The sequence below is a fragment of the Bos mutus genome, chromosome 5, assembly GCF_027580195.1.
Source record: "Bos mutus isolate GX-2022 chromosome 5, NWIPB_WYAK_1.1, whole genome shotgun sequence".
NCBI classification, from domain to species: Eukaryota; Metazoa; Chordata; class Mammalia; order Artiodactyla; family Bovidae; genus Bos; species Bos mutus.
Window position 1 is genome coordinate 73,743,425 of NC_091621.1, and position 72,089 is coordinate 73,815,513.

The 72,089-nt window shown below is 41.9% G+C and overlaps 3 protein-coding genes and 1 pseudogene across 3 annotated transcripts in view; 2 read left to right on the forward strand and 2 right to left on the reverse strand.

Moving 5' to 3' along the window:
* The window catches only part of DPPA3 (developmental pluripotency associated 3), a 6,812-nt gene extending 2,766 nt beyond the window's left edge, over positions 1-4,046 (reverse strand). Inside the window, exons 1-2 of the mRNA XM_070370018.1 lie at positions 3,839-4,046; positions 1-54 (exon numbers count right to left, since the gene is read on the reverse strand). The exon at positions 1-54 is cut by the window's left edge and continues 179 nt beyond it. Coding sequence (XP_070226119.1) covers positions 1-54; positions 3,839-3,920 — 136 coding nt within the window. The 5' untranslated portion in view covers positions 3,921-4,046. The remainder of the gene's footprint in view (positions 55-3,838) is intronic.
* A 28,554-nt stretch (positions 4,047-32,600) lies between these two features.
* On the reverse strand, positions 32,601-33,058 carry LOC102272098 (large ribosomal subunit protein uL15-like; annotated as a pseudogene).
* Positions 33,059-36,440: 3,382 nt separating this feature from the next.
* On the forward strand, positions 36,441-43,018 carry GDF3 (growth differentiation factor 3). The gene is given in 3 exon segments (XM_014479041.2): positions 36,441-36,726; positions 42,135-42,500; positions 42,503-43,018. Coding segments are annotated over 3 exon segments (1,092 nt in total). The 5' UTR covers positions 36,441-36,458; the 3' UTR covers positions 42,961-43,018.
* Positions 43,019-62,005: 18,987 nt separating this feature from the next.
* APOBEC1 (apolipoprotein B mRNA editing enzyme catalytic subunit 1) lies at positions 62,006-67,439 on the forward strand. The gene is made up of 5 exons (XM_014479045.2): positions 62,006-62,030; positions 63,582-63,609; positions 65,375-65,772; positions 66,526-66,644; positions 67,290-67,439. The coding sequence occupies exons 1-5, from the start codon at positions 62,015-62,017 to the stop codon at positions 67,437-67,439; spliced, it is 711 nt and encodes a 236-aa protein (XP_014334531.1). The 5' UTR covers positions 62,006-62,014.
* The last annotated feature ends 4,650 nt before the right edge of the window (positions 67,440-72,089 follow it).

Sequence of the window (72,089 nt, forward strand, 5' to 3'; positions counted from 1 at the left end):
TGAGAGTCAAGTTACTGAGGTTCGTTGCTAACATTTCAGAGAGTTGAGTGGCAACTGAAAGAAAAAGAAAACAAAGATTGATTAGGGCAAGCTGCAATATCCAGAAGCCACTTAGCTCTCGCCCAAACTAGGTCTGCTCTTAAGCAGCTCACAACAGTGGACAGTGGGAAGTTGCTCAGAGTGAAGACAGACCCTAGATACCACGGGCGGTTAACTAGCATGTGTGTGCCCTTAAGCCTGGTGGAATCCACCATAATGGGAAACACTTTCTTCTCAAAACTTGTTTTGATGCTGTTACAAGTAGTTCTGAGTGTTAAGTGTTTTCCCATGGGGTCGTATGTATATATGCAATTTATGTATGTGTTCAGGTGTATCTGACTCTTTGCAGCTCCATGGACTGTAGGCCCCATGGGCTCCTCTGCCATGGAATTTTCCAGGCAAGAATACTGGAGCTGGTTGCCATTTCCTACTTGAGAGTATCTTCCTGACCCAGGGATCGAACCTGCATCTCTTGCATCTCCTGCATTGGAGGTACCTAAGATGATTCCAAGTGGAAAAACATGGAGCTAAATCAGATATTGACAGTTTTCCCATTTTCATTTGTGTGGATGATTTTTAATATGACTGTAGGGATATAAAGCATTAATGCAAGTCAAAATGTTTCACTGTGACAAGTTTCAACAATTCACCTTTATAGCTGCTGCTGCTGCTAAGTCGCTTAAGTCGTATCCGATTCTGTGCGACCCCACACCTATGCAATAGACGAAGAATCCCCAAATGTGATAATCTCTCTCCATCCTTAAGAACTAGTAAGTCACACGGGCTATTACCCATTCCAGTTAAACCAGGCTTTATGCTGTTAAACACTCACTCTTGAGACTTCTCTCAAGAAGTCTCAAGGTGGTACAGTAGTTACCAAAAGTCTGGCTACCAATCTTGGGGACACAGGTTCGATCCCTAGCCCAGGAAGATCCCACATTCCACAGAGCACCTAAACCTGTGTACCACAACCACCGAAGCCAGTGTAACTAGAGGACTGTGCTCTAGAGAAGCCACTGTAATGAGAAGTTCACGCACCACAAGTAGACAATACCCCCCACTTCCCACAACTAGAGAAAGCCTGAGTGCAGCAATCAAAAATACATGTGAAATAATTCAAAACTATATTAAAGAGTCAGGATCCACTCAAATTACACGGACTTGTGCAAATGGAGATTAAGATTCCCAGTTGTGCAATTGTCAGGTACTAAGGCAAATTCAGAAGAGGTGGCCAGAATACACAGGAGAACTGTACAAAAAAGAGCTTCATGACCCAGATAATCATGATGGTGTGATCACTCACCTAGAGCCAGACACCCTGGAATATGAAGTCAAGTGGGCCTTAGAAAGCATCACTACGAACAAAGCTAATGGAGGTGATGGAATTCCAGTTGAGCTATTCCAAATCCTGAAAGATGATGCTGTGAAAGTGCTGCACTCAATATGCCAGCAAATTTGGAAAACTCAGCAGTGGCCATAGGACTGGAAAAGGTCAGTTTTCATTGCTATCTCAAAGAAAGGCAATGCCAAGAATGCTCAAACTACTGCACAATTGCACTCATCTCACACACTAGTAAAGTAATGCTCAAAATTCTCCAAGCCAGGCTTCAGCAATACATGAACCGTGAACTTCCAGATGTTCAAGCTGGTTTTAGAAAAGGCAGAGGAACCAGAGATCAAATTGCCAACATCCGCTGGATCATGGAAAAACCAGAGTTCCAGAAAAGCATCTATTTCTGTTTTATTGAGTATGCCAAAACCTTTGACTGTGTGGATCACAATAAACTGTGGAAAATTCTGAAAGAGATGGGAGTACCAGACCACCTGATCTGCCTCTTGAGAAACCTATATGCAGGTCAGGAAGTGACAGCTAGAACTGGACATGGAACAACAGACTGGTTCCAAAGAGGAAAAGGAGTACGTCAAGGCTGTATATTGTCACCCTGCTTATTTAACTTTTATACAGAGTACATCATGAGAAACGCAGGGCTGGAAGAAGCAGAAGCTGGAATCAAGATTGCCAGGAGAAATATCAGTAACCTCAGATATGCAGATGACACCACCCTTCTGGCAGAAAGTGAAGAGGAACCAAAGAGCCTCTTAATGAAAGTGAAAGAAGAGAGTGAAAAAGTTGGCTTAAAGCTCAACATTCAGAAAACGAAGATCATGGCATCCGGTCCCATCACTTCTTGGGAAATAGATGGGGAAACAGTGGAAACTGTGTCAGACTTTATTTTTCTGGGCTCCAATATCACTGCAGATGGTGACTGAAGCCATGAAATTAAAAGACGCTTACTCCTTGGAAGGAAAGTTATAACCAACCTAGACAGAATATTAAAAAGCAGAGACATTACTTTGCCAACAAAGGTCCATCTAGTCAAGGCTATGGTTTTTCCAGTGGTCATGTATGGATGTGATAGTTGGACTGTGAAGAAAGCTGAGCGCCAAAGAATTGATGCTTTTGAACTGTGGTGTTGGAGAAGATTCTTGAGAGTCCTTTGGACTGCAAGGAGATCCAACCAGTCCATCCTAAAGGAGATCAGTCCTGGGTGTTCACTGGAAGGACTGATGTTAAAGCTGAAATTCCAATACTTTGGCCACCGCATGCAAAGAGTTCACTCATTGGAAAAGACGCTGATGCTGGGAGGGAGGAGGAGAAGGGGATGACAGAGGATGAGATGGTTGGATGGCATCACCAACTCGATGGACATGAGTTTGAGTGAACTCCAGGAGTTGGTGATGGACAGGGAGGCCTGGCATGCTGTGATTCATGTGGTCGTAGAGTCAGACATGACTGAGCGACTGAACTGAACTGAAGGCAAATTCAAGAAAAGAGAAAGGCTGGCTATATTATATAGATATTATCTTCATTAATTTTTTTCCCCTTTGTATATACTGATTTCAAGATGCAGGGGAGGCAGAGGGTAGAATAGATGCCAGCAGGATCCATCCAGCTTCCTGGGCTGCCCAGAGGGTGTTGGTTGGCTCCACATCATCTGTGCACCACCACCCTACACCATCCATCCCCATCCGAAGTCAGGATAAAGTGAAAGAAAGTGAAGTCGCTCAGTCGTGTACAATTCTTTGGGACCCTATGGACTGTAGCCTACCAGGCTCCTCTGTCCATGGGATTTTCCAGGCAAGAATACTGGAGTGGGTTGCTATTTCCTTCTCCAGAGGATCTCCAAAACCTAGGGATCGAACCTGGGCCTCCCATATTGCAGGTAGAGGCTTTACCCTCTGAGCCACCAGGGAAGTTAGGGTAAGAAGCGTTCAAATCCAGTGAGTAGGTCTGGGAGGTCAAGGCTGGGATCCTGTGAGGCTCCAAGGAGAGATTTTTAAAACTCGTGATTGGAATATAATGCTGGTGAAAATACTAATCGCTGGGACATCTCTGGTGGTCCAGGTTCCATCTCTGATCAGGGAACTAGAGCCTACTTGCCACAGTTAAAGACTTGGCACAGCTAAACAAAATTAAAAAAAATTTTTTTTAAAGTACAAATTTCATAAGATGCTATTTGCCCTGGTCTAGGAGAACTCTGATTGCATGTTCAGATGTCCTTAGAAGACTGACAGATTCCTGAGCATAGAAAGCAAACAATACAGTTCCCACTTTTCTCCTGTTAATCTGGCTTTTTTTTTTTTTTTTTAAACAGGAGGGCCCTACACTCCCTGGCCACCCTTTCCTCCAAGAAGATTTACTTAACTGCATTTCTCTGTAAAAGACTGAAGTAAGTAAAACAGAAGGAAAGGTAGGCTCTTAACCTTCCCTACCCAGCCCCCTCTCTCCCCAGCTCACCCTGCATTGCCTGGGAAGCATCATCGATGGATGTTTTCAGAGACTCTAGGGTCCAGGTTGGGTTATCTTCTGATGAATCCATCGGAAGTCTAGTCACAGCTTGAAGCTTCTCCTAGATCTTTGGGTGCCAGGGGAAGGTGATGCTGTAGGCTTAAACTGCTCCAAAAAAGCCTGGAAGAACTATAGAGCTAAGAAAGAGGGGGAAAAAACCCAGGCTGACACGCCATGGTGAGAGAGTAAAAGTCTCCTGTTTCCTCTTAAAAACAACAGATAAGCCAATCAGCCAGCCTATTTTAATGTAAATGCTAATGAGTAAAAGGATAAGGTGAATGGGCGTAGTCCTATTAGGGGACTAACAGGAGAGAGTAATAATGCCCTCTGTCAAGTAGGGTAGAGATTTTATAAGGCGCCTCTGTGGTTGTGTCTTCCTGAGGTTGCCTGAAAAATCCATTTCTTTCAAACTCTGCTTGTAGATATGGCTGCTGGTTTGTGAACTGGGCTTAAAGTGCTAGAGTTCAAGGAGGAGACGGCAGTTTCCCTCTGACTATAAATTAACTCCCAATTAACAGCAGGTTTTCTTTGCCTGACTCATCTGAAACCTTTGGATGCTAGTAAGGGAAAAGAGGAAAAAAGGGTCTGTTATACGCAGTGTAATAGATTGATATTTTATGAATGTGTATTTTGGATCTGTAATTTTAATTTCTTTTTTAGACTATCAATTCCATTGCCTCTTTTTGATTTCTGGAGCAGCTGAAATTAAGTTTATAAATTGGTACCCTCCACCCCCCAAAATAAATTTGTATTGAATTCTGGCAAAGAGCCCTAACATTAACTGCTGACTACGGGGTAGAAGATCCCGGCTGCCCTACCTTTTGGTTATTCATTATTCATCTCCTCTTCAGTATCCAACCTCCTCATCCCTCCGTAGCAGGAAACTATGAAGAAATACCAAAAGCAGTCTTGTTTGTTTTTAGCAAAAAGCATAAGTTGACATTTGGGTCAATGACTGCTTTTGTAGGGGATGAAGAGTAGCCATAGATGGGTGTCAGGTCACAATGCTTTGTTTAAATGGTTCTCAAAGGTGTGCCCTGTAGACAGGCAACATCAGAGGCACCTGGTGACTTGTTAGTTATGATTAGAAATGGTTGAGCTCCAACCCAGACCTACTGAATCAAAGACGGGCCAAGTGTGCGTGCGTGCTAAGTTGCCTCAGTCCTGTCCAACTCTGTGCGACCCCATGGACTATAGCCCCACCAGGCTCCTCTGTCCATGGGATGCTCCAGGCAAGGATACTGGAGTGGGTTGCCATTCTCTTCTCCAGGTCTTCCCAATCCAGGGATCGAGCCAGGGTCTCTTATGTTTCCTGCATTGGCAGGCACGTTCTTCACCACTAGCACCACTTGGGAAGCCCTTGGGGCCCAGCAGTTCTTGTTTTAACAAGCATGCCCCTCCCCACATGATTCCATCTGTGCTCAAATGGTAGTGGGTTCTTGGTGCTCCCAAGGGCAAGTTCTACTCCTGTGATTCTGCTCTCAGCTGTATCCCCTTTGGGACAGGTGACCCCTCCTACAGCAGTCTCAGCCCTTGAAGAAGTGAGGGCAAAAATCAGATTGCAGGAGTCTTTAATCTTTAAGATTAAGACGTGAGTTGATGAAAAAGGCCTACATAAATCCTCACTCAAGAAATCCAAGTTTAAGAGAAGGGTGTTTTTGTTGTTCAGTCACTAAGTTGTATCCGATTCTTTGCGACCCTCATGGACTGTAGCACCCCAGGCTTCCCTGTCTTTCACTATCTCCCAGACTTTGCTCAAACTCATGTTCAGCTCATCCTTTGCCACCCCCTTCTCCTCCTGCCCTCAACCTTTCCCAGAAAGTTGAGACATTGCTATACTTAGAAATGGATAACCAACAAGGACCTACTATATAGCACAGGGGACTCTGCCCTGTGTTATGTAGTAGCCTGGATGGGAGGGGAGAATGGACACATGTACATGTATGGCTGAGTTGCTCTGCTGTGCCCCCTGGAACTGTCACAACATTGTTAATTGACTATACTCCAACATGAAATAAAAAGTTAAAAACAAAAAAAACAGTTGCGAGAACCAGGGCTGGAGAGAAGCATGGGACATAGATAATGGTGGAGTTTTGCTTTTTCAAACTTGATAGAAATTGAGTCCCAAGCAACAGAAGATAAAAATAATGAGAGATAGGAGAGTTCAGAAAATGCACACCCTAAATATGTATACAAAGACTGGATAAAAATTTCTAAAAATTGTAATACCCTTTTAGCTGCCTTTTATTAGTTAACATCTTTATAGTATGATGAGATAAAAAACCAAATGACATGAAGCAACTAGAAAAAAGACTATAAAAGAACTCATAATGAAAACTACCACTGATTTCTCCAGAGATAAAAAAAATCATATAATATTTTTTTTCCCTAGGAGGACATAATATTTTTGAAACAAACAAGATGCTCCTTTAATAAAGGAGAATTCAAGAGAGCAAAATAAAATAAAATAACCATCTGGAATTTAGACGTTTGATAGCTGAAACATGAAGAGAAGGGTTTGAAGAGAATTCAAAGCTATCCCCTTATAGTAAGTAAAGCAAAACCATAAGCAGATGTAAAATGCTGATAGAAGAGAAAATGTTAAAAAGTGAGACTTTAAGATCAGGAAATATGATGGCTTCAGATCCTTCAACAACACCAGATGCTAGGAGATAATGGAACCATATCTTTCAAATTCTGAAGGAAAATTATTTCCAACCTAGAATCCTGTTTTCAGCCAAGTTATTGGCTGAAATAACAAATACATGTACACACTTGAGCAAATGTGGAACATTTTGGGCTTCCCAGTGGCTCAGCATTAAAGAATCCGCCTGCAATGCAGGAGCTGCAGAAGACACAGGTTTGATCCCTGATTTGGGAAGATCCCCTAGAGGAGGTCATGGCAACTCACTCCAGTGCTCTTGCCTGGAGAATCCCATGGACTGAGGTGCCTGGCGGGCTACAGTTCATGGGGTCACAAAGAGTCTGACACGACTTAGTGACTGAGCACACGAACTAGTAGTTAAGATTCTGCACATCCACTGCAGAGGCACTGGCTTGGTTCCTGGTCTAAGAACTAAGATCAGGCTTGGTGCGGCAAAAAAGAAAAGTCAGGGATGGGAGAAAGAAACAAAATACCAGTATATTTATTTATTTTACCATATCTTTTATTTTATTTATTTACTTGACAGCACCGAATGAATTAGGTCTTAGTTGCAGTTTGTGAATGCTTAGTGCTTAGTTGCTGCGTCTGGGATCTAGTTCCCTGACCAGGGATGGAACCCAGCACCCTGCTTTGGGAGTCTTGGCCACTGGACCACCAGGGAAGATGGAAACTGATGATGTCGAAATCTTGGCTCCACTTTCTCTCTTATGTATTGAGCCCACCTTTTCCCTCCAGTTGAAGGATTCTTTTTTTTTTTCCATTCAACTGTGTAGCCTGGTTTCAGGAGAGGTAGAGAGCCGCAGGCAAAAGAACCATTTTGCCCTCAGGGAACAGACAACAAATGGTGGATCCAAAATACAGGGTGGGGTAGAGAAAAGTATTCCAAAGGGAGGTGTGGCTTAGTAAGGGAGAGAGGAGGGTCACAGTTGGGGAAAACACTCCCAAACAGACGTCCTGCCTGTCGCTTCATGAAGTCGCTTCATTCGTGGCAGACCCATTGACTATAGTCTTCTAAGCTCCTCTGTCCATGGAATTCCCCAGGCAAGAATGCTGGAGTGGGTTGCCATGCTCTCCTCCAGGGGATCTTCCCAACCCAGGGAATGAATATGTGTCTCCTGAATCTCTTGCATTGGCAAGAGATCTTTACTGTCCAGGATCTTTACCCCTCCTCAGTCATGTCCGACTCCCCATGAATTGCACCAGGCCAGGCTTTCCTGTCCTTCACCATCTCCCAGAGCTTGCTCAAACTCATGTCCATTGAGTTGGTGATGACATCCAACCATCTCTTCCTCTTTCCTCCCCTTCTCCTCCTGCCTTTAATCTTTCCCAGCATCAGGGTCTTTTCTAAGGAGTCGTCTTTTCGCATCAGGTAGCCAAAGTATTAGAGCTTCAGCTTCATCGTCAATCCTTCCAATGATTGACTGGTTTGATCTTGCTGCCCAGAGAACTCTCAAGAGTCTTCTCCAGCATTACAGTTCAAAAACATCAATTCTTCACTGCTCAGCCTTCTTTATGGTCCAACTCTCACATCCATACATGACTACTGGAAAAACTATAGCTTTGACTAGATGGACCTTTGTTGGCAAAGTAATGTCTCTGCTTTTTAATACGCTGTCTAGGTTTGTCATAGTTTTCCTTCCAAGGAGCAAGCATCTTTTACTTTCATGGCTGCAGTCACCATCTGCAGTGATTTTGGAGCCCAAGAAAATAGTCTCTCACTGTTTTCACTACCGCCATCTAGTTCATAAATTACTGCACTCTCTCTGGTGGTACCTGGCCCCACCCCGTGTTTCCCCCCCACCCCTGTCCATGGTCAGTGTTCCTTGCCCCCACTGGCCCACCTGGTCCCTAAGCTCCCTGTGGGTTCTTTCTCCCTCTCCACCAGTGCTTCATGTATCGAAGCCTGTCCTCACCAGTCTTAGGAGGCATCCACCCTGGATCCAGGCTGCTGTGGCCCTGGGGTGGGGTGGGGCTCCAAGGTGGGCACCAGGTACCTACGGGACCTTGGAGGACCCCATTGACAGCAGAACCACGGTGCTGTGGCCCAGGAATGCCACTCACTTTGCCCCTGCTTGACCCCTATGCCCACATGTGCCTGCCTTTCCCTTGTTGTTGTTTAGTCGCTCAGTCGTGACCGACTCTGTGACACCATGGACTGCTGTACACAAGGTTTCCCTGTCCTTCACCATCTCCTGGAGTTTGCTCAAACTCTTGCCCATTGAGTCAGTGATGCCATCCAATCTCTGTAGTCCTCTTCTACTCATGCCTTCAACCTTTCTTGGCCTCAGGGTCTTTTCCAGTGAGTCCGCTCTTCTCATCAGGTGGCCAAAGTATTGAAACTTTAGCTTCAGCATCAATCCTTCCAATGAATATTCAGGGTTGATTTTCTTTAGGATTGACTGGTTTGATCTCCTTGCAGGCCAACGGATTCCCAAGAGTCTTCTCCAGCACCACAGTTGAAAAGCATCAATTCTTTGGTGTTCAGCCATTTTTATTGTCCAGCTCACATCATACATGACTACTGGGAAAAACCATCAGTCCAGTTCAGTTCAGTCACTCAGTTGTGTCTTTGCAACCCCATGAATTGCAGCACGCCAGGCCTCCCTGTCCATCACCAACTCCCGGAGTTCACTCAGACTCACGTCCATCGAGTCAGTGATGCCATCCAGCCATCTCATCCTCTGTCATCCCCTTCTCCTCCTGCCCCCAATCCCTCCCAGCATCAGAGTCTTTTCCAATGAGTCAACTCTTCCCATGAGGTGGCCAAAGTACTGGAGTTTCAGCTGTAGCATCATTCCTTCCAAAGAAATCCCAGGACCAATCTCCTTTAGAATGGACTGGTTGGATCTCCTTGCATTCCAAGGGACTCTCAAGAGTTTTCTCCAACACTACAGTTCAAAAGCATCATTCTTCACTGCTCAGCTTTCTTCACAGTCCAACTCTCACATCCATACATGACTACTGGAAAAACCATAGCCTTGACTAGAAGGACCTTTGTTGGCAAAGTAATGTCTCTACTTTTGAATATGCTATCTAGGTTGGTCATAACTTTCCTTCCAAGGAGTAAGCATCTTTTAATTTCATGGCCGCAATCATCATCTGCAGTGACTTTGGAGCCCCCAAAAATAAAGTCAGCCACTGTTACCACTGTTTCCCCATGTATTTGCCATGAAGTGGTGGGACCAGATGCCATGATCTTAGTATTCTGAATGTTGAGCTTTAAGCCAACTTTTTCACTCTTCTCTTTCACTTTCATCAAGAGGCTTTTTGGTTCCTCTTCACTTTCTGCTATAAGGGTGGTGTCACCTGCATATCTGAGGTTATTGATATTTCTCCCGGCAATCTTGATTCTCCGGGCAATCTTGATTCTTGTGCTTCTTCCAGCCCAACGTTTCTCATGATGTACTCTGCATATAAGTTAAATAAGCAGGGTGACAATATACAGCCTCGACGTACTCCTTTTCCTATTTGGAACCAGTCTGTTGTTCCATGTCCAGTTCTAACTGTTGCTTCCTGACCTGCATACAGGTTTCTCAAGAGGCAGGTCAGGTGGTCTGGTATTCCCACCTCTTGAAGAATTTTCCACAGTTTATTGTGATCCACACAGTCAAAGGCTTTGGCATAGTCAATAAAGCAGAAATAGATGTTTCTCTGGAACTCTCTTGCTATCAGTTCAGTTCAATTCACTTCAGTCACTCAGTCGTGTCCCATTCTTTGTGACCCCATGAATCGCAGCAAGCCAGGCCTTCTGGTCCATCACCAACTCCCAGAGTTCACTCAGACTCACGTCCATTGAGTCAGTGATGCCATCCAGCCATCTCATCCTCTGTCGTCCCCTTCTCCTCCTGCCCCCAGTCCCTCCCAGCATCATGAACCTTTGTAGGCAAAGTAATGGATCTTCTTTTTAATATGTCTGTCTAGGTTTGTTATAGCATTTCCCTGGATGCACCTTATTTCTTGAAATTTCAGAATGAAGAACCAGTACTCCCAAGGGATATAAATTAGGGGTTTTGGACTAAGATACACACTATTATGTATAAAGTAGATAAGTAGCAAGGCTATACTGTATACCACAGGCAACTTGGTATCTTGAACTCTACTTCAGTTCAGTTCAGTTCAGTTCAGTCACTCAGTTGTGTCCAACTCTTTGCAACCGAATGAGTTGCAGCACACCAGGCCTCCCTGTCCATCACCAATTCCTGGAGTTCACTCAAACTCATGTCCATCGAGATGGCCATGCCATCCAGCCATCTCATCCTCTGTCGTCCCCTTCTCCTCCCTACCCTCAATCTTTCCCAGCATCAGGGTTTTTCAAATGAGTCAGCTCTTTGCATCAGGTGGCCAAAGTACTGGAGTTTCAACTTCAGCATCAGTCCTTCCAATGAACACCCAGGGCTGATCTCCTTTAGGATGGACTGGTTGGATCTCCTTGCAGTCCAAGGGACTCTCAGGAGTCTTCTCCAACACCACAGTTCAAAAGCATCAATTCTTTGGTGCTCAGCTTTCTTTATAGTCCAACTCTCACATCCATACATGACTATTGAAGAAACCATAGCCTTGACTAGAAGGACCTTTGTTGACAAAGTAATGTCTCTGCTTTTGAATATGCTATCTAGGTTGGTCATAACTTTCCTTCCAAAGAGTAAGCGTCTTTTAATTTCAGGGCTGCAATCACCATCTGCAGTGATTTTGGAGCCCAAAAAATAAAGTCAGCCACTGTTACCACTGTTTCCCCATCTATTTGCCATGAAGTGATGGGACCGGATGCCATGATCTTAGTTTTCTGAATGTTGAGCTTTAAGCCAACTTTTTCACTCTCCTCTTTCACTTTCATCAAGAGGCTAGTTCTTTTTCCCTTTCTGCCATAAGGGTGGTGTCATCTGCATATCTGAGGTTATTGATATTTCTCCCGGCAATCTTGATTCCAGCTTGTGCTTCATCCAGCCCAGTGTTTCTCATGAGGTACTCTTAGTGGAAAACATTTAATGACTTTACAATATGACAGCCTGCTGGTGTTCTCATGTAAAGAGAATTAAGACTAATCAGCTTCCCAAATTTACATTTGAATAAAGATATTTGGAAATGAGAAATCAGTTAGGCCTGTCAGAAGAGATTAGTAAATACTGTCTCATTACCAGGTTTGATTGAGGATGAGGTGTCCAGAAGGACTTGTTTTCTTTCTTCATAAGATTCCATGGAACCTTCAGTAGGTAATGCTGGTGGGACACCTTGTAAGTTTCCACTGGGCATTTCAGTTCTGGAAATCCAGTCCAGAGAGCAAAGGAATGCCTTTGTCTTTGTTTCACTGACTGCCTGGGTTTCTCTTTAGCAGAAAGAGAAACCAGAGACAGGATTGTGATCTTTCCTTTGTCTACCCATGAAGAACCTTCTGTTTAGCCCTTTGTTTACTTATGAAAGAAGGTGTCTTTTTTTAATTATTAATATTCATTTACTAGGTCTTATTTGAGGCATGTGGGATGGAACTCAGGCCTCCTGCATTGGTAACTTGAAGGCTTAGCCAATAGATCACCAGAGAAGTCCCAATAAAAAGGGTATCTGATTTGAGAGAGGGGCAGGGGACTTACAGTTGACTCTTATAGTTCTTATTTATTTTGTCTTCCTCCACTAGCCTCTTATGTTCCTTGGAAATGCTGATGGAGGGCCTCAGGCCTGGTACCCACCGCCCAGCCCCTCCACCAGAAGAACGGCATAGGAAGATTAAACATCGGTGCCTTTTAACCCCCCCATAGTGTGGCATCCGGGATGCCAGCTGTCTTCTTGCCTACAGCTGTCTTTCTTTCCTCCATCTTTATCCTCATTTTATAAGCCAGCTATATAATTTGAATGCCTTTTTGAGTTCAATTAGCTTTTATTCCACTTTATTTATAAACCCGAGAAAGAAGCACTAGGTCTCTTGGAATGCAAGTGTTCTAGAATTCTAGTGTCAATAAATTGAATACTTTTTTTTCCTTTTGGCCATGTGGTATGGCATGGGGGATCTTAATTCCCCAACCAGGGATTGAACCTGGGTCCTCTGCCTTGGAGGGAAGATTCTTAACCATTGGACCACCAGGGAAATTCTCTAATGTCAATACATTGAAATAGAACATTAGGAATTTGAAATAGAGATTGTTTGGAAAAGGGAGGTGAAAATAGAACTTGGAGGTGTTACACTGCATAATACTTGGGGATATTAACCAAGGGGGACTCTAAGTCAGCTCAGAAAACCTGGCCAGAGTTTCGAGCAGTGCCATGTGCCCCTGTATGAGTTGTTCAAATGACATTCTGCCTCAGTCTCTGTTGCTTAAAAAGGAAATCCAGAGACCAAGCTTTGTTTTTCCTCTGATCTTCCACCTCTAAGGACTGAAAGAACATAAAATAACCCAGTCTCAAAATTAATATATTATATATATGAATAGCAGCTATTTGAAGAAAATGTTAGTCACTCAGTCATGTCACTCACTCTTTTCAACCCCATGGACTGTAACCCACGAGGCTCCTTTGTCCTTGGAATTCTCCAGGCAAGAATACTGGAACAGGTTGCCATTTCCTTCTCCAGGGGATCTTCCTGACTCAGGGATGGAACTTGAGTCTCCTGAACTAAAAGCAGATTCCTTACCATCTGAGCCACCAGGGAAGCCCAACAGCTATTTGGTCCTGTGTAAAGTGTCTATTGAGAACTGTGGGCCACGTCAAGTAGACCTTGATAATCGATCCTGTCAAAAACATCCATGCTGCTAGCATATGCCTGGGTTCAAATAGCCTATAACTTTTATTTATACTTTTTGCTTTTCTGGATTAATATCATGTTTTACTAGTCCAGTAATTGTGTGTGTGTGTGTGTGTGTGTGTGTGTGTGAAAATCGCTCAGTTGTGTCCAACTCATTGTGACCCCATGGACTGTATAGTCCATGGAATTCTCTAGGCCAGAATACTGGAGTGGGTAGCCTTTCCCTTTTCCAGGGGATCTTCCCAACCCAGGGATGGAACCCAGGTTTCCCACATTACAGGCTGATTCTTTACCAACTGAGCTATCAGGGAAGCCCAATTGTTTGTAACTTATTGCAATAATAGTAACCCTTCTTGCCTTGGTAACCTAGCTGGTAGTGGCATAGGGGGATAGGTAGTTGGGTAGGTGTTCAAATCTTGCAGAAGAGTGGGATTTTTAAAAATTTGTATTTATTTATTTGTCTTTGTTGCTTTACACAAGTTCCTCATTGCGTTGGCTACTCTCATTGCAGAGCATGGTCCCTAAGCTCGTGGACTTCAGTGGTTACTGCACACAGGCTCAGGAGTTGCAGCTCGAGGGCTCTAGAGCACAGGCTCAGTGGTTGTGGCACACAGGCTTAGTTGCTTCATGGCATGTGGAGTCTTCCTGGACTAGGGATCAAACCCGTGCCCCCTGCATTGGCAGGAGGATTCTTATCCACTGCATTACCAGGGAAGTCTGAGAAGAGTGGCATTTATATTAACAATGAGTACCAAGGAAGAGTCCTAAATTAGAGAAATGCACAGAGGATGAAAACTCAAGGATGGGATCTCAAGATGTGTGGTGCATGGCTGGGCATTTGGCTAGATGTGGCTCATTCAATAAGGGCAGAGTTTGAAAGTTTGAAAGGAGAGTTTGGGATTCCCTGGTGGCTCAGACAGTAAAGCATCTGCCCACAATGTGGGAAACCCGGGTTCTATCCCTAGGTTGGGAAGATCCCTTGCAGAAAGAAATGGCAACGTACTCCAGTACTCTTGCCTAGAAAATTCCATGGATGGAGGAGTCTAGTGGGCTACAGTCCATGGGGTCGCAAAGAGTCGGACTTGACTGAGCGACTTCACTTTCTTTCTATCTTTGAAAGAAGGAGCTTGGTGCTGCTGCTGTGTAAAACAGTGGCAAAGGCATTAATGTAGACATTTTACAGCACAGCTCGTAAGTTTGGGAGGAATAAGAATGGATATGGCTCTTCTACCACAAAGATTTAAGGTGTAATAGCTGCCATGAGGGGAATGCTGGACATCTAATTAACTCTCCTGCAATTATCTCATTGCTCAGGGTTGATGGGCAATGTTTCCCTGAGTGGAGGTCCTGTGGAGGTAGGAAGGCAGCAACAAGTGTCTGCCACTGTGTAGAGGTTTTAGTGTGTGTGGTTCCCACACTTACCTGCCAGTAGGTGTGGACAACAGTAGGGATGGGAGAGGGAGTTTATGTACCTTATGGATGCGTGCCTGTGTGTGTGCTCAGTTGCTTTAGTTGTGTCTGACTCTTTTTGACCCTGAAGACTGTAGCCCTCCAGGCTCCTCTGTCTGTGGGATTCTCCAGGCAAGAATACTGGAGTGGGTTGCCATGCCCTCCTCCAGGGGATCTTCCCAACACAGGGATCAAACCCACGTCTCAACATCTCCTCCATTGGCAGGTGCATTTTTTACCACTAACATCACCTGGGAAGTCCAGAGCAAAGTTGGTGTATCATAATATCTACTTAATCATTCACTTATGTTGATGTTGTTTAGTCGATAAAGTTGTATCCGACTCTTTTGTGCCTCCAAGGACTGTAGCCTGCCAGGCTCCTCTGCCCATGGGATTTCCCAGGTAAAAATATTGGAGTGGGTAGCCATTTCCTTCTCCAGAGGATCTTCCCAACCCAGCAACAGAGCTGAATAGAATCTCTGGCATTGGCATGTGGGTTCTTTACTACTGAACCACCTGGGAAGCTCATTTATTTCATATGTGTGTGTGTTTGTGTGTGTGCTCAGTCATGTCCAACTCTTTTCAATCACATGCCAGGCTTCTCTGTCTGTGAAATTTTCCAGGCAAGAATATTGGAGTTGGTTGCCATTTCCCACTCACCCAAGTCTTGGGTCTCCTGCATTGGCAGGTGGATTCTTTGCCACTGCAGCACCTGGGAAGCCCTTCATGTATTTTAAAGAGTAAAGAGTCCATCTGTAATACAGGAGACCCGGGTTTGATCCCTGGAAGAAGAAGATCCCTTGGAGAAGGGAATTACAACTCAGTCCAGTATTCTTGCCTGGAAAATTCCAAGGACAGAAGAGCCTGGAGGGCTAATGTCCATGGAGTTGCATAGAGTCGGACACGACTGGGCAACTAACACTTTCACTTCACTTTTCACCTGGGAAGCCCTTCATATATTTCATGCTCATATATAAAAAGTCAAAATATTAAAAAGAATGAGTACACTAGTGCTCAAGTTTGTTTTGATTTTTGTTCCTTTTCCCTCTCCCTTAAAACTTGTAAATACTGCCTCTAGTTTTGAAACAGCAAGATAAACTTGGAGTTCCTGAATCCCAAAAATGGTCAAAGAAGCTAATCCTAAGAGTAAAGGTCATGACCAACATCTTTTCTGTTGTCTTCTGATCCTCTAGGCAAGAATGCAAGAACTTTTAAGGATTTGTTATCTTCATTATCTAAAAATGCAAGACAGGAGAAACATTGTTATCCCAGGCAGTAAAAATGACCCCACCAGTCCTTATCAACTGCAAATTTATAGCCTTGGAAGAATAGAGAACTATTTCTTGTTTTCTTTGCTTGAGGCTCAGACATTAAAGGCAGTCTTAGATCAGATAGACAATTTAGACATTTAAGCATTAATATTTTATTTTCTTTGCCTTTGGATAAACCAGAAAGATCCACAAATGTGTTATCCAGAAGATAAATTATTCACAAATATTTATTTAAAGTTTAAATTGCCAATCGAGCATGTGTTTCTTAATCATAATTTACAAAATATTGAATATAAAATTTTATAAGCTGTATTTTCTTTCACCTAATTTTAATTGGCAAAGTTATTCAGCTGTTTAAGACTTTTTTTTCAATCTGCCCGCCAATGCAAGAGACACAGGTTTAGTCCTGGTAGCGCTCATGCTCCACAACAAGAGAAACTCAGGCACCACAACTAAAGAGGAGCCCCCACTCACTATGAACACATGTGTTAGTCACTCAGCTGTGTCCGACTCTTTGCGACCCCATGGACTGTAGCCCACCAGACTCCTCTGTCCATGAAATTCTCCAAGCAGGAATACTGCAGTGGGTTTCCATTTCCGTCTCCAGGGGATCTTCCCAACCCAGGGTCTCCAAAGTTGCAGGCAGATTCTTTACCATCTAAGCCACCAGGGAAGTCCCCCACTCGCTGCAACATGAGAAAGCCCATGGGCAGCAATGAAAAGACCCAGTGAAGCAAAAAAATGAAAAATTAAATAAATTTTTAAAAAAGTACTTGGATAAATGCCCAAAGATTTACCTGTTTCTTTATTCAACAATTGCATGCATGCTAAGTTGCTTCCCTGGTGGCTCAGACGGTAAAGCGTCTGCCTGTAACGTGGGAGACCGAGGTTCGATCCCTGGGTTGGGAAGATCCCCTGGAGAAGGAAATGGCAATCCACTCCAGTATTCCTGCCTGGAGAATTTCGTGGATTGAGGAACCTGGTAGGCTACAGTCCACGGGGTTGCAAAGAGTCGGACACAACTGAGTGACTTCACTTCACTTCACTTCACTTAAGTTGCTTCAGTCGTGTTGGTCTCTGTGCGACCCTAATGGACTGTAGTCCACCAGGCTCCTCTGTCCATGAGATTCTCCAGGCAAGAATACTGGAGTGGGTTGCCATTTCCTTCTCCAGGGATTCTTCCCAACCCAGGAACTGAACCTCTGTCTCTTACATCTCTTGCATTGGTAGGCGGGTTCTTTACCATTAGTGCCACCTGGCAAGCCCAGTATCTATTATTTGTGTATTGACTGTCTTACCCCAGTAGAATGTAAGTTTGAGGTCAAGGATTTTTATATGTTCACTTATATATCTCAAATGCTTGGGTCTCTGGTGGCTTAAATGGTATAGAATCTGCCTCCAGTATAGGAGACCTGGGTTCAACCCCTGGGTCGGGAAGATCCCCTGAAGGGAATGGTAACCCACTCCAGTATTCATGCCTGGAGAATCCCATGGACTGGAAGAACCTAGAGAGCTACAGCCCATGGGCTCACAAAGAGTCAGTCACAATTAAGCAACTAACACTTTCATCTCAAATGCTCAAGACAGTACCTGCACAAATATTTGTTCAATAGATGAATGAAGTTATTAGTATGTTAGAAGTACGAATGAAGTTATTAGTATGCTATGGACAACATAGAGTAGAGTAAAAGAGAGTGCAAGCTGGGGAACAAGTTAGAAATTACAAGAAAATGATGGGGACTTCCCTGGTGGTCCAGTGGTTAGGAATCCTCCTTCCAGTGGAGGGGAATGTGCAACCAAACAACAATAGGCAACAAGAGGGATTACAGTCAAAGGGGCTTTTAATTCTTCCTCAATTTAAATCTTAGCGAGGTGTCTCTTTGGTGCTACTGGTTAGCACTTTTGACTGTTAACAGAAAGGTTGGTGGTTCGAGCCCACCCAGTGATGCATTCTTTCCCACTTTAGGATGTAGAGGATTTTAGGTTCTCTCTGGACTTCCCTCGTGGTCCAGCTGTTAAGATACCACACTTCCCCTGCAGGTGGCGTGGGTTCCATCCCTGATCAGTGAACTAGGTTCCCATATGCCTCGAGCCCCCAAAATGAGAAAAAAATTAACAGATGAATAATCCAAGTGAAAAATGGACAAAAATATTTCCAAAGGAAGTTCAAATAGCCAGGAAGCATATGAAAAATTGTGAATTATGTTAAAAGTTGAGTATATTAAACAGAAACAATTAGGCATTTCTCCCTAATGGGTTAGGAACAACAAAACCAATACTGGAGAGGCATCATCATTGTATGTGGTGGGGGAAAATGGTACTTAGTGTCATATTAGAGTGCTCGGTAATGAGTGCTGTATTATTTGAGAATGTTGACGTGTGTCATATTACAAAATAAAAACAAACAGAACAGCTTATGCACGGTGTAGGGAGGAAAAAACGTTTTTCTTGAACCTCTTATTGTCTCTGGCTGGGTCTTAAACTGACAAAGACAGATTAACAGGAGAAAAGCACTCAAATTTATACAAAAATGTTTCATGTGAGGGACTGCCCTGGCTAGTGGTTAAAACACCGAGCTTCCATTGCAGGGGGTGTGAATTCAATCCCTAGTCAGGGAACTAAGATCTCAAGCCACGCAGCACGGTCAAAGGGAAAAAAAAAAAAAAAAACAACTAAATGTCAGCTGATAATTGCTACCTTATTTAGTAGCTGCTGGTCCTGCAAAAATAAAATACTTCAAACTGAAAGGAATCACAATGAATGGAGAGAGTAATATACTAAGAGCAGAGCTGTCTCTCAGTAGTTCTATCAGAAACAATTTGAATGGTGTGGATACAGACTACGCTACAGCAGGGTCTTGCTGCTGATAACAAATAGTGGTGGCTGATAAAACTCAAAAGGTTGTTTTTAATAATTGACACACATAGACACACAAAGCCCCTTGAAAATGGGAATAAACTTTGGGAAATTCTGATAGAGTTTCACAACTCTTTAACTTAGGGTTACATGATGCTAACATGATATCTTCCAGTGGTATTATTACTCAACTCTTTTCCAGATAGGTAAATAGATAAAATAATATTAGATGATTTGATGGGTAGTATCTTAGTTAAAATTAATGAAAAACAACTGAGATTTAAAAAAAATTTTTTGTTTACATCCAGGATCAAAATCACTTAATTACTTACGCTTGCACTATGGTCTGACGTGTTATTTGTGGAAAGCAACTCTGTCTGGTGTAACCAAGAACCCCTTTTGCTCTCTGAAGATGGATTTGAGAATGTGACTTTGAAGGCTAAAACTAGTAACCTGAATGTGGAACACTGAATAACTACCCCCCATAGGCATCCATATCCTAACTGCCAAAACCTGTGAATATGTTATCTTATATGCCAAAGGAAACTTATCAACGTGGTTAAGTCAAGGATCTTGAGATGGGAAGATAATCCTGTATTGAAGTGCTGTAATCACAAAAGTCCTTACAGGTGGTAAAGGAGATCAGCGTGAGAGCTATCTGAGGGTGTTACTCTGCTGGCTTTGAAAATGGGGAAAGAGATCACTTGCCAAGGAATGCAGACATGCTCTAGAAGCTAAAGAAGGCAAATAAACAGATTCTTCTCTTGAGCTTCCAGAAAGAACACATCTCCAAGCTATCCTTTTTTTTTTTTTTTTTGGCCACTTGGCTTGTGACCTGACCAGGGATCGAACCCAAGCGCTCTGCGTTGAAACTGTGGAGTCTTAATCACTGGACCTCCAGGGAAGTCCCCACATAGCTTCAAGTTATACCTTGATTTGAACCCATTAAGACCAATTTTGGACTTCTAACCTCTGGAACTGTAAGATAATAATTTCTGTTGTTTTAACCTATTAAATTTGCCGTAAATTTTATAGCAGCAATAAGAAACTAATATGCTGAGTCAAATAAATAATTTAGAATATTGCTTTTCAACCCGTCTATGGTGAAGGTTCAGCTTGTTTTATTTATTTATTTGTTTTTAGTTTATTTGGCTCTGACAAGTCTTAGTTGCAGTGTCAGAGCTTATGTGGCATCTTCCTGGACCAGGGATTGAACCCAGATCCCCTGCATTGCAAGGCAGATTCTTTACCAATGAGCTGCCAGGGAAGCCCCAGCTTGTTGTTTAAATCTTGAATCATGGATCAAAATACTTATAAGATATAATTGAAAATTTACTAGAAATTAATAATTTAAAACACAAAATTAAACACCATTTAAAAAATAATAGATTAATCTGACATAACATTAATTTGTCAAATTGCTCTAAACATTCTTTAACACTTGCTCTCATTTTCTGCGCTGTTGTCCACAAGTTACAATTTGCAGATGAGCATAGGACGGAGGCCCACACTGTGAGTAGCTTTGTTTCGGGAGACTGGAATACGGAGTGGTGTCACTTTGAGGTGACAATGCCTAGAGATCTCAGCAGAGCGTCTAAACCTCAATTTGTGATCATCACATAGGAAGTACAAAATCCTGCACTGGGGATTTCTGATAACCTGATGCTGACCATTACTGAAAACACTCTTTTTTCTTTTTTAAATAAAAAAATGTATTTGCTATAGTCCAAAAGAGTGTCAACAACAGAAATGTACATTTCAAAGAAAATGTGCAAACGACTTAAAAAAAAAAATCAACCTTAGTAATTCAAGTAGTCCAGGAAATCCCCTGGCAGTCCAGCGGTTAGGACTCCGAACATCCACCATGCTGGAGGCAAGGGTTCAATCCCCAGTCAGGGAACTAAGATCCTACATGCCATGTGGTGTGGCCAATTAAAGAAGTCTAAATGAAGATAGAAAGTATTTATCAGTTACATCTCATCTTAAAAAGCTAAAGAAGGAAAGAAAATATCCAAAACCAGCCAGAGTTATTAAAACTAAACTCTCATTCACTACTGCTGGGAGTACAAATTGATATTTTTTTTTAAAACAATTCATCCCAAAGGATTAAGACCCTTAAGTTTTTATGTACATTGAATTGATAATTAGATATAATTTAGTAAGAACATAATATGAAATGCCGATAGAACTTGATTTGGCATGTCATGAAATGCGGCTAAAGACATGATTATTTAGTGTCAAAAGATAAATTTCTAAATGATTAAAAATGATAGATTAATATAAAGTGATATTATTACATAGTCATTCAGATCAGATCAGATCAGTCGCTCAGTCATGTCCGACTCTTTGCGACCCCATGAATCGCAGCATGCCAGGCCTCCCTGTCCATCACCAACTCCCAGAGTTCACCCAGACTCACGTCCATCGAGTCAGTGATGCCATCCAGCCATCTCATCCTCTGTTGTCCCCTTCTCCTCCTGCCCCCAGTCCCTCCCAGCATCAGAGTCTTTTCCAATGAGTCAACTCTTCACATCAGGTGGCCAAAGTACTGGAGTTTCAGCTTTAGCATCATTCCTTCCAAAGAAATCCCAGGGCTGATCTCCTTCAGAATGGACTGGTTGGATCTCCTTGCAGTCCAAGGGACTCTCAAGAGTCTTCTCCAACACCACAGTTCAAAAGCATCAATTCTTCAGCGCTCAGCCTTCTTCACAGTCCAACTCTCACATCCATACATGACCACAGGAAAAACCATAGCCTTGACTAGACGGACCTTTGTTGGCGAAGTAATGTCTCTGCTTTTAAATATGCTATCTAGGTTGGTCATAACTTTCCTTCCAAGGAGTAAGCGTCTTTTAATTTCATGGCTGCAATCACCATCTGCAGTGATATTGGAGCCCAGAAAAATAAAGTCTGACACTGTTTCCACTGTTTCCCCATCTATTTCCCATGAAGTGATGGGACCGGATGCCATGATCTTCGTTTTCTGAATGTTGAGCTTTAAGCCAACTTTTTCACTCTCCACTTTCACCTTCATCAAGAGGCTTTTTAGTTCCTCTTCCCTGTCTGCCATAAGGGTGGTGTTATCTGCATATCTGAGGTGATTGATATTTCTCCTGGCAATCTTGATTCCGGCTTGTGTTTCTTCTAGTCCAGCGTTTCTCATGATGTACTCTGCATATAAGTTAAATAAACAGGGTGACAATATACAGCCTTGACGAACTCCTTTTCCTCTTTGGAACCAGTCTGTTGTTCCATGTCCAGTTCTAACTGTTGCTTCCTGACCTGCATACAAATTTCTCAAGAGGCAGATCAGATGGTCTGGTATTCCCATCTCTTTCAGAATTTTCCACAGTTTATTGTGATCCACACAGTCAAAGGCTTTGGCATAGTCAATAAAGCAGAAATAGATGCCTTTCTGGAACTCTCCTGCTTTTTCGAGGATCCAGCGGATGTTGGCAATTTGATCTCTGGTTCCTCTGCCTTTTCTAAAATCAGCTTGAACATCAGGAAGTTCATGGTTCACATATTGCTGAAGCCTGGTTTGGAGAATTTTGAGCATTACTTTACTAGCATGTGAGATGAGTGCAATTGTGCAGTAGTTTGAGCATTCTTTGGCATTGCCTTTCTTTGGGATTGGAATGAAAACTGACCTTTTCCAGTCCTGTGGCCACTGCTGAGTTTTCCACATTTGCTGGCATATTGAGGGCAGCACTTTCACAGCACCATCTTTCAGGATTTGGAATAGCTCCACTGGAATTTTATCACCTCCACTAGCTTTGTTCATAGTGATGCTTTCTAAGGCCCACTTGACTTCACATTCCAGGATGTCTGGCTCTAGGTGAGTGATCACACCATCGTGATTATCTGGGTTGTGAAGATCTTTTTTGTACAGGTTGATTCTAAGGGATTTTTTTCATTATTGTTTTATTTTTGTTTTAATAATAAGATAAAATGCTCAAGCTGTTAAATGGCAAGAATGAGGTTTTAACAGCATGTGAATTCAGTTCAGTCGCTCAGTTGTATCCGACTCTTTGCAACCCCATGGACTGCATAAGATATGGTATAAATATTAACCCTATGGACCTTCTGTTTTTTTCCCCCCTGCTGCTGCTGCTGCTGCTAAATCACTTCAGTCGTGTCCGACTCTGTGCGACCCCATAGATGGCAGCCCACCAGGCTCCTCTGTCCCTGGGATTCTCCAGGCAGGAACACTGGAGTGGGTTGCCATTTCCTTCTCCAATTTTTTCCCCCTAACATCCTGTAACTACTTCTACTCATACTCTTGTTGTTAATGTTGTCACTAAGTTGTGTTGAACTCTTTGCAACCCCATGGACTGCAGCACACCAGACTTCCCTGTCCATCACCAACTCCCTGAGCTTGCTCAAACTCATGTCCATTGAGTTGGTGATGCCATCTAACCATCTCATCCTCTGACTGTAGTTCTCACTAATCACTCACCCACCAAACGTAATTATAAATAAATAATATATTTAATAGAAAAATACATCTAAGGAAATGAAAAACTCCTTTTTTTCCCCTATCCTTTCGTGTGTGTGTGTGTGGCATGTGAGATCTTAGTTTCCTAACATAGGATGGAACCTGTGCCCCCTGCAGTGGAAACATGGAGTCCTAACCACAGGACCACCTGGGAATTCCCACAGATTTGTTTCTTGATGTCTACCTCAATTTTAAAAATTGTCTTTCTGAACATTTGTTTTTAATGTGTGTGCTTTGCAGGTGTCCTCAGCAAATTAGTCGTCTACTTATTTGGATAATTCCTCATTGCTTGTATCATTCCTGTCTTTTCTAAGAGCTAGTAAGAGCAGTGTGCATGATCACCAGAGTGTGGGCTATAATTAGTGTAGAAAATCTCAATGAATTTTCCTTAATTCCTAAATATTCTTCTCAACTTTTCTAAGTCCACACTAATTCTATGGCTTGCTGTCATGTTTAGAGATGATGGAGGATGTGTCTAGAAATCTGTTGAGTTAGAAAAGGTTTAAAAAACAAAACAAAAAAAAATCCCAGGTCTTTTATTACAGGGAAAGGGACTCATATATGTACAAATAGCAGTAGGAAGGTATGAATGAGATCAGATTGTCAGATTTGAGAAGCATCATTATATATTTGAACTTTTCCTTAATTCTTTTTTTTTGTTTGTTTGTTTTGAATTAACTTTTATTGGAATATAGTTGCTTTACAATATTGTGTTAGTCTCCACTGTACAGCAAAGTGAATCAAATGTACACATACATATAACCCCTCCTTTTTGGATTTCCTTTCCATTTAGGTCACCACAGAACACTGAGTAGGGTTCCATGAGCTATACAGTTAAGTTCTCATTGGTTATCTATTTCATACATGTGTATATATGTTAATCCCAATCTCCCAATTTCTCCCATCTTCTCTTCCACCCTTGGTGTCAATAGGTTTGTTCTCTGTGTCTGTTTTTATTTCCATTTTAGAGATAAAATCGTCTATACTCTCCTTAGTTCTTAAAATAAGTTTCCCCAATTCTTTACCTATGGTACTTTGTTTTGCCACTTCTGTGTCCCTAGCACTTATAATGATTTTTAGATACCCAATTATTTGTTCTGTGATTGGCAGCAGCATCCAAATCACTTTGTACTTCAGAGGTCAAGACTACACTGTTTCGTTTAACTAATGTTTTTCTAATGGTAAAGTTTTTTTTTAATTTATTATAAAAATGAAAAAAATTGAAATTTACAAAAAATTACTAAGAAATAGCAATTGTTAATGTATTAAGATAAATCTTTCTGGATTTTTCTGTACTTATTTTTCCAAAATTGGATTATTTTTCTATATATTTCAAAAAAAAATTTTTTTTTTTGCTTAAATTACTAAGGATAAGCTTTTCCTGGGTAAGTTTTCATGCCACATGTATTCGTTTATAATATTATTTATGGCTGAGTAATAATAAAACTTATGGATGTTCCGAATGCACTTAATGTTGTACAGTTAGGTTGTTGCTGCTGCTAAGTCACTTCAGTCGTGTCCGACTCTCTGTGACCCCATAGATGGCAGCCCACCAGGCTCCCCCGTCCCTGGGATTCTCCAGGCAAGAACACTGGAGTGGATTGCCATTTCCTTCTCCAATGCATGAAAGTGAAAAGTGAAAGTGAAGTCGCTCAGTCGTGTCTGACTTTTAGCGACCCCGTGGATTGCAGCCTACACGGCTCCTCCATCCATGGGATTTTCCAGGCAAGAGTACTGGAGTGGGGTGCCATCACCTTCTCCGAGTTAGGTTGTTAAGTTTTCTCTATAAAAATATACTAAAATGAATATATCGGTAATTCTTTGTCTACTTCCATTACTTAATTCACTCAACGAATATTTATCATGTACTCACGATTTGTTCCTGACCTTTTGTAGGTTATATTCTAGTGGTTCCAAGTAATATTCTAAAAGTGGAATTGCTGATTAAACCATTTTTTAAAAATTTTTGGTAAAATGTACACAATACTAGATTTATTGGTTAATCATTCTTAAGTGTATGGTTCGGTGGCATTAAGTACATTCACGTTGTGCTACCGTAACTACCATTGATTTTCATGTCTTTTTCACCTTGCAAAACAAAAACTCTGTATTTTTTAAAGACTAACTCCCCATTTCCCATTCTCTCCTCTCCTAGCCCCTGGCAACCACTATTCTACTTTTGTCACCATTAATTTGACAACTCTAGTTATTTCATATAAGAAGGACACAATAGAGATTTGCCTGGTGGTCCAGTGTTAAGACTCTCTGCTTCTAATGCAGGGCACATAGGCTCAGTCCGTATAGCCTGGAAACTAAGATCCCGCATGCCACAGGGTGGGGTCAAAAAAGAAAAAGGACACAATAATTTTAAAACATTTAATATATGTTGCAAACTTTTGTTCTAGGTATGTTATATTAATGTATATACCGGAGATGAGTGTAATAATGTTTGTTTCCTTGCTTCCTTATCATTTTTTCACCTTGCTAATTGGATAGACAGACATTGTATTGCTTTAATTTGCTTCTGTTGTTTAGAAATCCTTTTTTAATTGAAGTATAGTTTAGTCTTTCCGGTGTACTGCAAAGGAATTCAGTGGGTGTGTATGTGTATTCTTTTTAATATTCATTTCCATTTTAAGTTATTACTAGATATTGAATATAGTTTCCTGTGCTATCCAGCAGGACCTTTTTGTTTTCTGTTTTGTGTGTAGTAGTTCATATCTGCTAATTATAAACTCCTAATTTATCCCTTCCCCCACGTTGGTAACCATAAGTTTATTTTCTGTGTCTGAGTCTGTTTCTGTGTTACTTTTATCTGTTTTTTCAGCCTCACTGAGGGGATCTTTGTTCCCTGATCAGGGATTGAACCCCTGCCCCTGCACTGGAAGCCTGGAGTCATAACCACTGGACTGTCTGGGAACTCCCTATTTCTTTTTGGTAAATAAGTCTATTTGTATCACATTTACATTCCACATATAAGTGATATCATCTGATATATATCTTTCTTTGTCTGGCTTACTTCCCTTAGTATGATAAATCTCTAGGTCCATCCATATTGCTTAATTTGCTTCTTTTTACTATTGTTGGTGAATATTTTTCATGCTTATGATCACAATAATTCTGTGGAACTGATATATTTCCCATTTCATTGATTAGAAAACCAAAGCCAGGGAAACAATTTTTTTAGAACTTCACAGTGAGTAAGAGATAGAGCTGGGATTTTAACTCCATGACTTCAAAACTAGTTCTAGGGCTTCTTCTGGTGCTGCTGCTGCTAAATCCACCAGTGGTAAAGAATCCACCTGCCAATGTAGGGGACATGGGTTCAATCCCTGATCCAGGAATATCCTACATGGCATGGAACAACTAAGCTGCTACTGTTGCTGCTAAGTCGCTTCAGTTGTGTCTGACTCTGTGAGACCCCAGAGACGGCAGCCCACCAGGCTCCCCTGTCCCTGGGATTCTCCAGGCAAGAACACTGGAGTGGGTTGCCATTTCCTTCTCCAATCCATGAAAGTGAAAAGTGAAAGGGAAGTCGCTCAGTCGTGTCTGACTCCTAGCGACCCCATGGACTGCAGCCTACCAGGCTCCTCCATCCATGGGACTTGGCCAGGCAAGAGTACTGGAGTGCGGTGCCATTGCCTTCTCCAAACTAAGCTGGTGCACCACAACTTTTGAGCCCATGCTCTAGGGCCCATGCTCTGCAACAAAAGAAGCCACTGCAATGAGAAGCTCTCACACCAAAACTAGAGAGTAGACCCCACTGGCTACAACTAGAGAAAAGCCCACACAGCAACGAAGACCCAGTGCAGCCAAAAATAAATTAAACATATATATATATTAAATAATAATAATATTAAATATATATATTAAATAATAATAATAATAAATAAATATATATATATATAAAATAACTAGTTCTACAATATTTAGCCGTACTGTCTAACTTTTGATTTTCTCATTTGGGCTGAAAGTCTAGAATTATATTTTTTGTGTGTGTGTCTTTTATTTTTTAACTTTTAAAATTTTTATTTTTAATATGATTTTGAAAGGTTACTTTCCATTTACAGTTATTACAGAATATTGGTAATATTCCTCATGTTGTACAATGCATCCTTGAACTTATACCCGGCAGTTCGTACCTCCCACTCCCACACCCCTATAGTGCCCCTCCCTACTCCCCTAGAGTTACAGTGTTTTTGTTTGTAGAGCCCTTAAAGAAGATCAAATTTATTGCTGTGATTTTATGGGGGAAAAAAGTGAGGCCCAATTGGTTAATGCTTTATGACATCTCAGATCATTCATATCTTATTTTTAAAATGTCCATGTTTTTAAGGGAGAAGTCAATTCTGATTCCATGTTGAAAACTGTTTCTTTGACTTTAACCCTTGTTTTTGCCGTTTTTGTTATTATAAGTATACATAATGGGCTGTCTCAGAGAATTCTGCACCTTTGCCTGACTGTTAAGCTAAAGTGCCTCTGTTCATAACCTGTCCACGTGTAAATGGCAGGAAGAAAAAAGTTAACACTTCCCCCTGCCTGAGGCTTGCCACTGTAGGAGACATTTGCAAGATATTAAATGGTCTTTTTACTTTGCTTCCTCACCTTTCCACATCTCTGATCCATAAAATAACCGGGCATCCAGACCCCAAGAGAATGGGTATTTTGAGATGTTTGTCTGCTTGGTCAGCTGACTTTCTGAATAAAGTCATATTCCTTGTCTCTTGATTTACTGATCTCTTCAGCGGTAAGCAGAGCGAAGACTGGACTTGGTAACACGTGCTTTGTTATGCATCATAAAGTGAAAGTGAAGTCGCTCAGTCATGTCCGACTCTTTGCGACCCCATGGACTGTAGCCTACCAGGCTCCTCCGTCCATGGGATTTTCCAGGCAAGAGTACTGGAGTGGGTTGCCATTTCCTTCTGCAGAGGATCTTCCCAACCCAGGGGTCGAACCCGCGTCTCCTGCTTTGCAGGCAGACGCTTTTACCTTTTGAGACACCAGAGAAGTCATGTATCATAAAAGACTGAGTGAATTGTCTAAGCTTACAAGGTCATTGGAGGAGCCTTACTAACTCAGATCCCCCATTTCTGATCCTGTTGCTTTTTCTGCTATATGAGGTGCCTACACACTCAATTATTGCTTTCTTTCCCTTGATCAAATGCAACTTTAATAAATAATAACGACAGAAATATTTAATGTCTATGTGCTGGAGAAGACTCTTGAGAGTCCCTTGGACTGCAAGGAGATCAAACCAGTCAATCCTAAAGGAAATCCACCCTGAGTATTCACCCCACGTCCGAGGTCAGGGGCAGCGGCCGAGAGCGCCAGACTGCAACGGCGCAGGAACGGCCGAGAGGAGCTACCCTGCGTCCGAGGTCAGGGAGGGGGGGGTGGCCGAGAGGAGATTCCCAATGTCCGAGGTCAGGGGCGGCGACGAGAGGAGTTACCCCACATCTGAGGTCAGGGGCGGCGGCCGGGAGGAGCAACCCCACGTCCAAGGAGCCGTGGCTGGACGGGCGCAGGAGGGCCTAGAGGAGCTATCCCACGCTGAAGGTCAGGAAGGGCGGTGGTGAGGAGATACCCCTCGTCCAAGGTAAGGAGCAATGGCTGCGCTTTGTTGGAGCAGCCGTGAAGAGATACCCTACACCCAAGGTAAGAGAAACCCAAGTAAGACAGTAGGTGTTGCAAGAGGGCATCAGAGGGAAGACATACTGAAACCATACTCACAGAAAACTAGTCAATTTAATCACACTACGACCACAGCCTTGTCTAACTCATTGAAACTAAGCCATGCCCGTGGGGCAACCCAAGATGGGCGGGTCATGGTGGAGAGATCTAACAGAATGTGGTCCACTGGAGAAGGGAATGGCAAACCACTTCAGTATTTGTGCCTTGAGAACCCCATGAACAGTATGAAAAGGCAAAATGATAGGATACTGAAAGAGGAACTCCCCAGGTCAGTAGGTGCCCAATAGGCTACTGGAGATCAGTGGAGAAATAACTCCAGAAAGAATGAAGGGTTGGAGCCAAAGCAAAAAGAATACCCAGCTGTGGGTGTGACTGGTGATAGAAGCAAGGTCCGATGCTGTAAAGAGCAATATTGCATAGGAACCTGGAATGTCAGGTCCATTAATCAAGCCAAATTGCAAGTGGTCAAACAAGAGATGTCAAGAGTGAATGTCAACATTCTAGCAAGCAGTGAACTAAAATGGACTGGAATGGGTGAATTTAACTCAGATGACCATTATATCTACTACTGCGGGCAGGAATCCCTCAGAAGAAATGTAGTAGCCATCATGGTCAACAAAAGAGTCCGAAATGCAGTACTTGGATGCAATCTCAAAAACGACAGAATGATCTGTTTGTTTCCAAGATAACCATTCAATATCACAGTAATCCAAGTCTATGCCCCAGCCAGTAATGCTGAAGAAGCTGAAGTTGAACAGTTCTATGAAGACCTACAAGATCTTTTAGAACGAACACCCAAAAGAGATGTCCTTTTCATTATAGGGGACTGGAATGCAAAAGTAGGAAGTCAAGAAACACCTGGAGTAACAGGCAAATTTGGCCTTGGAATACGGAATGAAGCAGGGCAAAGACTAATAGAGTTTTGCCAAGAAGATGCACTGGTCATAACAAACACCCTCTTCCAACAACACAAGAGAAGACTCAACACATGGACATCATCAGACAGTCAACACCGAAATCAGATTGATTATATTCTTTGCAGCCAAAGATGGAGAAGCTCTATACAGTCAGCAAAAACAAGACGAGGAGCTGACTGTGGCTCAGACCATGAACTCCTGATTGCCAAATTCAGACTTAAATTGAAGAAAGTAGGGAAAACCACTAGACCATTCAGGTATGACCTAAATCAAATTCCTTATGATTATACAGTGGAAGTGAGAAATAGATTTAAGGGCCTAGATCTGATAGATAGAGTGCCTGATGAACTATGGACTGAGGTTCGTGACATTGTACAGGAGACAGGGATCAAGACAATCCCCATGGAAAAGAAATGCAAAAAAGCAAAATGTCTGTCTGGGGAGGCCTTACAAATAGCTGTGAAAAGAAGAGAAGCGAAAAGCAAAGGAGAAAAGGAAAGATATAAACATCTGAATGCAGAGTTCCAAAGAATAGCAAGAAGAGATAAGAAAGCCTTCTTCAGCCATCAATGCAAAGAAATAGAGGAAAACAACAGAATGGGAAAGACTAGGGATCTCCTCAAGAAAATCAGAGATACCAAGGGAACATTTCATGCAAAGAGGGACTCGATAAAGGATAGAAATGGTATGGACCTAACAGAAGCAGAAGATACTAAGAAGAGATGGCAAGAATACACAGAAAAACTGTGCAAAAAAGATCTTCATGATCCAGATAATCACGATGGTGTGATCACTGACCTAGAGCCAGACATCCTGGAATGTGAAGTCAAGTGGGCCTTAGACAGCATCACTATGAACAAAGCTAGTGGAGGTGATAGAATTCCAGTTGAGCTATTCCAAATCCTGAAAGATGATGCTGTGAAAGTGCTGCCCTCAATATGCCAGCACATTTGGAAAACTCAGCAGTGGCCACAGGACTGGAAAAGGTCAGTTTTCATTCCAATCCCAAAGAAAGGCAATGCCAAAGAATGCTCAAACTACCACACAATTACACTCATCTCACATGCTAGTAAAGTAATGCTCAAAATTCTCCAAGCCAGGCTTTAGCAATATGTGAACCGTGAACTTCCTGATGTTCAAGCCGGTTTTAGAAAAGGCAGAGGAACCAGAGATCAAATTGCCAACATCCGCTGGATCATCGAAAAAGCAAGAGAGTTCCAGAAAGGCATCTATTTCTGCTTTATTGACTATGCCAAAGCCTTTGACTGTGTGGATCACAATAAACTGTGGAAAATTCTGAAAGAGATGGGAATACCAGACCACCTGATCTGCCTCTTGAGAAATTTGTATGCAGGTCAGGAAGCAACAGTTAGAACGGGACATGGAACAACAGACTGGTTCCAAAGAGGAAAAGGAGTACATCAAGGCTGTATATTGTCACCCTGTTTATTTAACTTATATGCAGAGTACATCATGAGAAACGCTGGACTGGAAGAAACACAAGCCGGAATCAAGATTGCCGGGAGAAATATCAATAACCTCAGATATGCAGATGACACCACCCTTATGGCAGAAAGTGAAGAGCAACTAAAAAGCCTCTTGATGAAGGTGAAAGTGGAGAGTGAAAAAGTTGGCTTAAAGCTCAACATTCAGAAAATGAAGATCATGGCATCCGGTCCCATTACTTCATGGGAAAGAGATGGGGAAACAGTGGAAATAGTGTCAGACTTTGTTTTTCTGGGCTCCAAAATCTCTGCAGATGGTGACTGCAGCCATGAAATTAAAAGACACTTACTCCTTGGAAGAGAAGTTATGACCAACCTAGATAACATATTCAAAAGCAGAGACATTACTTTGCCAACAAATGTTCGTCTAGTCAAGGCTATGGTTTTTCCTGTGGTCATGTATGGATGTGAGAGTTGGACTGTGAAGAAGGCTGAGTGCCGAAGAATTGATGCTTTTGAACTGTGGTGTTGGAGAAGACTCTTGAGAGTCCCTTGGACTGCAAGGAGATCCAACCAGGCCATTTTGAAGGAGATCAGCCCTGGGATTTCTTTGGAAGGAATGATGCTAAAGCTGAAACTCCAGTACTTTGGCCACCTGATGTGAAGAGTTGACTCATTGGAAAAGACTCTGATGCTGGGAGGGATTGGGGGCAAGAGGAGAAGGGGACCACAGAGGATGAGATGGCTGGATGGCATCACTGACTCAATGGATGTGAGTCAGTGAACTCCGGGAGTTGGTGATGGACAGGGAGGCCTGGCGTGCTGCAATTCATGGGGTCGCAAAGAGTTGGACACGACTGAGCGACTGATCTGATCTGATCTGACTGATGTTGAAGCTGAGGTTTGGCCACTTGATGCAAAGAGCTGACTTATTGGAAAAGACCCTGATGCTGGAAAAGATTGATGCAGGAGGAGTAATGGGCAACAGAGGATGAGATGGTTGGATGGCATCACCACTCAATGGACATGAGTTTGAGCAAACTCCAGAAGATGGTGAAGGACAAACTAGCCTGGGGTGTTGCAGTCCAGAGGGTTGCACCGAGTCAGACAGGACTTGGTAACTAAACAACAACAACAAATCAATGTCAACTTGCTTTTTCTTTTTTGAAAAGCACTCGTTATCATTTAATCAATTTCCCAGCATGTGGCTTCCAGCCACCAGGACACAAGCCCCACCTACACCCTTAATCTTCTCCTCAGCTCTTCTGCTGAAGAATTTGACCTTTACAATGACAGGCTGCTTTGGGAGTTTTCCCTTCCCCAGAACTTTGTAGTAACCCAACAATGCCACGTTAATGATAGAAGGAGTTCAAGTCTTGTTCTTGGCAGCATTCACCCATGTCTGCTCACTGACCTAGGTCCACAGTTTATCAAGATTGGCAGTTGGGCAGAAACTCTGGTTCCTCTTAAGTGGTAATCTCTCAGATCAACTTTCCCAAAGTAACCTGGGTGATATTTGTTGACGCTGATGCCGTGGTGATGCATGGCACCAGCATTACCTTGCCCTCCCGGGTGTTTCCAGTGTTTGCCAGTGTGGCCGTGGCTGTGGCTCATGGGGCCCTAAGTCTTCCTTAGTCAGGGTGGCATGTTGGCAACCTCGACGAAAGAGCGTGTCACCTTGCTTTTATGGAGTACTTACCATTTGTCAGACATCCTGAGCTTGGCATATGCATTATCTCTTCAGATCCCATCAGCAACTCAGCAACGAATGCTTTATTCTCACTTCACAGTTGAATGATTTGCCCTTGATCACACAACTGGTAAGTGGTGGAACCGAATTTTAAATGAGTTGGTCTGATTCTTTCTTTCCTTTTTTTTTTGGCTATGCTGGGTCTTCATTATGGCAATCAGGCGTCTCTAGTTGTGGCACATGGGCTTAGTTGGCCGTGGCATGTGGGATCTTAGTTCCCCAACCAGGGATTGAATCCATGTGCCCTGCATTGCAAAGTGGGTTCTTTACCACTGGATCACTAGGGAAGTCCCCAGTTAGTCTGATTTCTAACTTTAAATCAGGAAAGTTAAATGGAGAGAATCAAAGTGCAGCCTCCATTTATTGCTGAAAACAGGTGGGGTTTGTAGACTAAATGCACTTCCCTGGTGGCTCAGATGGTAAAGCGTTTTTCTACAATGTGGGAGACCCGGGTTCAATCCCTGAGTGGGGAAGATCCTCTGGAGAAGGAAATGGCAACCCACTCCAGTACTCTTGCCTGGAAAATCCCATGGACAGAGGAGCCTGGTAGGATACAGTCCATGGGGTTGCAAAGAGTCGGACACAACTGAGTGACTTCACACATTCACATACAGGGTGCAAGTAGGAGTAGGAGAAATGGGAATGGAGAAGATGTGGCTATCCAAAAGAGCAAGACCTTTGGAAATAGCACCAATTCATTCATTCATTTTTTTGTTTTTAAATTGCACAGATACCTATTGAATGTCTGCTACGTGGCAGACACTTTCCTTGGCAGTGGAGAAACCTTGAGGGAAAGACACACCACTAATCCTTGCCCTCTGTAGGTTATATTCTGTTAGCTTAGAATAATATTCTAGAAATGGAATTGCTGATCAATAAGGACATATAGTCCTTCTTGGACATATTGTTGACCAAAAGGACATATGACAATAAGGACATATAGTATAGCACAGGGAACTAAACTCAATATTTTATAATAACCTATAAGGGAAAATAACTTGAAAAAGAAATTAGTTTGATATTATATAATTCAAACTGAATCACTTTGATGTACACCTGATATACAACATTGTACATCAGCCACGCAGGTATGCTCAGTCATGTCCAACTCTTTGTAACCCCATGGACTGTAGCCCTACAGGCTCATCTGTCCATGGAATTTTCCAGGCAAAAATACTGGAGTGGGTTGCCATTTCCTCCTCCAGACATCAACTATTTATCAATTTTAAAAAATAAAAATAATTTTCCAAAAGATTGAAATGAATTACTAATCAAAGGATATGACTATTTTTTATTTTTAAAAAATAAAAGTGGTAAAATGCATATAACAAAATTTTATCATTTTAATCATTCATAAGTATGCAGTTCAATGGCATGAAGTACACTCATTAAGTATATTCACATTGTCATCGATTTCTGGAACTGTTTCCATCTTGCAGAAGAGAAACTTTATCCCCATTAAACTCCCTATTCCCTATTCTTAGCATTTAGAATGAAAGATACTTAAATAAAAGGATATGATTCACAACCCTCAAGGAATGTGTTATCTGGGAGGGATGTAGGCAAAACACAGTGAAATGCATGGTGATAAGTATTCTCATGGATGCCCACTCAAGACTCATGGGAGAAAGAGGAAGTATCCAGACCTGTTTTGGTGAGTCAAGGAAGTCTTCGAAGTGGAAGTGACCTTTGACCTTGGTCTGTGCAAAGGCTCTAAGATGAAATAAGCTCATAGGAGAAATAAAAATACATCAGTATCATTAAAGCATTAACACTGAAGATGCTGAGTATTAGGAAATGAAACTGGCTAAGGAGATGGGTACCAAACCAAGAAAGTCCTTAAATGTCAAACTAAGGAGTTTAGATTTTATCCTATAAATGGTGAGAAATTATTATATATTAGAAACATTTTGTTTTTCCTTTGGGAAAGCAAGCTCTTAAAACAGAATCTTGGAGGGCACAAACAAAACCTTGTGTGCACTAGGACCCAGAAGAAAGGGGCAGTGATCCCCAAGAGAATGAGCCAGACTTGCCTCTGAGTGTCCAGGAGCCTCTGGTGGGGGCATGGGTGGACAGTGGTCTGCTGTGGGGTCAGGGGCACTGAATACAATGGTCCCGGCCTAAGTCCTTTTGAAGGAGGTTCTTCAAATAGGTGGTATTTAAAAATATGTGGGAGAGAAACTGACCAAATTCAGAGAGCCTCATGTTAAAGGGTTTGAGTTTATGAATGGTTACAATTTAGGGCAATGATTTGTGACCCCAAATCATTCATGACTCTAGAAAACTACCCCCTTTCCTACCACTCTCAAACAATTTAAAAGGTTCAAATGATAAATTTACATTAAACAGTTGCTTATTGCTTACAGAAATGAAAGGCAATGAAAAAATATATATATATTCTTCTATCTACTGCAATAATAAAATTTATCAAGATAAAAAATAGGTGGTATAAAATAATGTAAAATGATAATGTCTCTGTTTTCAAAAAGCTTGAAAGTTATTTTCTCTACAGACAAGCTGATTCTTCTGTAGCATCTGAAAAGACTTACAGTTGTTAGGCCAAAACAAAAAACCCAAACAGAAATTGATTTATGCTGCCTTGTTTAAGCTACTCAATAACCTCCATGCCTTTCCACATGTAATTCTTTCAGCCCCGAATGTCTACTAAGCTTTGCAGTTGTTTTTTTTTTCCGATGTGAATACTTTGTGTGCGCTTCCCTGGTGAAGCGCAGGGAAGAATCCGCCTGCCAATGCAGGACACGTGGGTTCGATCCCTGGGTCAGGAAGATCCCGTGGAGAAGGAAATGGCAACCCACTTCAGTATTCTTGTCTGGAGAATCCCATGGACAGAGGAGCCTGGAGGGCTGCAGTCCTTGGGGTCACAGAGTCAGACGAAGAGCGACTGAGTGCATGCATATTTGTCTAATTAGACTATGAATGACAAGACCTTGAGCTACTAATACATTTCCAGCACTCATCTCAGCGCCTTGCACATAATAGACGCTTAGTAAATGTTTGTTAAATTAGTAAATCTCCTTTCTACTCTGTCTACTGCTGACAAATTTCAGATGGTTGTAGAGTTAGCTCCATGCATGGGTAATCTCTTGTGAATTTTTTTTCTGGAACAGTAGAACTAGGAAAGAGGGAAAAAAAAAATTCTGTTCTTTTGTATCCAATTGCCTTTGAGAGCTGGGAAGAGAGCAGTTCACACCTGATTATCATACGTCAGATAAATCAGCAGCACCTGAATTGCTGGGCAGCTCAGCGCTTAGAGCTCTCTGCGGCTTCACCTCAGCCATGCTTCCTTCCCTAGCAGCCTTGGCTCTCTGCCTCCTGTTCACTCTGGCCTTTGGCCAGACACTCCAATTCCATGAACATGTCTTTCTCCGATTTCTGGGCTTAGACAAAGTGCCTTCACCCAAGAAATTCCAACCTGTGCCTTCCATCTTGAAGAGAATTTTCCAGGCTCAAGAGGAAGCAGCCAGCACCGGCATCTCCAAAGACTTGTGCTACGTGAAGGAGCTGGGTGTCCGTGGGAATATCCTCCGGCTTCTCCCAGATCAAGGTGAGGACTTTGGAGTGTTTCCTAGAGGAGAATCTGGGGTGAAGAAAGGAATAAAGGGGGAGTAACAATGACTCAGATGGTGAAGAATCCACCTGCAAGGCAGGAGACCTGGGTTCCATCCCTGGGTTGGGAAGATCCCCTGGAGGAGGGCATGGCAACTCTCTTCAGTATTCTTGCCTGGTGAATTCCCCACGGACCGATGAACCTGGAGGGCTACAGTCCATGGGGTCGTAAAGGGTTGGACACGACTGAACGACTAAGCACAGCACAACAATGACCCAGGGGTTTGTGGAAGGCCATGTGCTGGCATTTTACCTGTTCTACCTAATTTAATCCCAGCCACCGTCCTGAGAGGAAAGCAGGTATTCTTAACAAGTTTTTAACAATGAGGAAATTGAGGCTCAGACAGGAGATAACTTGTAACCTATTCAAGATCATACAGCTAGTGTGTGAACAAAGCCAGGAGTCGAAATGTTTTATTTTGTTTTGTTTTCTGAATCAACAGCTTTGCGCTACAGTTTAGATAGTGGGGAGGAGGTGGGAGGGAGGGTGGAATTAGGGCTCGGTCTCCCCCTCTTGAGCCCACACTTTACGCATCCCGGTGCCTTTGAGCTCAGTGTGTCTGTAAATTTTGCTTCCCCCTCCTCACCTCCCCGATCCTTTGGATGGGTAGAAAAGGCTATTCTGGATTTGTAACTACAGAGGGATAATATATGCCGCTGTCATACCTTTTGGTACAAGGATCTGAGTAAGTGCCATTCAGTAATTTGTGAAACAGCCCACCCACCAAAAATTACCCAGATCAAGTGTTAAAAGTTGATTCTCCATTCTAGTTCCTGCTCCCACCTGATTCTTATTCAAAGTCGGAGATGAGTGTTGTAATCTGCATTTCTATATAGACTCCCAGGTGGTTGAGATGCAGAATTGAGAGCTCCAGTTGGTTAGTTTTACAGCAACTGGAAATAAGATTTCTGTTCTAGAGGCATTTATTGGATATTTAACTAAATGCCAGGAAATCTGTAACACATGAAGATACAGAGACCAAAGTCTGCCCTTTAAGAGTTTATAGGAAGAGAAAAAAAAAGTTTATAGAAAAGACATCAACAGATGACTTCCATATGTCCTGCTAAGTGTCTCATTAGAGGCTCATGGCCTTGGGGGTGGAGTTTCAGGGATGAATTCTGGAGAGTTTTAAGAGGTGAGGGGAACTAGCTTAAAGGATTCTCCAAGGAGAGAGTAGGAAATAGCTGAGGCTTCTGCCTTCCCTTCCCCATGGGAAAAAAATAATTTTTGTGATGATCAAAATTTTATCTAATGATATAGGAAAAGGACAAAATCTTGTAATCACTCCTCCCTAACCCTCCCCCCTCGGAGAAGGCAACAGCACCCCACTCCAGTACTCTTGCCTGGAGGGTTCCATGGATGGAGGAGCCTGGTGGGCTGCAGTCCATGGGGTCGCTAGAAGTCGGACACGACTGAGCGACTTCACTTTCACTTTGCACTTTCATGCATTAGAGAAGGAAATGGCAACCCACTCCGCTGTTCTTGCCTGGAGAATCCCAGGGACGGAGGAGTTGCTGGGCTGCTGTCTATGGGGTCACACAGAGTCGGATACGACTGAAGCGACTTAGCAGCAGCAGCAGCAGCAGCAACCCTTCCCCTGGAGAAAACCATTAATAGTTGTATATTTTTCCAGACTTTTCTTCTTTACATTTATAATATAAACTTGTAATATTTTTATAAATGGAATCATGCTATACATTCTTCCAATATTATGAACATTTTGTACAAGTAAGAGCAAATAGTGAACTTATCCCTATTTTAATGGTTACATGATACTACATTGTATAGACATAATGCTACAATTTATGTAACTGGTGCCCTGTTGATGAATATAAACATACGTAGTGTAGCTTTGTATCTATTGTGTACATGTGTGCACTTTTAGTATTATTTCCATAGGATCATTTCTTAGAGGATTGTTGTATCAAAGAGTAGGCACATGTATACTTTTTTTTTTTACATTTCTACTTTTAATATACAGCAAATAGCCTCTAAAATTTATACTCCACAATGAGTGTATGAGAATTCTCACTTACTCTGACAGTAATCTCTTTAAAAATAGAAACTTATTGAGGTATAATGTACATTCAGAAGTGTGAGTGAATTGTAGGAAACAGCTCAGTGAATTTTTGCAGAATAACTAGCGCCCAGATCAAGAAATAGTACATGAACAGCACCCCAGAGGCTCCTTCATGCCCCCTTCTGGTTAATCACTGCTTCTCTACAGGGGTAATTTCTCTTCTGACATCTAACATCAATCACATACTAGTTTTGTCCTTTATTAACTTCCTGTCAGTGAAATTGTGAAATGTGTCCTTTCTCACGTCTGGCTTCTTTCACTCTACATTTGTGAGATTTATCCACAGTGTATGTATTTGTAGTTCTTTCTCATTGCTGTATAGGACTTTATTCTGTTGGTGTGTGGCAGTGTTCTTCTTGCTACACCGGGGGGTCATTAGGTAACAACACTCTTTCAGCATTTAACTTTTGTTAATCTGGTAGCAAAACAAGATCTTGCTCTTTTAATTTCTGTTTCTTTAATAAGGCGAAATGGTGCATTTTCAAATGAATAATGAATCATTTATTTGCTTATTTATTTAAAAGTTAGAATATAGTCTCTTTTTCTTCCAGCTTTATTGAGATATAACTGACATGCAGTGCTGTGTAAGTCTAAGGTATACAGCACAATGGTTTAATATATATATGTGTGTGTATGTATATACACACACACATATACATACACATCACAAATGATGATCGCAGTCAGTCCTATAAAGGAATTCCCTGACAGTATCCAGCGTTTAATGAACTTGGCATTTTCACAGTTGTGGCCTGGGTTTTGATATCTGGCCAGGGAACAAAGATCCTGCAAGCTGCAGAGTGCTGTCAGAAAATAAATAAGTTTAGTGAACATCTATCATCTCATTAGATACAAAGTTAATGACATAGAAAACAATTTTTTCCCTTGTGATAAAAACTCTTAGGATTTACTTACTCTCTTAACTTTCATATATAACATACAGCAATATTGATTATATTTATCTGTTTATCTCAATGTGAATCATTCAATTTTATTTTCCAAATAATTGCCTATTTACATATTATGACCTTTTTCCTGTTTAGGATTCTTTTCCTTAATGATTTGTGAGGCCTCTTAATCATTCATAAAAGCTGTTTATAATTGCAAGTATTCTTGGTTGTCCTTTCTGCTTTTAGTTTTGTTAGTGAAAAAATTTCATTAATGGTGTCTCTTTGAATACAGTTTTTTATATTCATGTTTTCAAATCTGTTCCTCTTTTCCTCTCTAGCTTTTAGTTATTTTTTTTTTTAATCATACCTAAGGCATCACCGACTCGATGGACATGAGTTTGGGTAAACTCCGGGAGTTGGTGATGGACAGGGAGGCCTGGTGTGCTGCGATTCATGGGGTCGCAAAGAGTCAGACACGACTGAGCGACTGAACTAACTAACTAAGGAATGTGATTTAGTGATATGAGTAAAAAGTGAGACTAGTATATTAGGATTCGAACTACGAACAGGAGAGATCAACTGTGTAGAGAGGATGAGAAGGATAAGCTCTGTGAAAACTTCCTGAATTTGCTAGTTAGTCAACGTTCAAGACAGATGTTTATTTCAGTGGAGTAGTAGCAGTAAGAGAGCTGGAAAATAGGGACTTCCCTGGTGGTCCAGTGGTTAGGCCTCCAAGCTTCCACTGTAGGGGTCATGGGTTCAATCCCTGGTCAGGGAGATCCCACATGCCAAGTGGTGTGGTCAAAAAAGAAAGAAAGCAACAGAAGACTATATGGTAAAAGGAAGAGATAGAAAATATAGGCTTTTTTTTTTTTTTTAAAGAAGATAGTTAACAAAACAAAACAGAGAGGGGACAGTTTTGGTGATCCAGTGGCTATGACTCCACGTTCCCAGTGCAGGGGGCCCAGACTCGATCCCTGGTCAGGGAAATGGATCCTACATGCCACAAAAGTGGTATGTATTCAGGTATTCAAAAGTCCAAGACTAGAGGTTATTGGCACTGAAAGTGTCAGGACATTGTACTTCCACTGATGGGATCCAGGTTTGATTCCTGGTCAAGGAACTAAGATCCCGCAAGATGAGCTGTGCAGGCCAAAAAAAAAAAAAGAATTATCTAAGGATAAAACATAAGGGAACACCAGATAGCCAGTATTGGTGGGATGACAGGTGTTTGTTTTGAAGTCCTTCTTGACAGCATAGGACGTTCTTTGTGCCATGGGTTCCTTTGGCAGTTCTGTTGAAGCCAGTGAACCTTTTATCAGAATAATTGATTCTATACTGCTGTTGCTAAGTCGCTTCAGTCGTGTCCGGGCCGACTCTGTGCGACCCCATAGACAGCAGCCCACCAGGCTCCACCATCCCTGGGATTCTCCAGGCAAGAACACTGGAGTGGGTTGCCATTTCTTTCTCCAATGCATGAAAGTGCAACGTGAAAGTGAAGTCACTCAGTCGTGTCTGACTCTTAGCAACCCCATGGACTGCAACCTACCAGGCTCCTCCATCCATGGGATTTTCCAGGCAAGAGTACTGGAGTGGGTTGCCATTGCATTCTCTGAATTGTTTCTATGCCTAAAGTTAATTTTAAAAGAAGTCAATTAAATATGGAAAGACATTTATAGAAATATTATAAAAATAAATGTGTGTATATTAATATAAATGATGCTTTTGTGCAACAAGTAACAAGGTCTAGAGAAGGGACTATACCATCAATTCAGAGTAGTTCAGGCATAAATGTTACTTTGAAATGTTTGCAACAACTTAATATATGAACATACCTATGATTTTTATTGGTAACAGTGTCATAGGCTCTTAGAATATTATTAAGATTTGTTGCCTATGTTCATAATTGAAAGAAATGATAAATTTCACTTAGAGTTTACTGAAGATAAAGATGTGATTCTTTTTCCCATCTAAGATGATAGACCTTCTAAGTCCTATTCAGGATCCCTTGGGGACCTGCAGTTATGAAGACAAGAATGTCTGGTCATAGATAAGGAGTAAAAGAAACAAATCCTCCCAAATGGAGGGTTTGAGTATAACTGAGATTTCTCATCCTCTTTTTATTTGCTGTTTTATTTTATTTTTCTGGCCACACCCCATGGCTTCTGGGATCTTAGTTCCCCAACCAGGGATTGAACCCATACCTCCTGCAGTGGAAGTGTGGAGTCCTTACCACTGGAATGCCAGGGAAGTCCTCCCTGCCCTTATTTTGTGTGTGTGGATATACATATACTATTTGACATTGATATGATCACACAGGTTGGGGTGAAGTGAAAAATCTCATGGTGACTCTCACATCTTTCGTTCCCATCTAGGTTCCTTCCTTTACTCCGAGAGCCTTTCGCACGCCTCCTGCCTACAGAAGCTCCTGTCCTTTAACCTGTCTGCCATCGGGGATGAGGAGCAGTTGACAATGGCCCAGCTGGGCCTGGACTTGGGGCCCAACACTTACTATAACCTGGGACCAGAGCTGGAACTGTCTCTGTCCCTGGTTCAAACGGAGCCCCATGTCATAGACCAGGCCACCCCGAAGATGGGTAAAATGTTTACACTGCAGTCAGTACCGTGGCCTCAAGGTGTCCTTCACTTCAACCTGCTGGATGTGGCTAAGAGGAATAATGACCCCCACAAGAATTTAGGTCTGTTTCTAGAGATAGTGGTCAAAGGAGGCAGAGCCTCGGGGAGAATTTTCAGCTCGAGGGCACCTGCGCCAGACTGAGACGTTCTCTTCACACTTCACTGCTGGTGGTCACCCTCCACCCTGAGCAGTGCCAATCTCCCTCCCGCAAGAGGAGGGCAGCCGTCTCTACCTCGAAGGCTTCTTGCAAGAGCCTCTGCCATCGCCACCAGCTGTTCATCAACTTCCGGGATCTGGGTTGGCACAAGTGGATCATCGCCCCCAAGGGTTTCATGGCCAATTACTGCCACGGAGAGTGTCCTTTCTCACTGACCATCTCCCTCAACAGCTCCAACTATGCTTTCATGCAAGCGCTGATGCACGCTGTCGACCCGGAGGTTCCCCAGGCTGTCTGCATCCCCACCAAGCTGTCCCCCATCTCCATGCTCTACCAGGACAATGATGACAACGTCATTCTACGGCATTATGAAGACATGATAGTTGATGAGTGTGGGTGTGGGTAGACTGGCAGCAGTAGACTAGAAGGGGTGCTCTCGGGGTAAATGCTCTAATAATAAAACTACCTGGTTTATGACCTTTGGATCTGAATTGTCAGTATGTTTATGTTTACAGTTTATCATCATTATCCACGATTAATGATGTCCCCTGGTTACACACACACACACACACACACACACACACGGTCTTAATGAACTTAATTTCTGCATCATGCACCTGAGGGTATATTAGAGTCTAGATAGAAGGTATATTGATAGCCTATTATGGGCAGGTACTGTTCTATGCATTAACTTATAAATATATGTCACTGCTCTTTGAGGTAAGCATTATTGTTTATGTTTCATAGATAAAGCAGCTGAGATTTAGAGCAGCTAAACATCCAGTTTTTCTAGAGGCATCAACTTTGGGAGTTCCCCAGAAGTCCAGTGGTTAGGACTCCAGGTTTTCACTGCCACTGTCTGGGTTCAAGTCCCTGTTCAGGGAACTAAGATCCTATGAGCCTTCAGACTTGAATGAGGGAGCCTGATTAGCATAAGCAAAAGTCATAAAAGTTCACCTGTGAACCATTTATCATTATGTGAGTTTATAGTAAGATGCCAAGGGAAGAGGACCAGCCAACATACTGGGCTTCATTAAAAATAAAAGTGCACCAGTAATTATATGAATGTATATTAGGAAATCAAAGGAAGGAATTAGTTAAAATTTAAATGCCAAGATTCAAGAAGCTTCAGATCTAGGTACTAGAGGAATTCTAGTTATTTCAGACTGGGCCACTCCTGTCAATATTCTTCAATCAGGAATCTGACTTATGGTTGGATCTGGCTTATTTGTAGTAAGCCATGCCAGGTCTAGTTTCTTCAGTCTGTAAGTTGCTCATATTAATTGGGATGATTCCAAACCATGTTGGCCAAACATGAAAAATCAGCCTGTTGGGTAAATTATTTCTGAAGCAAATTATCAGTAGTTTTACTTTATTATTTATTGAGCATCTATTATATGCCAATTATTGTACAAGGTCTTGGGAAATAAAAGATTTCTTGGGAAATTTCTCTGTAGTGTGTAAAATCTAGCATGTTGTGCTGTGCTTAGCGCTCAGCCATGTCTGATTCTTTGCAACCGCATGGACTGTAGCTCGCCAGGCTCCTCTGTCCATGGGAATTCTCCAGGCAAGAATACTGGAGTATGTTGCCATTTCTTCCTCCAGGGGATCTTCCCAACCCAGGGATTGAACCCAGGTCTCCTGCATTGCAGGTGGATTTTTTATAAGCTGAGCTACCAGGGAAGCCCTAAAATCTAGCATATTTGGCTTAACTTATTTTAATATCTACAAGTGAAAAAGCATATACCCCAATATGTGAATATTTAATTATTCAAATTGTAATAATGAACTATGTTCCTACATTGTTTAAGTGAAATATTAGCATATATGCCAATATATAAATAGCTCATTGTTCAAATTATATTTATTAACTACTGTATTACTATATGTACTTTAAAAGTTTTTTTTTTCAATAATTTTTTTGGCTGAGTGTGTAGCTTATGGTTTTTTTTTCTTTGTTTTGTTTTTTTAAATTCTTAGCTGTTGTGGCTCTTCATTGCTGTGCTTGGGCTTTCTCTAGTTGCAGCCAGAAGGGGCTACTCTTTGTGGTACCCGGGCTTCTCATCGCAGTGACTTCTCTTGTTGTGGAGCACAGGTTTTAGGCTCGCAGGCTTCAGTAGTTGTGGCTGGGGGGCTACAACGAGCCCTGACTTAGTAGTTGTGGCTCATGGGCTTAGTTGCTTCGCAGTGTGTGGGATCTTCCTGGATCAGGGATCAAACCCTTGTCCCCTGCATTGCAAGGCAGATACTTAACCACTGGACCAACAGGGAAGCCCCAGCATGTAGGATCTTAATTCTCCAACCAGGGATCAAACCTTGGCTCCTGAATTGGAAGCACAAAGTCTTAACCACTGCACCACGAGGAAGTCCCTGTCTGAAAGTTTTAAAGAGAAATTTTAACATTTTCTTTGCTCATCTCAGTGTTTCAGGAATAGAAATTCTAATATTTTCTTCCTCCTCACCCAGATATTTCAAGGTGTATTTCCCCTAGGCTACACACACCTACTTTCTAGACTTTTTTTTTTTTGAGTACGTTGACCATGATAATTCTGTTATCCTGACCCCAGCCTTATGATGATCAACCTTTCATGGCCTTTCTTACCTCAAATATTGAGTTGCTTGGGTCAATTACTGAAATTGCAAGAATGTATCACTGAGACTTCCCTGGGGTGAGCCCGTGGTTAAGAATCCACCTTGCAAAGCAGGAGACAAGGGTTCAACCTCTGGGTGGGGAACTAAGATTCCCACATGCCGCAGAGCAACTAAGCTCACCTGCCACAACTGAGAGCGTCCCACGTGCTGTAGCTAAGACCCAATGCAGCCAAATAAATAAATACATTTAAAAAGAAGTGTGTTACCAAGTCGACTGGCCACAATTCTTGAGACTGCATTGCTAAATTTACTTTTGTATTGAGCTGAATTGTTACTAACAGATTTCCTGAGTCAAAGAAATAGATTGTGTGTGGGGGGATTGTCTGTTTTTAATAAGGCAATGGCACCCCATTCCAGTACTCTTGCCTGGAAAATCCCATGGATGGAGGAGCCTGGTAGGTATAGTCCATGGGGTCGCTAAGAGTCGGACACGACGGAGCGACTTCCCTTTCACGTTGCACTTTCATGCATTGGAGAAAGAAATGGCAACCCATTCCAGTGTTCTTGCCTGGAGAATCCCAGGGACGGGGGAGCCTGGTGGGCTTCCGTCTATGGGGTCGCATAGAGTCAGACACGACTGAAGCGACTTAGCAGCAGCAGCGGCATGTTATTTTTAAAATTATTTATTTTTAATTGCAGGATAATTGCTTTACAATATTGCTTTGGTTTCTGCACTCCATCAACGTGAATTAGCTGTGTGTGTGTGTGTGTGTGTGTGTGTGTGTGTGTGTGTGTGCGCGCGCGTCTGACTCTGTGTGACCCCGTGGACTGTAGCCCTCCAGGCTCCTCTGTCCATGGGATTCTCCAGGCAAGAATACTGGAAGGGGTTGCCATTTCCTCCTCCAGGGGATCTTCCCAATCCAGGGATCGAACCTGTGTCTCTTATGTCTCCTGCATTGGCAGGCAGGTTCTTTACCACTATCACCACCTGGGAAGCCCATACATAAGTCCCTTCCCTCTTGAACCTCCTTCCCCTTCCACCCTTTCCCATCGGTCTGGTTTGTTACAGAGTCTCAGTTTGAGTTGCCTTCATGTTATTTTTTTAAGTTACTGAAAAGATAGTGGTTATTTCCTTCTGCTAGTAGTTCTGCAGTTAGCAAGTTTAGTCACTCCTGACTTAAGTTATCTCCTGAGGCCATTACCACTCCTGAAGCTACACACACACACACACACAAACCATGCATTACTGCCTTCTGACTTGATTCTCTTATTGTCCTGCTTCTCTGTTGGAATCTTAAATGTCCACTTAGATCAGTCTATAAATAGCATGTGCCAGGAAAGTCAAGTTGTATGCTGTGACTGGGGCAGAATGGCACAAAACAAATTCCAAAATATGTTATATACAATGTGTATAGCACAGCTATTTCAGAACATTTCAAGACTTAAGATCTTCTTTAATGGCAGGTCCATCCAAGTACCACAGGCCAGTTTGATTTGATAATTTCACCATCAGTTTAATTCATTTAAATTCAATTTGACATTTATTGAATACCTTGAAAGGTAGAAAGAAGGGCACAAATTCTGCCTTAGGGTAGTTTATTATCAAGTGATGTTCCAGCTAGATTTATAAAAACTAGTTCAAATAACTTCCATCAGGCTCTGATCTGTTTTAACACACTTTGACTTGTTTTTCAGATGTCTTGTCCTGTTTCTGATAAGTTGTATCATGGCACCTGATACTTTTCTCTTTTGAACACTCTTCTGTGGTGCTGGAGAAGACTCTTAGGGATCCCTTGGACAGCAAGGAGATCAAACCAGTCAATCCTAAAGGAAATCAACCCTGAATATTAATTGAAAGGACTGATGCTGAAGCTCCAACACTTTGGCCACCTGATCCAAAGAGCTGACTCTCTGGAAAAGACTCTGATGCTGGGAAAGACTGAGGACAGAAGGCGAAGGGCCCTGGTGACAGAGGATGAGATGGTTGAATGGCATCACCAACACAATGGACACGAGTCTGAACAAGCTCTGGGAGATAGTGAAGGACAGGGGAGCCTGGCATGCTGCATTCCATAGCGTTGCAGAGATTTGGACATGACTTAGTAACTGAACAACAACTTTACACTCCATTCTTTGTAAGCATTCTTCATCCCAGAGAGAAAGCCATAGTTCTATAACCTCGAGAACCATAGAAGCTGTCAGGAGACTACCTGATGCCAGCCTTGAGTGTCTTCAGATGTCTATAGATGAAAAAAAATGCAGGCTGTGCACATACTCTGATCTGTATCAACCACCCTGCTCCTTGTATGATAACTATAAGACCCCTTGCTACCCTCTCCAAGACAGACACACAGAGAGCATTAGCCCGCCATGGCTCACCTTGCCTGGCAAAGCAATAAAGCTATTCTTTTCTGCTTCACCCAAAACTCTGTCTCCTAGATTCAGTTTGGTCCCAGTGGATAGAGGCTGGATTTTGACAATAAACATTAGATTAGATTAGGCCTAAATTTTCTTTTAACATAAGAAAATATGGCATAAATAGAATATCAAGAGTTGTTTGTGGGTTGTTTCCTTGTTGGGGGCCAGCGTGAGGCATTCCACCCGTGACAAAGGTCATGAGGAAGGAGGCTCGACATACGCAAAGGCGGGATCGAGCCTCAGGAGTCCCCCTGGAAATCCTCGAGCATCTACCCCCATAACCAGAGCCTGCCTACTTTACTACTTTGTGCTCTCACCTACACCTCTGACTTTACGGGGGGCTGTCCCCCACTACCTCTTTCAGAGAAGGAGTTAACTTAGAGCTCCAGTTAATGATAATTCCTGGGCGTGATAGGAGTGTTTCAACCTACAAACTCCTCTGAAGGTTCTCTAGCCTGCCTGACAGGCTTGTCCGGCCACATGTGATTGCTCACAGCCTCCCAAACACGAGAGGCACGAGATGCTTTAAACCTTCTAAAAACAGGTTCTTTAGAAAAGTTAGAAAACCATTAGTATAAGTATAGTGGGCTGATTAGAAATTGTATTGATGAAGGGTTTTTCATTTGTTGAGCCAATGTTTGCTGCTAAGTCTCCACATCCCCTGCCCTTACACACATTAATGAATATATAGAATAAATAAGTATTAACCTTTGATATTAATCACGTTAGACCTTAGGCTAAGTAAATTCTTTTCTTAATTAAAACCCACTACACCCTCACCCTATAGGAATGTAACTTTATCTGGTACCTTCGGAAGGTGGAGTCATTTTTAAGAATAATCACCCCTGGAGAAATAAGTGTCCTGGTTGACTGACCGTTGTCACAAGGAGAGGGTCATAAATTGTCAGCAGGCCCCTTGGCCAGAAGATGATGTAACACCCCTAAGACCTCTGTATACATTTGTATGCAGCACCACCTGACTTTAGTAAAAGTCAGGACTGCTGTCCCCAGATGACTTTTGCATAACATCTCAGTGTATAAAAGTAGACCATGGAAAATAAAGAATTGGGATCAGTTCCTCAAAAGACTGGTCTCTCCATGTCTCTCTCTCTCTCTCAAACTCTGGCTGAGTCTCCATCTGGAGTGCAGAACCCGCCATGCTTACTAATTATGCCTGGGCTTCTAAGATCCGACCGGGGAGGCCTCAGTGTCTCCTCTCCTTCAGGAGAATGGAAGGACGCCTGCGGCCTACATAAGTGGTGCAAACTTGTCTTGAAGTTTTGTTGGTCTCCCGCATAAACCAAGCTACTCAGCCTCTTTTCTCCTCTGAATTTTCCTACTGAGCTATCCTCATTCTATTATTCTTTACATCTCTAATTAATATCTAATTGAAGCTATTGTATCCTGATCCTCGCCGACCTGTCCCCGCTTCGAATACCCTGGATCAGCCGGGGCTGGACCTCAGCAGTTTCCTTACCACTTCCTTTTTTACTAAAGACAATAATAAACACTTCAGCTAGTATCTCCATGGAGAAGGCAATGGCACCCCACTCCAGTACTCTTGCCTGGAAAATCCCATGGATGGAGGAGCCTGGTGGGCTGCAGTCCATGGGGTTGCTAAGAGTCAGACACGACTGAGTGACTTCACTTTTCACTTTCATGCATTGGAGAAGGAAATGGCAACCCACCTCAGTGTTCTTGCCTGGAGAATCCCAGGGATGGGGGAGCCTGGTGGGCTGCCGTCTATGGGGTCGCACAGAGTCGGACACGACTGAAGCAACTTAACAGCAGCAGTATCACCAAGGTTTCTCTCTCTTTTTTTGGTCACCCTTTGCAGCATGTGGAATGTGGGGTCTTAGTTCGCTGGCCAGGGATTGAACCTATATGCCCTCTGCATTGGAAGTGTGGAGTCTTAACCACTGGACTGCCAGGAAATTCCCCTCACCAATACTTCTTACTGTAAAAAAAAAAAAATTTTTTTTTTTTTCTTTTTCAAGGTTACCACGATTACAGGAAGCCCCATTGGTAGCAATATTTAAGGAGACAAAAGTAGCAAAACATACTTGAACAGGATATTGTAATTATTTTACAGTCACATTTTCTTATAGTAAGTATTTGAGAAAAAGATTAAATTTATCTCTAGTATTCATTTGATTCAATCAGAAATTGGTGGAAAAAATGGAGACATCAAGGTCAGTGACACAGAAAAAGCCTGGACAGTGAAACACACAACAGTCATGCAAAATAGCTTTATCATAACTGTCATGGACTTGGAGAGTGTTACAGAGGAAAATACAAACACAGATTCACAGCTGTAATTCCTCATGTATTATTATGATTGAATACTAGTTTACAGCTTATAAAATCATCAGTAAACTCATTAGGTGAATTCTTTATATTCTTTATATAATTAAAATAAAAAATATTTTAATTATAACCATCCTGGTAATTAAGAAGTTGTATTTCATTGTGGTTTTGTAGTTTCCTGGTGATTAATCATGTTGAGCATCTTTTCATGTGCTTTTTGACTATCTATATATCAAAGTATTACAATATCCACTCTCTTAGAACTTGGGTTCCTTACAGCAAAACACTCAGACAAATAAAAATCTATGGGCAACTTACCAAAGTTCCATTTGGTTATTAATAATTACCGTGGTCTGTTATCATATCCTGTGACAATGTCTCTCAGGGGAGGTTACTCAGGCTAGCAGGCTTTCGGTGGAGATCTTGTGAGGATCCCCAAAGCAGTAGTGATCTCAGTAGATGGACAGCTTCACCCTTTCAGATATCTGGCATAATTGAGATAGGAGACATTATTATCTCCTGCACTGAGCCTTTTTCCCTAGGTGTTTTTTGTTATTGTTGTTTTTTAAAGTCTTTATTGAATCTGTTACATTTTTGCTTCTGCTTACCTTTGGTTTTTTTGGCCATGAGGCATGTAGGATCTTAGCTCCCTGACCAGGGATAGCACCTGCATTGGAAGAACCCTGCATTGGAAGAAGTCTTGACCACCAAGGAAGTCCCCCAAGGTGTTTATTAATATTGGATTTTCTTTATATTCATTCCTTTACCCTCAGTGACCATTCCTCCTCTTCAGATACTAAATTTTATGTATTTGTTTGCCTCAATTAAAAACTAAAAAGAAAATACATATAACCAGTTGACCGTAGATGAGTAGCTTTATTTCCATGTAGAAGCCTTGCATGTGCTTCAAAGGATAAAAAGAGAAGGGAATTCCCTGGTGGTCCAGAGGTGAGGACTGGTCACTTTCACTGCCCTGGCCCTGGGTTCAACCCCTGGTTGGGAAACTAAGATCCTGAAAGTTATGCATTGCAGCAATTAAAAATATATATATATATATGATTTATTTTATATATATATAAATAGAGAAAAATCAAAATTAAGAGAAAGGCAGTAAAACCATAGATATGAATAAAACAATACTATGTAGCAATTGAACATTAACAGAATAAAATGAGAAATTATTTAATCATCCCAATACATGCAAAAACAATAATATGACAAATGTTATGTTAAATGTTATTTAATCATCCCAATACATGCAACAACAATAATATGACAAATAATATGACAACTGTTGGTGATTAAACTCTAAAAAAGTAGAGAAAATATTCTTTAGCTTGATGAAGGGCACCTGTGAGAAACCTATAACTAACATCACACTTAAAAATGAATAACAGAGGCAAGTCCCCGGAGATCCAATGATTAGGACTGGGCGCTTTCACTGCTGTGGTCTGAGTTCAATCCCTGGCAGGGAACTAAGATCCCACAAGCCACATGGCGTGGCCAAAAAAAACAGAACAGCTGAATGCTTCCTCCTGTTAAGAAATTATAAACCCCAAATATAGTCACTTATGTTAAGCCCACATTATTAAACCAAGACTTGATAGCTACCTAAACTAAATGCAGTTTCGACCTTGCCTAGGAATGTAATCTTACCAGGTCAGTCTGGAATTTCCCTGTCAGCACCAGAGAAGTAATGTGCCTAATAGACCTTTTATTCCCCCAAAGGAAGTAACCTTGCCAGAAAGAACCAGTTCATTTATGATTTCCTTGTCCCACATCCTCCCTGCTATTAAAAATCTTTCCTCTTCTGGAGTGTTTTGGAGCTCCTTTCTCTTGACTGGCTAGGCAGGATGTTGCCCAATTCATGAATCTTTTAATAAGACCAATTAGGGACTTCCCTGGTGGTCTACTGGTTAAGAATCCACCTTCCAATGCAGAAGAAGTGGTTTCAGAAATAAGAGCCCACATGCCTTGAGGAAACTAAGCCCATGTGCTGTAATTAGAGAAGCCCTTTAAGAAAGAGAGAGAGAAGCTCTTGTGCAACAAAGATATAGCTCGGCAAAAAAAAAAAAAAAAAAGAGAGAGAAGTTTAAAAAAAGCCAATTAGATTTTCAAATTTTCTCAAATTTTGTTTCTAAATACCCCTATGATTGGGAATAAGTAAGGACATTCCCTATTACCTTCTCCACTGAAGATTTTATTGGTATCCTTAACCATTCCAATAAGACAAAAAGAAGAAATAAAAAGGCACACTTGTTGGAAAAGAAGTTAGACTGTCTATATTTGCAGACAGCATAATCTTTGGAAAAGCCTAAAGAATCTACCAAAAAAAAAAAGAAAAAATTAGGAATAAGTGAAGTTAGCAAATTCACAGGTTGGTTATTTAGGGGAGCAAAATATACCCCTCTCAAATGTCTCTTTGGCATGTGGATTATTTCAAGTTGAAAACAATCAAAGTCTCAAACAAATAAAAACTCAACCAGAAACTTTGACTTTCCCCCTTAGCTGTCTAAAGAATTGAGATAAAGGGCCTTTTCCAGAATAGAGCTGTCACCAGAAATATCTGCCAAGAATATGGGTTGAGTGTGGTGGAGCGAGACTGAGCAGGACCTAGAGATGAGAATCCACTCTGGATCCCATTGTCTCTGTACAGCTCGGCAAACATCTCTTTACTATGTGGTTTTTCATTTCTCTGTGAATTATCTCCCTCCCGTTTGAGGTCGCTGGAGAAGGAAATGGCAACCCACTCCAGTATTCTTCCCTGGAGAATCCCATGGACAGAGGAGCCTAGAGAATTACAGTCTATAGGGTCGAAAAGAGTTGGACACGACTGAAGTGACTTAGAATGGATCTACACCTTTGAGGTCCCAAACCACTATCCCAGAATCTTCTTTTGTCTTTAGCTGATGTGAGGGCTTTGGCCATTGTGACAGGTGATTCTATTTTCCTGGGTCTCTCCCATGTATGCATACATGCTCAGTCATAAAGGACTCGTTGTGACCCCCATGGGCTCTTGCCCATCAGCCTGGTGGGCAAGAGCCCATGGGATTTTCCAGGCAGAATGCTGGAGTGGGTTGCCATTTCCTATTCCTGTGTCCCCCATGTATAGATGTCAAACTTTTGTTTGATTTTCTCCTGTTATATGTCTCATGTCAGTTTAATTCTTAGACCAGTCAGAAGAACCTAAACAAAGGTTACATTTCTTACGAAAAGTTACAAGGTGAATATACAAAAATCAATTCTATACTATCAATGAAGAGTTAGAAAATGAAATAAAAAAAAAAAGCCAATACCACTTATAATCAAATTAAAACCATGAAACACTATGGGATAATTTTAATAAACTATACAAGACACATACTGAATATCACAAAACATTGCTAAGTGAAACTAATACCTAAGTAACTGAAAGAACATAGCATATTTAAAGGTTAGATCCTGGGTTGGGAAGATCACCTGGAGGAAGGCATGGCAACCTACTCCAGTATTCTTGTCTGGAGAATTGTGGGCTAGAGTGGGATCCCAGTTTCCCAACCAGGGATGGAACCTACACCCTTTGCACTGAAAGTGTGGATTCTTAACCACTGGATTGCTGGGGAAATCCCCCTGCCAAATTCTTCCATTGAAGTTCTAACCCCTAATGTGGCTATATTTGAAAATGGGAGCATCTGAGAAACTACAGGTTAAATGAGCTTGTAAGGGTGGAACCCTAATCTAAGAGGATTAGTGTGCTTGTAAGAAGAGAGCTCCCCACCCTTCAGGCTGCACACACAACTAAAATTGAAAGTGTTGGTTGCTCAGTCATGTTCGACTCTTTGCTACCCCATGGACCCCATGGACTATAGCCCGTCAGGCTCCTCTGTCCATGGGATACTCCAGGCAAAAATAGTGGAATGGGTTGCCATTTCCTTCTCCAGGGGATCTTCTTGACTCAAGAATTGAACCCATCTCCTACATGGCAGGCAGGTTCTTTACCATCTGAGCTACCAGGGAAACCTGCAAGCTCAGGTGAGAACACAGCAAAAAGGCTGTGTCTACGAGGCTGTAAGTTCTCACCAGAACCAGATTGGTTGGAACTTTGATCTTGCACTTCTAACCTTCAGAAGTCTGAGAAAATAAAATTTTTATAGTTTAACCCATCCATTTTGTGGTAGCTCTAGCTGAGTAATATGTAATATCCATATGAACAAAAGTCAACTCTGTCTCTTAACATCACACCACAAACAAAAAAATGGATTGTAGACCTAATATAAAAGCTAAAACCAAAACTACGAATACTAGAAAATAGAGGAGAATAGAATATCTTTGTGTCGTTTGAGTAGGTAATGACTTTGTAGACAAGATCCAAAAGGCACTAACCATTAAAAAAAAATTGATAAATTGAACTTCCCCCAAATTAAGAACATTTATTCTTCAAAAGACACCATTAAGGAAATGAAAATTCAAGTCAGAGACTAAGGAAAATATACATACAGATATATATAGATAGATACATATAAATATATACAGTATATATACAGGTATATACTAAAGAAAATATATATACAGAAAGCATATATACATATATACAGTATATATACAGGTCCTTTTTTATTTTTATCTCCTTACTAATTTGTAAGAATTCTATACATATTTTAGATACAATTCCTTTATCATATGTGTATGGCAGAAAAAAAGATCTATAAATAATTAACAGGCACATGAAAAGATGCTCAACATCATTAAGAACCAGGGAGATGTAAATTAAAATCTACATACCCACAGAAATTACTGCAACTAGAAAGGCTGACCAAGTGTTGGGGAGGACATCAAATGACTCAGATATTCATTTCCTCCTGGTAGGAGTGTAAAGTATTATAACAGCCCAATAATATTCTTAAAAGTTAAATGCTTACCTATTTGATCCAACGATTTCACTCCCAGTTTCTTTACCCAAGAGAAGAAAATAAAAAACGTTACACAAAGAATTGTACACAGTGTTCACATCATCTTTCTTCACCATAGCCTAAAACTGCAAAATTAGCCTAAGTCCACTGAAGGATAAATGAATAAATAAATTGTAACATAACCCTATAATGGAATTCCAGAAATAGAAAGAAATGAACCACTGATACACCTAATCATGTAGATCAATTTCACGAAGTAGTTGAGCAAAAAATGTGTTGATGAAAAATTAATCAGTTCATCCAAGAAAGAATTGAAAAATTTTATTGCAGACAAATTTGAGGATTATAACCCAGGAAGCTCTTAGAACCATTCTGCTTATAAGAAGTTGAGACATAGTTCCTGTAAGTTTTTTGAGACAGAGGGCTGTACCTTAAATGACAGTTTACATAACCCAGATTTAAACCCCATTGTGGTGGGTCCTGTGACAAGATCAAGAAGGAATGTTATCTTTTAAGGAGTTGTCTTATTGATGCTAGGATTTGCAGTTCATGGTTGAGCAGGTATTCCTGCCAATGGGGGAGATTTGGTTCATGCATAATGTAGACACACAATTCACAGTGTGGAGAGGGGTGAGGTCAAAGGGTAGAGATTTTTAAAAAATTTATTTTCATTTTCAGTTGCCCTGGATCTTTGTTGCTGCACGTGGGCTACTCTCTAGTTGCAGTGAGTGGAATCTACTCTTCACTGCATTGCTCAGGTTTCTTACTGTGGTGGCTTCTTTTGTTGCAGAGCTGGGGCTCTAAGTACTTGGGCTTAGCCATTGCAGGGCTTCTGGAATCTTCCTGGACAAGGTATTGAACCTGTGTCCCCTGCATTGGCAGGTGGATTCTCATCCACTATACCACCAGAAAAGTCCCAGAGAAGAATTTTTATGTTTAAATTTTTCTTGTCTTGCCATAAATGTGAATTTTATTTTACAAAAGCAATCATCAAAGTTTGACACATTATATGATTCCTTTTGAATGAAATTATAGAAGAATCCAAACCAATCTTTAGTGATAGAAACATTAGTGGTTGCCTAGGACTGGGAGTGTGGAAAATTCTGAAAGAGATGGGAATACCAGACCACCTGACCTGCCTCTTGAGAAACCTATATGCAGGTCAGGAAGCAACAGTTAGAACTGGACATGGAACAACAGACTGCTTCCAAATAGGAAAAGGAGTACGTCAAGGCTGTATTTTGTCACCCTGCTTATTTAACTTCTATGCAGAGTACATCATGAGAAACGCTGAGCTGGAAGAAGCACAAGCTGGAATCAAGATTGCTGGGAGAAATATCAATAACCTCAGATATGCAGATGACACCACCCTTATGGCAGAAAGTGAAGAGGAACTCAAAAGCCTCTTGATGAAAGTGAAAGAGGAGCATGAAAAAGTTGGCTTAAAACTCAACATTCAGAAACCTAAGATCATGGCATCTGGTCCCATCACTTCATGGGAAATAGATGGGGAAACAGTGGAAACAGCGTCAGACTTTATTTTGGGGGGGCTCCAAAAATCACTGCAGATGGTGACTGCAGCCGTGAAATTAAAAGACACTTACTCCTTGGAAGGAAAGTTATGACCAACCTAGATAGCATATTAAAAAGCAGAGGTATTACTTTGCCAACAAAGGTCTGTCTAGTCAAGGCTATGGTTTTTCTAGCGGTCATGTATGGATGTGAGAGTTGGACTGTGAAGAAAGCTGAGTGCCAAAGAATTGATGCTTTTGAACTGTGGTGTTGGAGAAGACTCTTGAGAGTCCCTTGGACTGCAAGGAGATCCAACCAGTCCATCCTAAAGGAGACCAGTCCTGGGTGTTCATTGGTGGGACTGATGCTGAGGCTGAAACTCCAATACTTTGGTCACCTCATGTGAAGAGTTGACTCATTGGAAAAGACCCTGATACTCAGAGGGATTGGGGGCAGGAGGAGAAGGGGACGACAGAGGATGAGATGGCTGGATGGCATCACTGACTTGATGGACGTGAGTTTGAGTAAAGTCCAGGAGTTGGTGATAGACAAGGAGGCCTGGTGTTCTGTGATTCATGGGCTCACAAAGGGTCGGACATGACTGAGTGACTCAACTGAACTGAGGACTGGGAGTAGAAGGACTGACTGCAAACAAACATGAAAATTTGGGGCAGTGGTGACAAGCTTAAATATCTTGATTATGGAGTGATTACAAACATATATGTTTATGTGTTTTTTTTAAATGTATAACAGGAACAGGACACTGACCTAAATTGAATATTTATATATTTTTAATTGGAGTATAATTGCTTTACAACGTTGTGTTAGTTTCTGCTGGACAATGAATTGAATCAGCTATCAGTTCAGTTCAGTTCAGTCACTCAGTCATGTCCAACTCTTTGCGACCTTATGGACTGCAGCACGCCAGGCCTCCCTGTCCATCACCAACTCCTGGAGTTTACTCAAACTCATTTCCATTGAATTGGTGATACCATCCAACCATCTCATCCTCTGTCACCCCCTTCTCCTCTTGCCTTCAATCTTTCCCAGCGTCAGGGTCTTTTCAAATGAGTCAACTCTTCCTATCAGGTGACCAAAGTATTGGAGTTTCAGCTTCAACATCAGTCCTTCCAATGAACATTTAGGACTGATTTCCTTTAGGATGGACTGGTTGGATCTCCTTGCAGTCCAAGGGGCTCTCAAGAGTCTTCTCCAACACCACAGTTCAAAAGTGTCAATTCTTCGACACTCAGCTTTCTTTATAGTCCAACTCTCACATCCATACATGACCACTGGAAAAACCATAGCCTTGACTAGACAGACCGTTGTTGGCAAAGTAATGTCTCTGCTTTTTAATATGCTGTCTAGGATGGTCATAATTTTTCTTTCAAGGAGCAAGTGTCTTTTAATTTCATGGCTTCAGTCACCACCCGCAATGATTTTGGAGCCCCAAAAAACGTCTGTTACTGTTTCCACTGTTTCTCCATCTATTTGCCATGAAATGATGGGACCAGATGCCATGATTTTAGTTTTCTGAATGTTGAGTTTTAAGCCAACTTTTTCACGCTCCTCTTTCACTTTCAAGAGGCTCTTTAGTTCTTCTTCACTTTCTGCCATAAGGGTAGACTCATTTGTATGTCTGAGGTTATTGATATTTCTCCCAGCAATCTTGATTCCAGCTTGTGCTTCCTCCAGCCCAGCATTTCTCATGATGTACTCTGTATATAAGTTAAATAAGCAGGGTGACAATATACAGCCTTGATGTACTCCTTTCCCTATTTGGAACCAGTCTGTTGTTCCATGTCCAGTTCTAACTGTTACTTCCTGACCTGCATACAGGTTTCTCAAGAGGCCAGTCAGGTGGTCTGGTATTCCCATCTCTTTCAGAATTTTCCACAGTTTATTGTGACCCACACAGTCAAAGGCTCTGGCATAGTCAATAAAGCAGAAATAGAGGTTTTTCTGGAACTCTCTTGCTTTTTCAATGATCCAGCGGATGTTGGCAATTTGATCTCTAGTTCCTCTGCCTTTTCTAAAACCAGCTTGAACATCTGGAAGTTCACGGTTCACATGTTGTTAAAGCCTGGCTTAGAGAATTTTGAGCATTACTTTACTAGCGTGTGCTGCTGCTGCTGCTAAGTCACTTCAGTCATGTCCGACTCTGTGGAACCCCATAGACGGCAGCCCACCAGACTTCCCCGTCCCTGGGATTCTCTGGGCAAGAACACTGGAGTGGGTTGTCATTTCCTTCTCCAATGTATGAAAGTGAAAAGTGAAAGTGAAGTCACTCAGTCATGTCTGACTCTAGCGACCCCATGGACTGCAGCCTACCAGGCTCTTCCATCCATGGGATTCTCCAGGCAAAAGTACTGGAGTGGGGTGCCATTGCCTTCTCCGTTACTAGTGTGTGAGATGAGTGCAATTGTGTGGTCATTTGAGCATTCTTTGGCATTGCCTTTCTTTGGGACCAGAATGAAAACTGACCATTTCTAGTCCTGTGGCCACTGCTGAGTTTTCCAAATTTGCTGGCATATTGAGGGCAGCACTTTCACAGTATCATCTTTTAGGATTTGAAATAGCTCAACTGGAATTTCATCACCCCCACTAGCTTTGTTCATAGTGATGGTTCCTAAGACCCACTTGACTTCACATTCCTGGATGTCTGGCTCTAGGTGAGTGATCACACCATCGTGATTATCTGGGTTGTGAAGATCTTTTTTGTACAGTTCTTCTGTGTATTCTTGCCACCTCTTCTTAATATCTTCTGCTTCTGTTAGGTCCATACCATTTCTGTCCTTTATTGAGCCCATCTTTGCATGAAATGTTCCCTTGGCATCTAATTTTCTTGAAGAGATCTCTAGTCTTTCCCCTTCTATTGTCTTCCTCTGTTTCTTTGCTCTGATCGCTGAGGAAGGCTTTCTTATCTCTCCTTGCTATTCTTTGGAACTCTGCATTCAGATGGGTATATCTTCCCTTTTCTCCTTTGCTTTTCACTTCTCTTCTTTTCACAGCTATTTTTAAGGCCTCCTCAGACAGCCGTTTTGCTTTTTTGCATTTCTTTTTCTTGGGGATGGTCTTGATCCCTGACCAGCTATATATCCCTCTCTCTTGGGCCTCCTGCAGTCCTCACCCCATCCCACCCCTCTAGGTCATCACAGAGCACCAATCGGAGCTCCCTGTGCTATAACAGCAGGTTCCCACTGGCTACCTCTGTTACACATGCTGGTATATTTATTTCAAGCCTGCTCCCAATTCATCCCATTGTCCCCTTCCTCCCTGTGTCCATGTGTCCATTCTCTGCATCTGCATCCCTAATCCTGCCCTGCAAATATGTTCATCTGCACCATTTTTCTAGATTCCACATATATGTGTTAATATGTAATACCTGTTTTTCTCTGGTAGCTCTGGTGGTAAAGAATGCTCCTGCAACATGGGAGACCTGGATTCAATCCCGGGGTTGGGAAGATCCCCTCGAGACGGGAATAGCAACCCACTCTGGTATTCTTGCTTAGGAAATCTCACAGACAGAGAGCCTAGTGGGCTAGAGTTCATAGGTTCCCAAAGAGTTGGACACAACTGAAGGACTAACACACCTGTTTTTCTGACTTACTTCACTCTGTATGATAGACTCTAGGTCCATCCACAGCTCTGCAAATGACCCAATTTCGTTCCTTACATTTTTTTTGTTTTTAGAAATTATTTATTTATTTATATTTTTGGCTGTGTTGGATCTCCATTGCTGTGTGGGCTTTTCTCTAGTTGTCGTGGCCAGGGGCTTCTCATTTCGGTGGCTTCTTTTGTTGTGTAGCACAGGCTCTATGGCTTGTTAGCTCAGTAGTTGTGGTTCCCTGGCTCTAGAGCACAGGCTTCAATAGTTGTAGCTTAGGGGCACGTGGGATCTTCCAGGATCAGGGATAGAACGCATGTCTCCTGCATTGGCAGACAGATTCATTACCACCGAACCACCTGGGAAGACCTTTGCCTACCTTTTATAAAAGTCTTTGGACTTCCCTAGGGGTCCACTGCTTAAGATTCTGTATTTCCACTGTTCAATCTCTGGTCAGGGAAGTTCTGCGTGCCAAGAAGTGCAGCCAGAAGAATAAATAAATAAAAGTCTTTAAGATTGAGACCAGTTGGATAATTCAGGTTGATCTTACTGCAAGATTCATACCTTAGTCAGTCTGCAAAGTTTACTGTGCTACTGTAAGGCAACATATGTATACGTTCCAGGGATCAGTTCAGTGCAGTCGCTCAGTTGTGTCCGACTATTTGTGACCCCATGGACTTGGCTCCTGAAGGACCTTTAATTATGATGTGGCATTTCTGCCCCTTCTTCAAAACTATCGCCTGCCACTCCAAACATCTGCTTCATCTTGTCCAGCTCCAGCTTGATTTTGTGATTAAGAAAATCTTATGTTTAGAGCTTAGGTGTAGGGTTCATAGAATTTGAGACTTAAAGTACAGGGGCTGTAGTTCTGAGACCCTGTGTTGTGCTTAGTTGTTTAGTCGTGTCTGACTCTGCCACCCCATGAGCCTTCCAGGCCCCTCTGTCCATGGGGATTCTCCAGGAGAGGGTTGTCATGCCTTCCTCCAGGGGATCTTCCCAATCCAGGGATAGAACCCAGGTCTCCCACATTTCAGACTGATTTTTTACTTTCTATGCCACCAGGGAAGCTCTAGAGAGAGCCTTAGGTCTTGAGGGGACCTCAATTCTGGGAGTGTGTTTGCTCAAACCCAGAGGAGCTGAACTCAGAGTTCAGGCAACAGGAGGCAAAGGCAATAGGGAGTATAGTATTCATTTCTTCAAGGCAGATAAGGAAGCGGAAGTGGATGGGGCCATACACTTAATCTTAGCTTCATGAAGCAAGAGAAATCACCTGAAACTTGTTTAGTTATAATTCCCTGACTCAGAGACCAAAGTTCTTTTGATTTTGCATCTGTAATGCCCCTCCCCTTTCCAAGAGATTCTGGGGTGAAGAGCAAAATAAGAGGAAGTTAGAAATTAATGAGTAATGGCAGAAGGGCAAGGCCTCACTGTTTCACCACATACCAATGAAAACCTTCAGGTCACAGAACCAGGCCAATTGGCTCTTCCTTTTCTTCTTCCTCTCTTCTCTCCAGTAAACAGCGATGTGTCAGTCTTGTTTTAACTTTAAAGGGAGACATCCCTACATTCATCCGCAGTGAATTAGGCTACAAGATTAATTATCTGCATCCTAAGCTTTCTTATCGACCCCCACCAACTGCCCTCTTCATCTGCTACCTATCTGCACAGTCTGTTGTTGTTGTTGTTGTTGTTCAATCACTAAGTCATGGCCAACTCTTTGTGACCCCATGGACTGCAGCACGCCAGGCTTTCCTGTCCTTCACCATCTCCCAGAGTTTGTCCATTTAGTTGGTGATGCTATCTAACCATCTCATCCTCTGCCACCCCCTATTCCATTTGCCTTCAACCTTTCCCAGCATCAGAGTCTTTTCCAATGAGTCGGCTCTTTGCATCAAGTGGCCAAAGTATTGGAGCTTCAGCTTCAGCAACAGTCAGAGTTGGTTTCTTTTAGGATTGACTAGTTTGATCTCTGTACGGTCTAGATACCTAGTATCTGCCTGAGACTCAGGAATGAGTCATCCTCTGATCAAACAGGTGGCAGTGGTCACACCTGTAGAAACTGTGTTGGGGCAGGTTGCTGGCAGCAGCAATTAGCACAATATAACTCCAGAGGAAAAGTCCAGAGACAGAGCACCATGGCTTCTGACAGAGGTAAATGGTCGGGGGCCCGAAATCTTCATATTCTTGAAAAACTCCAAAACTCTGTGTGTGCTTGCCTATATGTGTGTGCGTATGTGTCTGGTTCATGCTTGTATTCATGAACATTTTCCAACTTTCCTATTTATTAATATCTTCCTATTATTCTTAAACAGGAGTTCTTATCGGTGGTGGTGTGATTATTAATACCACCTGTTCATACTGTAAATGATTTTGATCAGATGCTTGTTTCATCATAATAAAAAAACTTAAGTTAAAAAATATGACTCCTAGATGAAAATTTAAGATAGCAGCTGAAGTTCTAGCACCAGGGCATATTAATGGATTATTTAAGGTTCCATTACTTAGTGTTAGAAAAATTCGTGGGGAAGGAGGAACACCAGGTGGTGGAAGGAAATGATTTTCAGATGAGGTGGGTTTTGAACTTGGTCTTGAAAGGGCAGAATTTTGGTTGGCAAAGAGAAGGAGATTCCTGTTTGACTGACACCAGGAGTTTAAGAGAATTTTCCAAAGATTGTGTGTGGAATATAATGAATGAATTGATTAGGCTACAGAAGAGTTTTTGGAAGCAATCAGCAATGTGATTAGAAAGCAAATTTGCTTTTTTTTAAATTGGACTATAGTTGCTTTACAATGTTGTGTTAGGTTCAAGTGTACAGCAAAGTGAAACAGTTATATATATACATGCACTCCTTTTAGATTTATTCCCATATAGGTCATTATAGAGCACTGAGGAGAGTTCCCTGTGCTATATAGTGTAGGTCCTTATTATCTATTTTATATATAGTAATGTGTGTATGTCAATTCCAATCTCCCAAATTTATCCCTCTGCCTACCCTCAAAAACAAATTTGAAGACATATTGTTGACAGCCTTGAATGCCCAGCTAAGGAAATTGAGGTTGATTTTTTTTTTATTTTAGATTTTTTTCTTTTCCATTATGGTTTTTAATAGTTTACTGTGTATTTTTTTTAATAAGACAAAATATTTGGAGAATTTGTGACTAGCATGCGTGCGTGTTCAATTGTGTGTGACTTTTTGCAGCCCCGTGGACTATAGCCCACCAGGCTTTTCTTTCCATGGGATTTCTCAGGCAAGAATACTGGAGTGGGTTGCCATTTTCCCCTCCAGGGGATCTTCCAGACCCAGGGATCAAACCCGAGTCTCCTGCAGTTCCCACATCGGCAGGCAGACTCTTTACCACTGAGCAACCTGGGAAGCCCTGTGAATAACATAGAGATGACTGAAACAGTGCTTTAGACACATTTACGTGGCACCTGATACCTTTTTGTGTGTGTTGGCTTTTGACTTTGGCCACACCGTGCAGTATGCCACGTCTTAGGTTCCAAAGCAGAGATTGCACCCCTGCCCCTGCAGTGCAAGCAGGGAGTTTTAACCACTGGTCCACCAGGGAAATTCCAAGAGAGAATCTTCCAACTGCATTTTCTGATATGATTGGTGGATTTAGAAGAACAGGGCCTTTTTTCTTAGTGGTTCGATTTGTACATATGGGTGTTACTTGACATGATCATCTCTTGGTCAACAGGTCCTCCAGCGGGAGATCCCACATTGAGGTAAGAATTCTACTATCATAGTGCACATTTAATTCAACCCAGAATAGATGAGCATTTAGGAGGGGGAGGACTATAATTTCCTTATTGTTCCTTTGCTCTTTTCTGATGGTCCCATTCTTTGTTTTTGCAACTCCATTCCTTATGCTTACTATTGCTTCCTGTGTCTTCCCTCCTATGCCTTTTGGTTTCAGTTGAAAACAAGTATCTTCCAGCTCTCCTTTGTTCTTCTCTTACTATTGTTTTTCTCCCTTTAAATCACAAGTTGTCATAGAAATTAGTGAAAACTTCAGCAAACTGGTTTGTCACTTTGATCTTCCTATTTTAAACCCTATGCCCCTTTTCTAGACCTTTTTTTTTTTTTTTTAATTTTACCGTTCCACATAGTTTGGGAGATCTTAGTTTCCCAATCAGGGATTGAACCCAGGCCCCCAGCAATGGAAGAATGGAGTCCTAAGCACTGGGCTGCCAGGCAATTTCCTAGACCTATTTAAACACTGCATTTATTTTTAATTGATTGATGATTGCTTTACAATATTGGTTTCATTTCTGCCATACATCAACATGAATTAGCCATAGATGTACGTGTGTCCTTTCCCTCTTGAACCTCCCTCCCACCTCCCACCCCATCCCACTTCTCTAGGTTGTTAAAGTGCCCTGGTTTGCATTCCCTGAGTCGCTTCCATGCTACTCTCACCATTCATCTCACCCTCTCCTTCCTCCCCGCTGCCCTCATCCATGTCTAGAACAGAGAGATTTGTCAGGGAACATATTATCTCTTGATGGGTGGAAGGATTACTCTATAAAATAAATTAAGTGATCCTTTAGGAATGAGTGGAGAATATGAGAATGTAATACACTTATGACTCAACCATACTGCAGAGTCCTTGGAAAAATTCTGAATTTTCCCTGAGTCATAACTTTGACCCACAGAGAGTGTTATGTCTAAAGATGTCCTAGAGAGAAATTTTAATTTCTTTCTTATGAGGAATTAGTATACACAGAATTGAATGTGGAAGAATCCCGAGGCTAAATTACTTTCTTCTCAGAGTTGGTAATAGACTCCTGTTGGCAATTTGAGGATTCCACACCTGAAAAAGAAAAAAGAAAACCAAAAACTATTCCATTGAGGAATAATGAAGATTGAGTGGGACAGGTCACCTCTAAGTGTGAGACAGAAAGTTCAGAGGGACTTCCCTGGCAGTCCAGTGGTTAGGAGTCAGTGCTTTCACCGCAGAGGGCCCAGGTTCGATCCCTAGTGGTGGAAACTAAGATTCTGTAAGCTGTGAGGCCAAAATAAATAAGATTAGAATATAGTAAGAAAACTTTAAAAGAGACACAGAGACATATTTACACCTGAATTCAAGACTACCAAGCAGTGGTAATAGACAGTGGTAACCCAAGAACGTGAGTTGGGAAAAACCTCTTCCCTGTTTGTGAGAGAAACTCTGATAATGCAAACAGACCTCCCCAGATAACTTTGAGATACAGAATAGAAAAAAAATTCCTGAGATATCATGTTTTAGGTTTTCCTGATAGAAAAGGAGAAGAAATTATTTCTGTTGTTGTTCAGTCGCTAAGTCATGTCGGACTCTTTGCGACCCCACGGATGACAGCACACCAGGCTTCCCTGTCCTTCACTGTCTCCCAGAGTTTGCTCAAATTTGTGTCCATTGAGTTGGTGATGCTATCTAACCATCTCATCTTCTGCCACCCTCCTCTCCTTTTGTCTTCTCTCAAATGATGACATGACAACATTATATTTCAGGAGAAGAATTGAACCCTGGGAATTTGAATTCTCCTTTGACCCCAGAAAATTCTGTAAAGAGGCCTGTCTGCTCTATGAAATCCAATGGGGCAACAACCGGGACGTCTGGCGACACTCGGGCAAAAACACCACCAAGCATGTTGAACGCAATTTTATAGAAAAAATTGCTTCAGAAAGATATTTTTGCCCATCCATCCGCTGCTTCATCTTCTGGTACTTGTCCTGGAGTCCCTGCTGGGAATGCTCCAAGGCCATTAGAGAATTTTTGAATCAGCATCCTAACGTGACCCTAGTTATTTACATAGCACGGCTTTTCCAGCACATGGATCCGCAAAACCGGCAAGGACTCAAAGACCTGGTTCAGAGCGGTGTGACTATCCAGGTCATGAGAGCCCCAGGTGAAAACAACACACCAAGAATCTTAGGTGTTTATGAGAGGCTGTGGTGGTGGTGGTATGTTTCTAGGCCAGGAGACTGGATTATCCCGGACTGGAAGTCTCAGAAGTGAAAGCCCAAAGTAAAATAAAAACCCACTTCTGAAATTCATAGCAAAGAAAGCATCAAAGAGATGGCTCTTTTCCTCGCTCCTTATTTATTTTATTAATTAATTAATTAATTTTTGGCTGTGCTGGGTCTTTGTCACTGCATGAGCTCTTCTCCACTCGCGGTGCTGTGGCTTCTCATTGTGGTGGCTTCTCTTGTTGCTGAGCAAGGTCTCTAGGGTGCTCAGCCTTCAGTAGTTGTGCCTCCTGAGCTCTAGAGCACAGGTTCAACAGTTGTGGCTTTCGGATCAGGGACTGAACCATATCTTCTGCATTGGCAAGTGGATTCTTTACCACTGAGCCACAAGCAAAGCCCCCTCTCTACCATCTTACAATGAATTGCTGAGTTCCTTTTGGGAAACTTCCCTGGTCGCTCAGAAGGTAAAGAATCTGTCTGCAAAGCAGGAGACCCAGGTTCTATCCCTGAGTCAGGAAGATCCCCTGGAGAAGGGAATGGCCACCCACTCCAGTTCTTTTTAGGGATGCTGGAAGAATCTAGCCCTTCTCCAGCAGGAAATAGGCCAGAGGGATTTATATATGGTATATCTTTAAGTTGGATTCAACTTTCTGTTGTATGTGTTGAATGAACCAAGATTTGTGTTTCCTTAGAGTATGAGTACTGCTGGAGGAATTTTGTCAACTACCCCCGTGGGAAAGAAGCTCACTGGCCAAGATATCCCCCTCTGTGGATGAACTTGTATGCACTGGAACTCTACTGTATCATTTTAGTAAGTTACTGCAATGGACAGATTCTGATGCAAAAAGAAGCATCTTTCTTCAAAGTTCTCTCCTGATTATTTTAATATGTGCTCTTCTCACCATCACTTTGCCATTTATATTGAGATTTAGTTATTGACTTATCTTTTTAAAATGTGAGAGCAAGATAACCTCTTTGTGGCAAATAAGAGGGGAAAGGGAATGGATAAACTGATCTAAGATATAGGTGATGGTCAACTCTTTTGTGATCCATGTACTGTAGCCTGCCATGCTCCCCTGTCCATGGGATTTCCCAGGCAAGAATACTGGAGTGGGTTGCCATATCCATCTCCAGGGCATCTTCCCAACCCAGGGATCAAACCTGCATTCCCTGTTTGGCGAGCAGAATTTTTACCACTGAGCCACCAGGAAAGCTCAAGATATAGGTGGCGCCATAATTAGATTTAATCATCATCATCACTGTTGTTGTTACAATGCATACTGGTTACACTGAATTGCAGATATCCTTTTTCCTTTTTGATGTGTGTCATCTTACTGAAGGAATGTAGGTGACCCATTTGTATCTCTTGCAAGTAGTTCAGTGGTCTTCCAAATGATGTTTTAAAATGTTCCTGGCATTAAGAAAACTATTATTCTAACCTATTTTTTTATTTCAGGGTCTCCCTCCCTGCTTACATATTTCAAGAAGATATCAGAATCAGCTCATAGTGTTCAGACTTACTCTTCAAAATTGTCATTACCAAATGATTCCACCCTATATCCTTTTAGCGACGGGGATGGTACAAATTCCTATGACTTGGAGATGAATAGAATGAATTATTGTGTACATACTGTTTCATGAATAGGCCCTGATGACCCTCTAAAGAGTAAGCACCATTAGAATTGAGATATTTTTAGATATTTTTGTATATTTCTATACTCTAACGGCAAATCATCTGGAAAGGAATTAAAGGAAACAATTCCACTTACAATAACATGAAAAACAATAAAATACTTAGGAACTAATTTAACCAAGGATATGAAATAATTTAACCAAGGATGTGAAAGATCTGTACATGGAAATCTATAAGGCATTGATGAAACAGATTGAAGAAGACACAAATAAACGGAAAGATCCCATGGTCATGGATTGGAAGAGTTAATATTGTTAAAAAAATCCCTACTACACAAAGCCATCTATAAATTCAATGCAACCCCTATCAAGATTCCAAAGGCATTTTTACAAAATTTTTTAAAAATCCTAAATTTTGTATGGAACAACAAAAGATCTTAAGGGCCAAAGCAATCCTTATACACCTGAAGGAAATGAAATCACTTCCATGTTCCTTGTGGTATTGTTTACAATAGCCAAGACACAAAAATAGTCTAAGTATATGCCAGTAGATGAGTGGATAAAGAAGATGTATACTGTGGTATGTATATACACAATAGAATGTTACATAGCCATGAAAAAGAAGAAATCCTGCCCTTTGCAACAACATAGATGAAACTTGAAGGCATTTTGCTATTTACAATAAGTCAGACAAAGACAGCTACTATATGATCTCACTAACATGTGGACTCTAGAAAAACTGAACTCATAGAAAGAGAGCAGGTTAGTGGTTACCAGGGACAGAAGTGAAAGTTGTCAGAGAGTACACATTTTCAGAGTGTTTTTTTTTTGCTGAGCCTAGTGGCTTGTTGGATCTAAGTTCCCTGACACGGGATGGAACCCAGGCCTTTGGCAGTGAAAGCACAGAGTTCTTAACCGCCAGGGAATTCCTGGGCAAAGCTGCAGTTTTGAGACTAATAAATTCTGGGAAGGTAAGGTATAGCATGATAATTATAGTTTGTACTGTGTAGTGTACCTGAGATTTTCTAAGAGTAGATCTTAAAAGTTCTTATTGCACACAAAGAAGTGTAACTATGTGAGGTGATAGATGTGTTCAGTTCAGTTCAGGCGCTCAGTTGTGTCCGACTCTTCATGACCCCATGAACCGCAGCACGCCAGGTCTCCCTGTCCATCACCAACTCTCGGAGTCCACCCAAACCCATTTCCATTGCATTGGTGATGCCATCCAACCATCTGATCCTCTGTCGTCCCCTTCTCCTCCTGCCCTCAATCTTTCCCAGCATCAGGGTCTTTTCAAATGAGTCAGCTCTCTGCATCAGGTGGCCACTTAGTTAATTTGGTAATCATTTTGCAACATATATCAAGTCATTACGTTGTACACTTAAATTTATGCAGTGTTATGTATCAATTATGTTCAATAATACTGGGAGAAAGATTTTTAAAAACAATATAGAAATTCTCTTTAGAAAAAAATATTTTATTTTTGCTTATTTATTTATTTGGCTGTGCCGAGTCTTCTTTGCAGCGTGTGAGATGTTTGGCTGTGGCATGTGAACTTTGAGTCGTGGCATATGGAATCTAGTTCCCTGACCAGGGACTGAACTTGCGCCCCCTCCTTTGGAAGCATAGAGTCTGCACCACTAGACCATCAGGGAAGTCCCTGTAGAGATTTTCACAAGCAGCAGTATCACAGATAGTATTATCTACTGCTGTATCACAAATTTCCCTACTACTTTGCAAGCTTAAAATAACAGTGAGTATTTATGATGTCACCATTTCTCTGGGTCAGGTATTCAGGAGTCACTTGTGTGTTGGTGGCTCAGGATATCTCATGAGGTTGCAGCCAAGTTGTCAGCCAGGATCGCAGTCATCTCTAGACACGACTGAGGCCACAGAATGTGCTTCCCAGGGGGCACACACGTGGCTGCAAGTGGGCACCTGTGGGTGGTGGGGGGTCTCAGTTTCTCACCGTGTAGGTCTTTCCATGGGCTTCCCTGGTGGCTCTGCGGTAAAGAACCCACCTGCCAGTGTAGGAGATGCGGATTCGATCCCTCAGTCAGGAAGATCCCCTGGAGAAGGAAATGGCAACCCACTCCAATATTCTTGCCTGGAGGACCCCATAGACAGAGGAGCCTGCCAGGTTACAGCCCATGGGGTTTCAAAGGAGTCGGACAGATCTTAGCAACTAAACAACAGCAGGTATCTCCACAGTGCTACTTAAATGTCCTCATGACACAGTGGCTGGCTTCCTACAGAGCAAGTGGCCTAAGATGGACCAAGGTGGAAATTGCCGAGTCTGAGAGCCATATAGTATTTCTTCTCCAGTGTTCTTGGATCACACTGGCTAGCCATGATTCAGTGGTGGAGGGGGTGGGGCATACAAGGACCTGAATCCCAGGAAATGAGACTCAAGAGAGCCCATCTTGGATCTGACATGTAGGGACTTTGGCTGTGACTTCAAGCTAGATAATGACATGGTGCCAATTTCTCAGAAGATGCTAAAGGGAAACACAGGACAATCTAGTATCTGCACATTGTTGCTGTTGTTTAGTCGCTAAATCATAGAAAAGGCTTATTTCTCACTCCCTTTGCAGTCTAATGTCACTTGGGTAAATGTTGTTTCTCCCTGAAGTAACTCAGGGGCCTCAGTTCCTTCCATCTGGTAACTGCACCATCTCCTATGGCCTTGGAGTCCTCTGTTGAGTTCTCTACATCAGCTGGCTCACAGGAGGTGGGAGCGGGTCAGGCGCCACACAGAGAAAGAAAGCATTTTGCAGTGTGAAATGTCTTTTTCAGAATCATGGACTGGAGATGGCAAATGTCACTTCTGACCTTTGCAAAGGTCACTCAGCAAAGATCAGACCTGAGGCCCCACCTAGCTCTAAGAGTGGCTAAGAGACAAGTCCAGACATGTGCCAAGGAAGAAGAGGAAATGGTGAACACATGATGTGTTTGCATAACACGGAGGCTAGGAAACAGAAACCTTTTGCAGTTGGCCAGGGTCAGACAGGCAACACCATGGCAGAAATGAAACTAAAGAGAAATGTGCTCTTTCCTCCCCCTGCTCCCCCCAAAGAATGCAGGGTGTGCCAGTAAGCAGTAAGCAACATAGGATCACTTTCCATAATAGGGTCAGACTGGTTCAGTCTGGCTTGCCTTCCTGGGTTGGCATGGGGATAAGGCAGTCTCTTTGGGGGTCATAGATCAGGTGGCATCCTATCAGATGTCTGTTTGAAGACTGTCGATGCATTTTTTAAAACTGCCATGAAAAACAGCATTTATTATTTTTATAAAAATGGGATATTAGGGGAAAAAAAACTCTCAAAGATACAGTAGAGGCAGTTTCTCACATGAACTGATGTATTTCCTTTTATTATACAGGAAGAATAGTGCAAATCATTAATTTTTTAGAAAGACTCATTTGTTTTGGTTCTCTGGGGCTGAGAGCCAAGGTTTTTCACTTTTCTGGCTTTTTTACTTTCTTTTGGCCTCGCTGCTCGGTTTGTGGGATCTTAGTTCTCCAACCAGGGGTTGAATCCGTGTGCCCTGCAGTGGGAGAATGGAAGCTCAGAGGCCTAACTGCTGGACTGCCAGGCAATTCCCAAGTCAGATTTTATTTATTACATCTGTTGCTTTGTTTCATAAATTGAACATATTCCTCCAAGCTCCTCATCCCTTACCTCCTGTCTCTTTATTCTCCATTTAAACATTTTTACTAATTTGACTATTAAATTTATGATCTGGGAAGCCAGTATGGATAAGTGATAAAAATGAGAGTGATAAGCATCCTAAGAACTATGTAATAAAGTTATGGAACAATATGGGAAGGACCTAAAATTTGAAATAAAGAGATAACATTAAATAATTACTATATTTATGATTACCTATTCTTAGAAGGCATGCCTATGATTACATTATAGAAGAAGGATAAATCTCTCTTGACTCTTGACTAATCTCTGAGGTAGATACAAATTTTGTCAGTCTCCAAATTTCTCTCTTTTTTTTTTTAACTTTTTATTTGTATTTAGTTCAGTTCAGTCTCTTAGTCATGTCTGACTCTTTATAACCTCATGGACTGCAGCAAGCCAGGCTTCCCTGAGCCTTCCTGGAGCCTGCTCAAATTCACGTCCATCGAGTTGATGATGCCATCCAACCATCTCATCCTCTGTATTATTTATACTGGGGTAGAGCAAATTAACAATGTTGTGATAGTTTCAGGTGAACAGCAAAGGGACTCAGCCATACATATACATGGATCCATTCTCCCCTAAACTCCCCACCCATCCAGGCTGCCACATAACACTGAACAGGGTTCCCTGTTGCTATCCAGTAGGTCCTTGTTGGCTATCCATTTTATATATAGCAGCATGTACAGGGAAACCATAAATTTGTTCTCTAACTCTGCGAGTCTCTTTCTGTTTTGTAAGTAAGTTCATTTCTATCATTTCTTTTTAGATTCCACATATAAGGGATGTCATATGATATTTCTCCTTCTCTGTCTGACTTGAAACTTCTCTCTTGCCAAAATATTTCTGATGCTTTTTCTTTCTGTTTTTCTGAGCCTTCTCACATCCACGACTCTCATCAAAAAATTATCTCTGTATAATACGATTCCACAGTTCAT

Excerpts from the sequence above, each read along its gene's own strand:
- APOBEC1 (XM_014479045.2), top strand. Across the intron at positions 63,610-65,374 it reads GCGGGAGATCCCACATTGAG|GAGAAGAATTGAACCCTGGG; the intron begins GTAAGAATTCTA and ends ATTATATTTCAG. Across the intron at positions 66,645-67,289 it reads AACTCTACTGTATCATTTTA|GGTCTCCCTCCCTGCTTACA; the intron begins GTAAGTTACTGC and ends TTTTTATTTCAG.